The sequence below is a fragment of the Sciurus carolinensis genome, chromosome 1 (genome assembly GCF_902686445.1).
Source record: "Sciurus carolinensis chromosome 1, mSciCar1.2, whole genome shotgun sequence".
Lineage (NCBI taxonomy): Eukaryota > Metazoa > Chordata > Mammalia > Rodentia > Sciuridae > Sciurus > Sciurus carolinensis.
Window position 1 is genome coordinate 111,301,397 of NC_062213.1, and position 72,089 is coordinate 111,373,485.

Genomic DNA, 72,089 nt, shown 5'->3' on the forward strand with positions numbered 1-72,089 from the left:
AAGTGTGGAGGGGCGGTGGTAGGGAAGAATAGAAGTACTTTGAATTAGACAAAGGGAAATGAAGGGAAGTGGGGGATGGGAATGGGAAAGTCAGTAGAATGAACTGGACATAACTTTCCTATGTTTATATGTGAATACATGATCAGTGAAACTCCACATCAGGTACAAGCACAAGAATGGGATCCTAATTAGAATAAGTTATACTCCATGTATATATAATCCGTAAAAATATATTCTACTGTCATGTATATCTAAAAAGAACAAATAAAAAATTTTTAAAAAGATTTCTGTTTTGGACATGTCAAGCTGAGATGCCCATTAGAATTTCAGAGGTGCTAAGTTATTACCTGTTACTGTTACCTGTTGCTAGTTCTGAAATCCTTAAAGGCATTTTATCCATCATTGTCTGTCCAGTGCTATATGTTGGCTGTTCTGCATCCCAGGCTCAATTCTCAGAAAGCCCCTGTGATACAATTCTTGTGTAATTTCCCCTAGGGTTCTACATACTTGGTGCTTAAAAAGTCTTTTTTTAGATTAATGGATAAATCCATTTCCTCTTATCTTTCTGTCTTTTGCCACTGTGCCCTCTAACATCCAGTAATACACACTAAAAATTAACATTTCCTCCAAACTATGGAATTTGCAGGAAAATGACCAATGTCGAAAGACTTCTTAGATACAAGCAGTAAACTCCCTGCAATCCAATACAAAAATGACCAGACCTAGTTTTAATGACCACAGTTTAGTCAAGTTCTATGACTAAACTACCACAAGCTTTATCAACTGGGGAAAAATATTTTAAACCTTTAAATATCCTACACTGTTTCAGCTACATTCAAAATGCTAAGGTTTCAGTTCAGTGATTCCACTTCTAATAATAGATCCTAAGGAAGTAGTCAGAGATTTGGACAAAAATATGTGTATAAATATATTCCAGACAGGATATTCTCAATAGTTAGGGTCAAACTAATCTGAGAAATAATCAATAAGAAAATGGCTAGCTGAATGGAACATGCATAAGACAGAATGTAGAGAAGCTATTTGTGTTTAAGTTGACTTTTTTAGTAGTATGTGAAAGTGCCTATAAAATACAGATGGTCATAAGTTACGATAGTTTGATTTAATATTTCAACTTACAGTGATGCAAAAGCAACACTCATTCATAAGAAACCATCCTTTGTGTATTGAATTTTGATCTTTTCTTGGACTGTCAATATGCAGTACAATACTCTCTTGGGATGCTGGGCAGTGGCGGCCCACAATCAACAGGGAGAAAAACTGGTACTCTATAGTGTGTTGCTAAGCTATGATGTTGATAGGTTAGGTGTATTAAATGCATTTCTGACTTCCCCTATTTTCAACTTTTGATGGACTTATCAGGGAGTAACCCCCTGTAAATCAAGTGGCATCTGTAATACAATTGGTTCTCAGCATGCGCTTTATGGCGGGGGTAGAAAAGGACTGGAAATAAATACACCAAATCTTACTAGGCTTTATTTCTGGATAGTGGAAACAGCCTATTTTCATTTCCTTCTTTGTGCTTTTCAAATTGTCATAATGTGCTACTTTTATTGAAGTATAATTTACATAGTCAATTGCACATTTAAAGTATACAATTTGGCTTATTTTGACATGTGCAAGCACCCATGGAGTCATTGACACCATCAAGAGATGAACATATCCATCAGTGCTGGAAGTGTGTCCCTGTCCTTCATCACACTCCTTCCTGCCAGTCACAGAGGCCCTCTCCCTTCTGATATGCTTTCCATTGCTACAGTTTACTTTGCATTTTCTTCAAATTTACATACATGGAATCATACAATATGTGTTCTTTCTGTCTTTCATTCCACATAATCAATTATTTTGAAATTAATCTTTCTTGTTCCATGGTACCAATAATTCATAAATCATATTCTATTGTTTATGTAGTTATCCATTGATGCATATGTGGGTTGGTTTCCAGTTTTTCTTGCTTGTACAAACTCAATATAGAGAAGTAACAAGTCTTTTTTTTTTGTATTGGGACTGAACCCAGGGGCACTCTACCACTGAGCCACATCTCCAGCCCTTTTTATTTTATTTGGAAACAGGGTTTTGCTAAATTTCTGAGGCTGGCCTTGAACTTGGAATCCTTCTGCCTCAGCTTCCCGAGTCACCAGGATTACAGGTGTATACCACCATGCCTGGTGGATCAAGCCTTTTTTACAAGAATCATCTGAGTTTGTATGGAACTTTCCTGAATAAAGTATAGTGTCTCCAAAGTGTGACAAGTTTGAGAATTCTAAATAAGAGAGCTACTTAACTTGGTGCCATATTTGAATCCCAGAGAGTCCTCATTTTACCCTGGCTAAAACTCCCAGAACTGAACTCCATTTGGAACCTTGTGGTACTATGGAATTGAATATGGTTTGCTTTGACTATAGTTTGTCCCCTTTGAAATTCATGTTGGAGTTTAATTCCCATTGTGAAGTATGAAAAGGGTGGAAACTTAATCTGACTCTGGTGCTTAGAGGTGGGGACTTTAGGAGGTTATTAGGGTTAGATAGTCATCAGGATGGAGCCCCATGATTGAATATCGGTGACTATAAGAAGAGGGAGCGAGATCAAGATATATACATGTGCTTTTTGTCTTTTGCCATGTGATTTCCTGAGCCACCTCAGGACCCTGCAACAAGAAGTCCATCACCACAAGCAGTCCCATTACCTTCGACCAGAACCACGAATTAAAATAAAGCTCTTTTCTTTATAATCCACCCAGTGGTATTTTGTTTTTGGCAACAGAAAATGAATTAGTACAAATAGGATGAAGAATCCCAAATGTGAAGGAACCAAGCACAGCTGGAGAGCTCACTTTCTTGACTTATGAGCAAACTTTCAGAAAAGCATAACCCAGTGCAGTGGAAGTCGCTGAAGTGTCTTCAAGCATTTCTCTTTTTTCCCCTTCTTTTCTTATCTATAAAATGAGGATAATCCTACCTGTCTTTTGAAGTTATGGATCACATGAGATAATTGATGATAATTCACACGAGGTATTGTTTTAAACAGAGGAGCATTGTTATTGTCACCAAGAGGGAAATCCTAAGGTGAGAAGTTCTTCCTCTGCCATGAGCAGTCATTGCTCAAGAGACTGGAGGAAGTGAAATTTCCTGAGTCACTGTAGCATTGCAGCAGCTACAGCACCTTGGTTGTTCCAGTTGGCTCTGCCGAAGGAAACTGGGATGGGTAGAGGCTACTGAGTGATATGCTTCATCGTCATTTATGTCTAAGTGAATGCTGGAAGGCAGAGTGAGCTTTATCTGGCAATTTCCATCTTAGCCCTGGCCAAGACATTGATAGTACTGGAATGCTCAGTTAAAGTCATGACCCATGGAGCAAGATGGGTTTATCTTGTCTTGTATTCTAATTGTGGTGTCACATAGAGTTCTCTCCATTAGTAGCTAGTGGAGAGAACAATACTGTTTTAGTTAGCTAATTAATAGGACAATAATAGTTAATGTTGTCTTACAAAGGGATCAGTCAGTGTTACTCTGTCCCAGGTCAGATTAATTTATGACCTCCCAACGTTCTCACATATAATCTGAAGTAGTCAAAAGAGGACCCACATGTACATCCAATGACTGATTTGGCCTCTCACGTGCATGTCTAAAAGGCATTTCAAATTTAGCATGTCACTAACTCTGTTTCTCTCTTGCCCCGAACTTTCTCTTTAGTACTACCATGTTTCAATAAATGGCATTATCAAACACCTATTTTTCTCAAGCCAAAGCATAGAATACATCCTTAATTTCTTTGTTCTTCATCCTTCACATCTAATCCACCAAGATTCTCCCTGAAACATCCCAGAGCTGACCTCTTTGTGATCATTACCACTCTGGTCTTTACCTCTTCCCCTCCTGCAGCTCTATAATGGATCTTCCAGCAGCCAGAGTTAACTGTAGTGTCAATTCAAGTCACTACAATATTGTGAAGTACATATTTAGTCTTTGTCCTATTTCCTGGCAGAAAACTCCTAAAATCTTGAACTCTTTGAAGTTCTTTTATAAGTGAATGAGTTGACTATTGGCTGGCAGCCCCTAGGTAGCTTCAGGATGGGGACAGGTCACTGAGTCCTCTGAGGCAGTAGAGAGGTGAGACTTTCAGTTCCACTCACTAACCTCCAGGTAGGGGAAAGGATTAATATAGAGTTGATCTCTAACAGGTATGATTTAATCAGTTATGCTTACGTAAGGAAACCTCCATAAAAGCCCAAAAGGACAGGGTTCTGTGAGCTTTTGGATTGCTGAACACATGGAGGTTCTCAGGGGGTGGAATGCCTGGAGTTTCATGGTTATTCTAGTAAATTAATTAATCAAGGGAACACTACTGGTTGGTCAGAAGTACAGGCGAAATAACTTGGGCCTTTGCATGGCATTGGAAGTGGGAGGCAGTCCTGTGGGACTGAGCCCTCAACCTGTGGGATCTAATTCTATCTCCTGGTAGACAGCATGAGAATTGAATTGAATTAGTGGATACTCAGCCAGAGTCTGTACTGCAGCACTGCTTACTGAAGTGAGTGGGCTCACACACATCTGGTGTCAGAGCATGTTATAAGAGAACAGTAGGAGAAACCGAACCTGTATTCCCGCCCCCTCTTGGTATCCAGGCACTTGATCCCAACTCACCACAGCTGCCCACCTCATTTAGCTCTAAATGAGGGGCTGGGGATATAGCTCAGTGGGTAGAGTGCTTGGCTCACAAGCACAAGGCCCTGGGTTCAATCCCCAGCACCGCCAAAAAAAAAAAAAAAAAAGTTCTAAATGGGCCCAACAAGTTTCTGCCTGAATCTCTGGCCTCATCTCCTATGCTGTCTTTTAGCCTCACTGGCCTCTGGCCTCTGTTTCTACCTTGCTAATAGGCCAACCTTGCTGCTTTGCATTAGTTTCTTTTGGGGACTGGGTGTCAAGGCTGGGTCTCCTCTTTCTATAGTTAGTGATAATAACATTAACAAACATTTATATGTGCTTATGGTTTGGCAGACACCATGCCAAAGACCTAAACTCATTTGATCCTCATAATGAAGTTATGAGGTAGGCATTGGAATTTCTCTCATTTTGCAGATAAAGAAACTAATACACAGAAATAAAACATTTGGTCAATATCACATAGTGTCTTAGGTCAACTTCCCTAGAAAGCATGCTCAGAGGCAGAGATGTGTATTTAGCAAGTATGTTGGGACTGTCCCAGGCAACATCACCTGCAAGGAGGTGACAGAAATAGGATAAGGGGAGAGAGAACTGTTGAAGAGTGACACAGTTGCAACCGTCTCTAGAGCTGATAACCCATAGAGTTGCCCACACTGGAGGTGGGGCCAGTCTTCACTCTCCTGCATGGCCTAGTCCTTGGATAGCAGGTTGTCCCTAGGGAAGAAGTCTATTTTTGGGCAAGGTAACTCCTCTCCCAGAGGTTAGTAATTGGAGAAGGACATGGCTGCCAAGTACTAGCAGCAGCAACTGGAAGAGCAAGCAGGTCCTGGAGGGGAACTGGCTGCACACCCAGTATCCAGTATGTACTGTGTATCAGCTTCTGTTTTGGTGTAACCAAATACCTTAGAGGCTTAAAAGAAAACAGTTATTATCTCAACTTCTGTAGGTTAAGAATTTGGGATTGGCTTGCTGGGTACCTGTAGCTCAAGGTTGTTAAAGAGAAAATCATGGTGACAGGTTTTTTTGTTTGTTTGTTTGTTTTGTTTTTTGGTATTGGGGATTGAGCCCAGGGCTGCTTTATCACTGAGCTACATCCCCAGTCCAGGGCTCTGAGGAGCCGGAGTTTGTCAAACTATTGACTAGGGTTGTGGTTTCATCTGAAGGCTTGACTTGGGGAGAGAAAGTTGATGGGACAGATTCAAATAATATTTTAAGAGGTAAAATAGTAGGGGCATCTTCATTTGCGTATGCAGCATCTTCATTTGCATATGTTTACTTATATTTTCATATGGTTCATTTAGGTTTGAGAGAAAAATTAGAAAAGGACACGAGCTTGTTTACTAGACATTAGCAAACCCATAGCACAGGTAGGAAAAAGCCGTAAGTGCAGGTTTGTTCCCCGCTGTATGTGAGAACGACAAATCCCTTTTTGCCACATCTTTCCATTAGACCGAGATAAAGCAGGCTTTCAAAGAATGACACAGACCTATCTTTTCTGTTGACAAATTGGAATGAAGCAAGCAATGAGCACTAGTGGCCTTTGAAAGGCCTCCTAGAGCATGGCATTCAGCCCTAAACCCAAGCTCATTACCCCTCCCCTGACTAGGAAACATCTCTAGGTCACCTTTCAACAATAATTTACCAAGATGGAAAAACAGAAAAAGGCAAGAGAGTCATCAAAGAGAAGAGAATGGGCCCTTCATTTGGCTTTCCTGCCCCGAAGTAGTGGAATCCGTAATGAATATGTGAGAACTTTTGTAATTAAAGAACAATTGGACATAGAGTTTCAGGGCCCAGATACTTGTGGAGGAGTTTTGGGGCCCCAAATGTGGTGTCTTTGATCTAGTTTGGCCCTGGCTTGGAGAGGCTGAGCTTGGTGCAGTGGGAGAGGGCAGGTTCCCAAGGTTGTCTGAGTTTGCATTCAGGGAAGGCATAGCAGTTGCTGTTTAGGGACTTCGCCCACAGCAAGTTTCTTCTGCTTAGAAAATGGTTGCTGAGAAATGAGAATCATGGGGCAGGTATGGAAAGCTCACCCTTTTGGTGTCTCAAGAATGACTCAGGAGAAAGGCCAGAAAGATGGGGGTTAAATCCCCCCATCTACAATGTAGTGAACTACACTGTCACTCTGGAGAGATACTGACTCCATCAGACTTTGGTTTTCTCATGGTCCTGAGTGTTTCAGTAGGTCTGGGATGGGCTCCAGGAATTTTATTTTTTTGTAGTATTGGGAATCAAACTGAGGGTCTTACACATGCTAGGCAAGTGCCCTATGATTGAGCTACATTTCAGCCCTTTCACTTATCTTTTATTTTTTGGAATCTGTATTTTTAACAAGCTCCACATGTGTGGGACTCATGCGTAGCCTACTTTGTGCATCACTAGAACCCTGGTTTTGTGCTGTTTCCTAGAAGTCATATTGCCTAGTGTCAAGCATAGACCGCTGAGCCAGACAGTCTTGGGATAATTCCGGCTCTATCAACTTACTAGTTGTGTCACCTTGGGCAAGTGACTTCTTACTGTTTCAAATTCCCCAACTGTAAAATGGGGGTAATAATAGTACCTATCTCATGGGTCAGTGTAAGGATCAAGTCTGTTAACTGTGTTAAGTATTTAGCATGGGGTTAGATACACAGCAAACACTAAATATGTGTTACTATTATTATTCCAAAGTTACAACCCCTTTTCCACAACTCCGAAATTCAAAAAACTCTACGAATCAAATTTTTTCCCCCATAAGATTGGCACAAGTTAATTTGGCAGCAAATCCTGATCTGAACTGATGGGAGACTATTGCCAGTCTTTATTATTTCTTATCTGTGAATACTCATAAATGCAAACTCACCATGTTTAATCATGCACAGAATGCTGTTCCACCCCCATACATAATATATGATATTCTCTATATTCAAATATTCCCTAAACATCTTGAAAATGTTCAACGCTGGGGTTTCAGATAAAGGGTTGTAAACCTGCTGGTATTTCACGCATAATCCCACCTATTTGAGTGCTCCATGCATTCAAATCTTGTACCAGAGTTTAATAGTAAGTGATTTTTAAGTGATACTGGCACAATTTTTTTTAAAAAAGCTTCACATAACATAATGCTCTCACTCTATTCTTTTAAAAATATTTGGCATAAAATATAAGACTATTTTTTGTGTGGTGAAATATGACGTATTTTATTAACCCTTGTTGGTAAGAGACCCTCACCACCAGACATGAGAAAACTTGCCCTCTAGTGGTTGCAGTGGAGAACCACACTACTAGACAGGGGAGAAAGGTCTGCATTAGAGGTACCTCAAAGTTCAGAACAGTTCTTTTTAAAGAACACTTAAAAACGTGCACTAGGGCTGCAGAAATGATTCTTCGGTTAACAGTACCTCATGTACATGTATGACTACATGACCAATGTGATCCTGCAATATGTATAATTAGAAAAATGAGAGATTACACTCCATTTATGTATCATCTATGAAAATGTATAAATGCATCTACTGTCATGTACAACTAATTAGAACAAATAAAAAAATTTTAAAACGGACCATCTAACAACAAAAAAATTAACGTTCCATTTATAAAAGAAGCAAAAACATTGCTTAAGCTTTTTAAAGTTCTGCTTATATAGACCTTATTGTATTTATACACCTAGCAAATGTTAATCACTTTTTTTTGCCTATGCAAAAAAGGCTGCCTTCTTTTTATGTTTTGACCACTTTAACAGTAATCAGGAAAGCCCTTACAATAGTGTTGGCTTAGTTAAGAAATACAGAGCATGCTGAATAAACCTACTCATTCCTAACCTCCTTCCTGCATGCCAGTATCATGTCATTGGTGTCAAGATGAAGAAGTAGCACAATGGTATTTTGGTCAAGCAGTTAAGTGCTGAAAATTAATTTTTCTAAATTTAGGGTCTTATCTGGAAAAGGCAACATCAAAAAGAGTGAGGAGATACTTTTTTCAAATAGAACCAAAGTACTAAACAACCATGAATGACTTTGCTTTGATTACCAGAATGATAATCTAATATTTTAAAAGTGATAGATCAGTAGTAACATTGTTGTAAGGAATTTTAGCTTTTCCTGAACTCTTTGATCTATTTTTCAAAAATCAAAGACAAAGTCAGCACAAAGCACAAAAAAAATTACTCTGGTGAAAAGAAAAATCTCTTGTTATCTGGACAAATTACATTGTTTTTTTTTTATTGTAAACAAATGGGATACATGTTGTTTCTCTATTTGTACATGGAGTCAAGGCATACCATTTGTGTAATCATAAATTTACATAGGGTAATGCTGTTTGATTCATTCTGTTATTTTTTTCCCTTCCGCCCCACCCCTCCCACCCCTCTTTTCCCTCTATAGTCCTTCCTTCCTCCATTTTTACCACTCTCCTTATCCCTAACCCTAAACTTAACCCTAACCCTAACGCTAACCCCTCCCACTCCCCATTATATGTCCTCATCCGCTTATCAGCGAGATCGTTCGAATGTTAATCACTTTTAAAGGAAATATGAACAGGCTGTTTATAAGCTTAAAGTTCCTTAAACATTTTCAAATGCATTTATACATTTAATATGTTCAATTTCCTTTTTAGAGTACTTCAATAGCAAACAAAATACAAACAATACTACTTTTAAAAGTTCCAATACTGTGTTTCCAATACTTTATATAAATTTCCAATACTGTATATAAAATTGACTGCAATTTAAAATTACAAGTTTAAATTAATTATTGTTTATACACTCTAAATTGAAATAAAAATTTACCTTCCTAATTTTTATGTTGCTTTCTTGAGATCTTCTAATATCAGAGTGAATCCTGGCCACAATACAGGTGGATTTATCATCTACTATCTAGATCAGAATGTTCTTAATTTAGTATTGTGTTAGTCAGCTTTCTGCTGCTGTGACAAAACACCTGAGATAAACAACTTATAAGGAGGAAAGGTTCACTTTGGCTCATCATTTCAAAGGTTTCAGTCTATGGTTGCTTGACTTTAGTCTTTGGGCCTATGGCAAGGCAATATGGTGGCAGAAGTGTGGCAGAAAAGGCAACTTACTTCATAGTGTCCAAGAAGCAGAGAGAGGGGAAGGGGCCAGGATTTCAAGGGCACACCCATAATGACCTAATTTCCTCCAACATGGCCCCATTTCCTAGCTTCCACCATCTCCCAATAGCATATCAGCCAAGGACCAACCCTTCAATACATGAGGCTTTGGAACATTTAAGATCCAAAGCATAATAAATAACCTTTCCTTCTAATGCTTTCATTCTGTCAGTTTCTGTTCTGACCCAGAGACTCTTCCTACCTAATGGAATGCAAATCAATGCCTTCCAACACATCTTTCCCTTTCTATCTAACATAACCTTTGTGCCTGAGATCAGCAAACCTTTTCTGTAAAGGGCCAGACAGTAAATACTTTGGGTTTTGTGGGGCATTTGGTTGCAACTATTCAATTCCATTGTGCCATGAAATTAGCTATAGACATTACATAAATCAATGAGTGTGGCTGTGTGCAAAATTTCCATTTATGGACAATTAAATTGGAAATTCATGTAGTTTTCATGTGTCAAAAATGATTAATCATCATTTCCCCCAATCATTAAAAACTGTAAAAGAGCATTCTCCGCCTGTGAGCTTTACAGAAACAGGTAGTAGGCCAGGTGTGGTTCATGAGAAGGCTATGGTTTGCAGACCCTGTTCCTACCCAGGGTTTCATAACCAGATAGCAGGGAGTACTGATGTCAATTCTTTTTTTATATATTTTTTGAAATGTATGAACTTCTCTGAATTTCCTGAATTCCTGTTATTAGGCAGGTAAAGGTTTATTTAGTACCCACTGCCAGGGAGCACTCAGGAATGGGTACAACTTGTTGCACCAACCTCTCCTCAAAGCTTTGAGGGACAAACTTCCACCTCAATGTATCTGGAAGGTGGAACATGCAGTGAATGATTATTCTGGAGCCTTAACATTTAATGTTTACTTTGTTGGGTTTCACCTGTTAGTTCTTCCTTCTTTTCTATTTTGCCCTTACAGAACAAGAATGCCTACCCTACACCTGTTGATCATTTTGTTTTGGAAATATATTATTTGATTTCAGATTTAGAGTTGGAGGGCAATTGATCTCAGGATGAATAGAATCTTGAGCACGACTCATAGCTGATTTAGATGAGACTCTGGACTTTAGACTTCTGAGTTGGAGTTATGAGTTAAGACTAAAGGAGCTGGGATATAACAAATTTTTTTTTGTATATAAGAATACATACTTTATACTTTGGGGGCCTGGGTAGAATGCTGTGCTGTGGTCTCACTGTATTCCCCTAATTTCATCAACTGAAACTTAATCACCAATTATAGTACTAAGAGGTAGACTTAGTGATTAAATTGATTAAAGTGATTAAATTCTAAGGAGAGCTTCACCAGTGGAATGAATTTTGCCCTTATAATAGAGTTGGAGGGAACTTGCTAGGCTCCGATTGGCCTTCTACTCTATGAAGATGTAACAAGAGGTGTGATCCTGGAAGCAGAGAGCTCCAGACACCAAATCTACTGATGTCTTAACTTTGGACATCCATCTCTAAACAGTGTGAAAATTAAACTTCTGTTCTTTACAGAATACCCAGTTTCAGATTTTATTTTTTAATGGCAGCAGGAAAAACTAATAAGACATATACTTTGTCACATCAGGGGGCATCAAGTGCAACTTCAGAGATTAAAACGGGCATGGGAGGAAGTCAAAGTTTATTATTTGGGGCATCCTTTAAGGAAAAGATTTAGGGGTAAGGTCTTAGAAAGTGACTATGCAAATGAGATCCTTGAAATTTACACAGCAATTTGTTTCTTTAAAGAGCAAAAGTGCCTAGGCCTGATGCAGGCATATAAAACTTAGTTTGCGATCCATGATCAATTGGCCTGCTTTGGGCCTACTGTCAAGCAATAAGCACTTCATGATGGGAATGCATGGTAGAGTAAAACTGCTCATCTCATCAGCCAGGAAGCAAAAAGAAGAAAGGAAGGAGCCAAGGTTCCATAATCCCCTCCTTGGGCACACCTCCAGTGACTCACCTATTAGGCCCCACAACCTAAAATCTTCACCACACCTCCCAATAGTATCACCCTAGGGGACTAACCTTTAATACATGAACCTTTAGGGGACATTCAACATCTAAACTATAGCAACTTAAGATATAACAGCCAGGTGCAGTGGTGCATGCCTACAACCCCAGCTTGGGTTCAGAAGTTCAAGGCCAGGATGGGCAACATAGGGAGACTCCATTTCAAAAGAAAAGAAAAAAGACCTAATGAAGAATTCTGCATCCAGTTTTATATATTGGGTCCTCAACAAATCTATAAGTTGTCCCATTCTTGAAAACAGATTCTAATGAAGTTTTGCTATTTAACCAAGAATAACACAGACTACTAATAAGGTCTTATCATTTTAATTGACTTTAATGATTATTGCTCATCTGCAAGGATTAATATTGCATTCATTAAAAATCATTCAATACAAAATGAACTTTTTCCTCCCAAGTTGCTCTTCACATGCTCCCTCTGATGCCAGACATCTTCCACAGTGTCCTTTGTTACATGGCTTGACAGAGACGGAGCCCTTACCTATTATTCCTATGGACACAGTAATAGCTATGGGATCAGAGGGCAGACCAGAGGGTAACAGGACCTGGGCCGCCTCCCTCCAGCAGAGCTGACCCAATGGACATACTGTTGGCCAGGTTACATCCCCTAATGGATATGGGGTTCTGATTGGCTGTAGGAGCCCTAGGAAAAGGGCTTCAACTGTTAGCATCTACAGAGAAGAAAGCATGGTCACACTGGCAAGGAAAAGGAAGAGACTGGGTGGGGGAGAAATGGGAAAGGAAGGGGAAAAAGTTTTGGCAAGATAATTGTCTCCTGCTAGGAAGCTGCAGGGTAAAAACTTTTCTTTCTTATATTCCTGTTTTTAATGTCTGTTTCTCTGATCAGTAGAAATAGAGAAGTGAAATTTCTAGTATCTAGCACTAATGTATGATCCAACTTTGAAGGATCACAAGCTAGAACAAGTTGAGGATTTAAAATCCTGGATAATTATATACTTAAAGTCTATGAGCACAAAGTCCATTTAACCATGCAAAGATGCTGGTAAGCAGGGTGCATGGCCGGGAAAACATCTCTCTGATCTTTGAGGGAGCCTCTCTGGGATTCTTTCAGAGTATGAGTCAGGATGTACTGATTACTAACTGCCCTTTAGGATCTTAGCTCATAAACTTTTTGTGGCATGGTGTCAAACAGAAATGGTACCACTTCTGTAAAACTAACATTATACAGGGCTTATAGTTGCAGACAAATTATACAGAGTAAGATTTCTTCTACCTTGGCCCAATTTATCATTCTTCCTTCCATCCATTCCTACTCCCTTTAAATACTTCAGGTTGCAGAAGCACAGCTAACCAGAAATTTGCTCTTAAAGGATAAACCCAAAAGATAGAGCTCAGTGCTTTATACAGAGTAATGGCTCAAGAAATTGGCCTTCAGCATAAGCTGTATGGGGCAGAGCTGAGAAAACTGCTTATGGCTCCAGTTCACTGATGCTATAAACTAGGGGCTAGAAACAGAGGGACTCACCAGAGTTTGAGATTAGCATTTTTCTAGACTCAACTCTGCACTCTTAGCTCCAAAGGTTCAAAAGAGAAGTTAGAAACAACTAACCACCCCAGTAGTTCCTCAGTGTCAACACTAAAAATTGTGTTATTAAAAAACAAAAACAACAATGACAACAAAAAAAAAACAACAACAACCAAAAAACCCCAGAAATAAATGCTAGGGGACAAAATTCAATTTGGTAGAATGCAGTCTGATTAAGAACTAGAAAAATGAGAGAGGCTGGTGGGCGTGGAGGAAGGGCTGTACTACAAATTCAAGCGGGCCTACTGGATCTTAATGAGCAACACTCACTAGCACACATCTTTTAACCAGACATCCCACCTTTACACAGGAAACAGGGCTTGGGACTTCTAAGGGAAATTAACATGCACCACCTACATCTAACCTACCTGGCTGGTAGGTACCATCTCTGCTCCCCTGAAGAAGTGAAAGAGCACTGATTTCAGCAGCTAAGAAATGGGCTCTTTTAAGGCAATTTAGACATTGCAGATTGTTCCACAGAGAAGGTACCTTAGCTTTTCCTGTTAATAAGGTACCCAATTAAGACTAAACTCCCAAGAAACAGTAAAGAATGAATCACCTTTCTGGGTGGGGAGAATAAAATCCTTCTTTAGTGACTAGAGTGAGGAACCTTGAACCTCAGTTTTATCTAAAGAGCCATGAAGCAAGTCCTTGTGTGGTCTGCAGAACTTGGATAATGACATGAGAAAACAAGAATGAGATTATAGAAAAAAAAAAAAAAATCAAAAGGAAAGGAATAAAAAGAAAATAGAAGTTATTTTAAAAAATATTTCTTTTAGAGTTGTGTGGTTCATGTAGACTGGTCGTCAGTAATATGGTCCATTAGTATCTGTAAAGGAAGAGATTAACTAGTTAATATTTATGTCTTCCATATGAGAGTTTTTCTCCCCCTACCCCCTCTGGTACTAGAGATTGAAACCAGGACCTCTCTCACACTTTACCACTGGACTACATGCCCAGCCCTTTTGAAATTTTATTTTGAGACAGGGTCTTGTTAAGTAAATGAGGTTGGCCTTGAACTTGCGATCCTCCTGCCTCAGCCTTCTCAGTTGCTGGGATAACAGGCATGTGCCAGCATGCCTGGCTCCATAAGAGAGTTTCAAGTGAACAATCTGAAATTAAGCAACTTTTCCAGGGTCTCTCCCTGACCAGGATGGGTATCCCTAGAGTCAATATCCAGGGCATCATCTGCCCCTGTTTTTCCACATAGTTTCTGACAATGCCATTTCTGCTGTTATTTCCTACTCCCTGATAATATAAGCCAATGGTTTTCAACCTTGACTATAACTTTGCCTGGGCCTTATCAGAGATCTAGTATATCAATCTCTGTGGTAAGACCCAATCTGCACAAATTCAGAATATACTTACTTCTTTACATCTATCATCTATCACTAGATGCATAATTTCTCTGCTTACACTGTTAATTTTATTTCCCTGTTAATTTTATTCCCCCCAAGTGCTGGAGATTAAACCACAGGCCCCAAGGCCTCAGGCATGCTAGACAAGCATCCTACCACTGAGCTACGTTCCCTAGCCCTAACTTGTTAATTTGGAGCATGTTCTTACACTCTTCAAAATCAGATATAGCACCCGCTCTTTACTAGAGAAAGCTGGCTGGGCTGGTTGGTATCAGGGAGAAGAGCTTTTCATTGCTTTCCCCTGAGTTACCTGTAATAATTAGGTTTGAATGGCCCATTTTTGTTGAGTCCCAGATATTTTGCTTGGTCATCTGTCAGCTCTGTCAGGTGGGCATCAAATGACGGCAGGTGCAAGCTGGCAACGTACTCATCTAGGAAGACCAAAGTGGCAGGGGGCAGATTTCTTGTCAAATGTGCCTCTCAGGGCATACCCCTCCTCAGCTTTCATTTGTAGCTTTTTAAGGAAGAGGATAATACTGGAGTAACTTTGAAAGAATCTACAACTTGATATATTTGCTTCAAAAAACAAAAACAAAAAGCAACCTCAAAGTTACATATGTGACAGGGTACTTCTTCTCAGTACCTCCAAAATGTGTTTAGAAAGTCACTTACTAGGACAAAATGGGTCAACTTCTATCTTTCTATCATTCTCTGGCAAAGGTTTGGCTTCATCTCAGCAGCCACATATCACATACTACTCCCACCTTCCTGGATTAAGTTATAGTCAAATTATATATCAAAGTGGACTCCAGTAAGCTCAAAAGAGCCTTATGTCATTAACGTTCATTTAGGAAAAGATCCATGAAGGTCTCAAATCTTAGGATCATGGATTTCTAAGGTAGCTGGTGCAAATTTACTACCTTTCCATAGATAAGCTTACCTGACTTTTATGAACATGAATTTTTGAAAAACCAATCTGAGGTAAGCCATTGGAGGGGACCAGAGCAAGAAATTTTTTAGCTTTAAGCCATGTATTTGGGGTTGGTCACTAAGGGATGGGAGGCAGGCACCACTGTGCAGAAAGGCATAGGATTTGAGATATATTATGTCACGTGAACTAAGCGCAGGTTGTCCTCTGGAATGACAGGAGGTTGGATAGGTGATTGTCAAATCAAGACAGAAGATGGACCCTAAAACTTGATTCTATTTCTCTCATTTTGGTTCTAGGTTATACTCAGTTGCGCTGGGAAGTTTACTGAACTGCATAAGGCTACTTGAGAGTAAAAGCACTGATCTTAAACTGTTGTGCTAACTGCTGTTACTCTTTAGCTGCAATTCTTACTACAACAAATCTGTAATCACTATTATTCTTACTTTACTGATCAAGAAATAGAGGCTCATGGGGATTTGAACCTGTCCTGATATCAAACTACTAGTAAGCAATAGAAGAGGCATTGGAACTCTTGACTCTAAATCTAGTGCTCTCCATGATAGTCATTTTACCAAACCATGCAGCTATCTAGGGATCAGTATTGATTTCACTGTTTTTCACTCACCCATTTTCTTAGGAAGTAAGTATACATCCTGTTTGTATCGTCCCTCAGGTGCATTATAGAGTTCTATCAGTGCCAAAGCCTAAGGTGGGAAAAGAGGGTCAGAAAATTAAAACACATTTTAGAAAGGGATGTAAAAATAAAACTGTTTAACAGGGCCTTAGGATAACCATAGTGATCTGCCATCATGACAGCACCTAGGACTCTGCCTGGAATAAAGGCCCACACATGTCATAAAAGGATTTGTTAGTGTTTTTTGTTTAGTTCCTGACAAAAGAACACACTAAATACAACCAAGCTGGAACACTACAGCTGACCAGACAGTACAGATACACAAACTGACTAAAGACTCTTATTTTTTTAATATATTTATTTTTATGTGGTGCTGAGGATCAAACCCAGTGCCTCACATGTGCTAGGCAAGTGCTCTACCACTGAGCTACAACCCCAGCCCCTACTGACTCTTTTTTATACTTGAGAAAGCTGAAGTCTCCACAATGTATGATGTGGGGGAAAAAAAAAAAAGAACAGGGCGGAGCACAGCACACACTCTGCAGAACTCTGATCTGTGCTCCCAGTTCCACAAGTCTCAGTGCAGGAAAAGTGGGCATTTGTTACATACCTGTGTGGTGGCTGTGATGGACAGGACAAAGGTGGGAACTGTGGAGCAGCTCAGATTGAGCAGACGACCCTGGAAAGGGAAGAGAGCCCTGGGTGAGCTGTTGCCCCTCTCAGATCCCCATGGCATACAAGTTAAGCAAATTCAAGTAAGAATTTTATACCCCTCCCAACTCAGTTGGTAGAAGACTAATTATAGTTCCAGATCAGGACTCTGGGTTTGATTCTATTTTCTGCAAATCCACCTGAGTGTGAAAGGTTGAAAATTGCTATGTTCAGGAAATTGTACGTTGTTTAGACTAGATTAGATGTCCCCGGAGTGCTTCTATTTTGGGGGACCAGACCACTTGAGAAATATCCAAAGACAAAATTCAGGGAAACACAGGTCAAATATTTTTTCCCCACCTCCCCTTACCCATAGATCTAACTAGAGTATTTGTCTATCAGACTTTTGTGTACCTCTGCCAGGAGGACGACTCGTTTGCCGTCTGGCCAGATGACATGGTCCACCTGAGAACGTACTCGCTCCCATGTCAGCTCCGGAGTGCGGAGGCTGGTCTGAAAGGAAGAAGGCACAGCTGATTGTGGCTGCAACATGAGGCAGAGAAGAAAGCTGGAGCCACAACTGAGAGAAGCCTCACCACGTCAATTTCCGTGTTGGAGTGGCCCATATTGCAAACAATGCAACTATTTTTCATGCGGTCCAAGTGTTCCCGTGTCACTACATTCTTATTTCCTGAAAGCAAAGATGGGTGGCTGAGAGAAGAGATGCTAGGCAACAAAGGCGCTGACTGGTTTTCAGTTAGAACAAGGGAGAGAGGAGGTTTGCTGGCATTAAAGTGCTTGTATATGTTGTGAGGGCAGTGCACAGCAGCTCCTACAACTTAATTATCTAGTTTTAAAATCAAACAGTATGGCCAGGCGTGGTGGCCCAAGTCTGTAATCCCAGCAGCTCAGGAGGTTGACACAGGAGGATCACTAGGTCAAAACCAGCCTCAGCAATGGCAAGGCACTAAGCAACTCAGTGAGACCCTGTCTAAATAAAATACAAAACATGGCTGGGGATGTGGCTCACTGGTTGAGTGCCTGAGTTCAATCCCCAATACCCCCTGAAATTAAAAAAAAACAAAAATCAAGCAGTATGGAAAGTTATCAGGGGAAAAGGGCTCCTTTCTCTGGAAAACACAAATTACCATTCTGATAACTTCCTCTAGTTCTGAGATATCATACTGAGCACAGGTCTCATTGTGTCTGAGTGCCAGTCAGGTCATGTTCAAGATTTAGCCTTGGAGTTAACACTCCTCCATGTGTACCAAAGCACTGACACGTACCTGTGCAAGTTATTACAACATCAACTTGTCGGATGACTTCATTTAATTTCACCACCCTGAACCCATCCATGCTGGAAGAAAAAGAAGAAACACTAAGAGCTAAGCAAGGAGGCAGTGGGAAGGAAGTTGGTCACAAAATCCCCTTCTGCAGGGATGGTAGGTGATAAGCTACACTACACTACACACACTGGTTTCTTCAGAGTCCTGAAATTCCATCCAGGAAGGGAAAGGCCAAAAGGCTCTAGGGCAGCCCCAGGATTAGAATGAAGGGAACAGAGAAATCCTAGTCTTCTCCTCCCCCTGGGAAACTTCTGCAAAAGATGATTAATATAATCAATCATGAACTCTAAGAAATATGATGTACCCAGATGAATCTAATGGATCATCATCACTCTGTTCTTACCAGGCCTGCAGAGCACAGATGGGGTCGATTTCTGTAATATAGACGATGGCACCAAGGGCCTTGAGAGCAGCACAGCAGCCCTTTCCAACCTGCAGAACAAAAGAATGGTCAGGTTGCCGGGTAAATCAAGGCAGAGACAATGGGGCAGGCAGGGTCTTTGGGAGATAGGAATTAACCTTCCTGAAATTACCAATCATCTAGTGAGCACTTGTAGGGAGGCTCCAACCTCAAGCAGAGCAGAAACAGACCAGATCATGTTGTGAACCTCAGTTAAAGACATAATTAGCAGACATGTCATAGCAAGGGTGAGGGGCTTGGGAAAACTATTACTATTAGGGAAACAAGAGTAAGCAAGAGCAACTGCAACTTCTAATTTCTTCTTCTTTTTTTATTTTTTGTGGTGCTGGAGATTGAACTCTGGCATGCTAGGGAAGCACTCTACCACTTAGCAACATACCCAGCTCCGAACCCTCTTATTTTTGTATTCTAGAACAACCTGATATGGGCGGGGTGGGATGCAGCTCAGCTGTAAAACATTTGCTCAGCATGCCAGAGGCCCTAGGTTCAATCCCTAACACTGCAATGAACAAAAACGAACTAAAATTCAAACAAACAAAAAATTCTGATAACACTTGCTTGCAATATGTCAAATGAAGGACAGCCTAGCAGCTCAGGAACATCTTGCTGAAGACAATAAAATCTCCTGCAACCTATTCTAGTTTAGATATGGTCGATTATATGCCACTTCAGATTCCACCCTTCATTCTACTGCAAGTCACCTATGGGGCTAAAATGTTACATATTCATTTGAATTACATCTCATAAGAGGTTATTATTATAATGGGGGATGATAATGAAATTTTATTTCACAAGACAAATTAGTGAAATCTGAAAACTCCAATCATTCTGTATGTCTATTCATGAATCTAAATAAAGGACTTTTGTCAATGCTTTGATATACATTATTTATAAACATTTTGACCCCTGCATCAGTGACTGTGGACTGACAGCACAAGTTTCCTTCACCCACTATTTCTAATAAGTCTATGAAAAGACAGAGACACTGAGGCCCAGCTATTTACCTCACCATAGCCACACACCACCACTTGTTTCCCACCAAACATCACATCTGTGGTCCTCTTCAGGCTGTGGAAACAGACAAGGGCTCAACTCAAACATTATTAGCTCAACTCAGTCCCTCTGCACAAAGTTGAAGTGTGGGGCAATGCCCAGGAGAACTTCAATTGGAAGTTGGCTGAGCTCAAGTGAAATGAGCCCCTCTAACAAACTTTCAAAGGCAAAGTAAGATCAGAGGACAAGACTGCAGTGATACCAGACTAATACTGTAACCCAGTCCAGATCTATCCCCTTTAAGTGTGACATATATACATTTCAACCTACCCATCCAAAATGGACTCCCGGCAGCAGTACAAGTTATCAAACTTCTGTTTGGTAACAGAATCGTTGACATTCATGGCAGGAACACAGAGCTTCCCAGCTTTGGAGAGCTGATATAGCCTAAAGGGAGAAGAGGCCACAAAAACAAAGAGAAACCAAGTTAGCTGGTAAAACATAACACATGGCAAAATCTGCCTAATTCTCTTTAAGTTCCACGGTACCCTCCCCAGTCTTATTTATTGCCCAAGAATATTAGTAAATATGATTATTTCCTTGTCATTTCTCCCCACTTCTTTTCATTTTCTTCTCCCTCCACCCACTAATTTTGGAAGGAAAATTGAAAGTTTTCAGTTGAAGAAATTTACTTCTCTTCCATAAGGGGACATTATATCCTTAGGTCAACATTTTTACGTCTTTAAAAACCCATGCTTGCTTCTGATAAACAAAGATTATAATGATTCTGATACAGTTTCCTCTGTGTGTGTGAAAGAGAGAGAAAGAGAGAGAGAGAGAGAGAGAGAGAGAGAGAGAGGACACGAGCGAGCAAGGATGTGCAATGTGCTCCCAACTGAGAAACACTTTCAGATTTTTTAGGTATTTCCAACAAGTTGAGAACTTGGCAGTTTTACTTTTTGCTGTGTACATAAGGTATAGTCTTACAGTTGTGTTTTTATTTTCATATTTCAAATATAAAATTGCAGTACAATATTGATTACAGTTTTTCAAGATACATTCACCCCCTACTCCCTTCCCCCCAAACATTATTTGAGAATTACTCAATGGAGTAAATGGGAGAGAAAAACGTTTGAACTAGAACCTGGAAAATCTTCCTTCTAGGGTCACCTTGATTTTTTGAAAGTGAAAATTCAGTTTTATCTAGTGAAGATACTCCCATTTAATTAATATGAGTCTGAAACACAGTCCTAAAGCCTAACAAGAGACCAGAAGAATTTGCTGAGGCAAGGACACAAGGGGCAGCTACTCCAGAATCTGTTACCTGTGAACACCAGTCACGCTCTCTTCCACAATGCCTCGGATCTTCTTAAACACGTTTGGATACTTCTTATAAACCCAGTGGGTTAAGTCTCCCCCATCATCCAGGATCTACAGAACAGCCAGAAGACTTCTATGGGCATTCAGGCTGCTAGAGCTAGGGGGAACTTTGAGCCCACTTTCTGCACTAGTAAGAGAGCCCTGTATGTTTTGGAGGAGCACATCTTAGAGCTCTGTACAGCAGGCTTAGACAGTGGATAGAGTCAAATTTATTGGTGTAAAATGGTTCAAAGGATCCCTAGTTTTGTTCTAGGCTACAGTGAAGAGTATTACACTAATCACAGATTCATTTTCAGTCCAGAAGCTTGAAATACATAGCCCCTTTGAACACAAAAGGAGAGCTGGGGCAGAAAGGTAAGAACCAGAATCCTACAAAGCGGGACCACATCACTTCCTTCTATTTTGTTCTGCCATGTTTGAGCCATGTGTTTGAGCTAGTCTTGCCCTTCCCCCACCTTCTCATTCAGTACTCAGAAACAATCTTCTTTTTTTTTTTGGTGCTGGGGATTGAACCCAGGGCCTCGTGCTTCTCAAACCCATTCTGAATAGGTATCAGGCTAAACACTTTAGTGACAAAGTCAGTGCATAAGACCAAACATCCAAAACATGTTTAGGGAACCATGCTTTCGAGGGAAAAAAAGGAAATAAATCTATAGTCAGAAGTGTGGAATAAACATGCATTATTACCATGTTGGCCTGCCACCCATCCATGTTCACACAGCGGTCAATACACCACCAGAAGTCATCTTCTGACTCGCCCTTCCAAGCGAACACTGCAACTCCTACAGAGGAAGGCATAAATCAGCTAATTCTTCTTTTGGAGAGTGTTCTACACTAGTATCAATTGCTGAGATTTATATGAAGAGAAAAAGGCAAAAGAACTGATTCTGGAGAGGGAAATAGAATAAAAAGTCAAAGTCAAAATAATACTTTTAGTTCAGAAATTAAGAGAGTTAAAAAACATATTTAGAATCATGGAATGTTATTCTCTTTGTGCCAATTTTATACTTACAACTCTATTCTAAGAAGATAAAATGAAGTGGGAATTAATGCAAACTTGTTCCTTGGAGCAGTATTTATATTAGCAAACATTGTGAAACAACCTAAATGCTCAATATTAATTAAGAAAGTAATGAGGTGCTGGATGCGGTGGCACACGTCTGTAATCCCAGCAGCTTGGGAGGCTAAGGCAGGAGGATTGTGAGTTCAAAGCCAGCCTTAGCAAAAGCAAGGCCCTAAGCAACTCAGAGAGACCCTGTCTCTAAATGAAATACAAAATGGGGCTGGGAAGATGGTTCAATGGGTGAGTGCCCCTGAGTTCAGTCCCTGGTACCCCCAAACCCCCCCTAAAAAAGAAAGTAATGAGGTAAAATCATGTGAACATACGAAAGAGTATTATACATGATGCTGTCACATTTAGTGATATCAAAACTTCTGAAAATGCTATATTGAGATTATAAAACTGTATACATACTAAAATTTATTTCATAAATGTCAAGTAAATAAAAAGGAAAAATTGGTCAAAGATCTCTGAGTAAGAGATCATGAATTTTTAAAAAAAATACTTTTAGTTGTAGATGGACAGGATATCTTTATTTTTTTTATGTGATACTAAAAATTGAACCCAGTGCCTCATAAGTGCTAGGCAAGTGCTCTACCATTAAGCCACATGAATTTTTTTCAACTTCCTAAATTTCTCCAGTAAATACTTAACAGATAAGAATAAACAAGAAAAACTAAAGTATTATAAGGTTACATTCTGAAGACCTAGGAAGAAAGGAGATCCTCAAAGAAACCTCATGATGATTTTCTTTTGAACATTTTAACAGTAACAATTATTTAATTTTAATTTTTAAGCTCACCAGTAGTTCACATATTTTCAGAGCAATTTTTTTTTTTTTTTGGTACTTGAAACTGAAGCCCTTTACCACTAAGCTACATCCCCAGTCCTATTTTTTGAGACTGGGTCCCACTAAGTTGCTGAGGCTGGCCTGAAACCTGGAACCCTCCTGCCTCAGTCTCGAGTTGCTGGGATTTCAGGACTAAGTTATTTTGCCTATCTTCAGTGCTCTACTGAATACCAAGTAATTTAATGAACTATGAGTATAAAAAGCACTGCTTACTTGTATACTTTCTTAAAATTGATAAGACTTCTGGTGAAAAAAGATCAGCTGAGTTCATACAGTTTAATAATCTTCCTCATTTTTTAGCATTAGAATTGGGCATTTCCTCAACATCCTTAGATTCTTTCTGTCATTTTTTAATGACTATGTAATATTCCATCATGGATACCAACCTTGACTTTATTATCCATTTTCTTGCTGTTGATGTTTTTATTATTGTCCAAATTTTAGAGTCCCCAGATATATGACAGTTTAATGACAATTTTGATAAAAAAAGTTATGTTCAGATAATTAATTTGAAGCAAAGCTGATGAAAGAGCTGAACTTACCAGCCTCGGCTAGTGCTGCAGCAACTTCATTCTGAGTTGAGTAGATGTTGCAAGCAGACCAGCGGCACTGAGCCCCCAAAGCACAAAGAGTCTCAATCAACACCTGTATGGATATACAGGAAGATAAGGTGAGGAAGAGGAGGGCTACCCAGGAGCAGAGAGCAGACCTCAGTAAGAACACAATATCCATAACTCTGTAGCTACAGATGTTACACTGGAGAATTACTAAAGGGTATAATCTAGCTAAGGGGTGGCAAGGCACACTGATATTTAACTATACACAAAAGACATGTTCCTAAGTCTCCTCCCCCCCCCCCCCCAGTACCGGGGATTGAACCCAGGAATGCTTTACCACTGAGCTACAACCCACCCCTTTCTATTTTTTATTTTGAGACAGAGTCTCACTCACTAAGTTGCTGAGGCTGGCAAGTCTTGAACTTTAATCCTTCTGTCTCAGCCTCCCGGTTTCCTGAGATTACAGGTGCATGGTCCTGTACCCAACCTAAAAGTCTTAATAGCACTTCTAAAACAATCCTATTTTAGATCTTCCTAAGTCAGGTTTGCTAAAAACAGGTTTACTTATTCAAACAAAAGTAACAAACCCTATTACAGGATCACAGGGAGGTCCCATCTAATAGCATTTGGAGGTTGGCTAGTTGGGGGAGAAAAAGCAAGTTACACAAAAATCTGTTTCTTTCTTCCCCTTATGAGAAGTCCCTCTGTTTTCTTTCAATAAACTCACCGCTGTCTGGGCCGTGATGTGTGTACAGCCCACTATTTTAGCACCAGCCAAGGGCTTCTCCCCCTGAGCACGTTTCCTGAGTGAAATCAGAGCAGACATGTCTGTGAAAGAACAGAGGATTTGAGCTAGGGCTGCACTAGCAGTACCATCCGTTCCTGCTCAGCCATATTTATGGCTGGTCTGGGTCTGCTGAGATATGGTGAGGTAAAGTAGGAAAATTCTAGGCATATTTCCTTGATGACTGACAGTTTTGCTGGCAGAATAACAGTGGAGAGTTGTCATGGCATATCTCTCTTCCTCTGATGCTTCTGCTTTATGTGCAAAGGGCTGAAGAGAGAATTAAATAAATTTTCAAAAGTGACTAAAATGGAGGTGAGTCTCATCAGTCATTTGGGAGAGAGAAGTACTTTGGCACTGGCTAATGGTCTTCCATTGATAATCACTAGACCCAGAAGAATGACTTGACCCTTAGCAGCAGCCACTTGCTGTCCTTCACTATCCTGTCAGTCTATTTGGGTTCTTCTACCCAACTCTATAGATATAGAACATGTCTTCAATGTGAAAACAACAGAAGAGTAAAGAGACCTTCCTGGGACTAAGGCAAGGTACAGAAACTAAGACTTGATTATTGTCAGTCAATTTTACTCTGCTCCAGCAGAGGGTGCTCAGGACCAAATGAGTCCTTCTGCCATCATATCCTTAGCTTAGAACGCTCCCACATCAGCTGTTTCTGAGAAATCTGGGTCTCTGGGATTGGCAGCACAGTAAGGTCCCACATAACTAATCAGTATGTAGTGCCCCAGGGTATGCTGACTCTGCATTGTAGATCTTTGAATATGGAGTCACAGGGGAGGAAAAAAGAAACTACTCTGGGTGTAACTACCACATGCTGAGAAAAGAAGGGAAAACAAGATCAAGAATTCTGAGGCTCAAGCTCCCTAGAGAAGTGTTTACCCAAAAGTCCAGGAAACTGTCTTTTCCCAGGACACTTCCAGCCTAGATTTTTTTTTTTTAAATATTTTTTAGGTGTAGATGGACACAATACCTTTATGGTGCTAAGGATCAAGCCTGGAGCACTTCATACATGCTAGGCAAGTGCTTTACCACTGAGCCACAACCCCAGCCCTCAGCCTAGCTTTTAAGCCTTAGGTTGTCTGTGGATCCTGATGACCAGCAAGAGGGGTTGCTTCTGTCTTCTACCCACTCCTTTTCTTTACCTTGCTCTGCAATCTCAATCTCCCGGCGTCCAAATTCTGCCTGCTTGATGTTCTTCACACAGAAATTGCTGCTGCCCTTGGAGTTCGTTTGTTGCTTCTCCCGGGGGGAAACCTCATCATCAGAGCTGTCTGTGTAAGATGCAGCTAGAGCCAGTAAAGAAAGAAACAAGGGCAGAAAAACTTTAATGGCCCCAATTCCACAGAGTGTGGCCCCCAAGGGACCACACTTCATTTAAGTGAACACTATTAATTGGAGTTCTTTTTTACACCACTCTCAATTCTACTCTTCCAAGGTCTAATAGCTGGTGTGAATGAAATGGCTGTGGGTCTCACAGTGTTGCGGTTCCTGTACCCACCCTAACGAGACTGTCATTAGTCTGTCATTAGTTCCTGTGATAAGGAGCCACTGATCCTAACCCTGTACCACCTGCAATAATCCCAGGTAATAACAGAGGTACCTGGTCCCAATCTGGCAAAAATGGATGAATAATTTAGGGAAGGTGAGGAATGCTATTTTTACAGATCACTGGTTCTCACACTTAAGTATTTATCAGAATCACATAGTCTTTGTTAAAATACAGATTATTAGGCCCCACGGCCAAAGTTTCCTAGTTTGTAGGTGTCAAGAGGTGCCCAAGAACTGACATTTCCATTGAGTTTCCAGATGTTGATGCTATGGGTCACTCTGAAAACCACTGATACAGAAGAAAGCCATGAGAGAAGCTTAAAAGGGATTTTACACTAGACTGTGCTCAAGGAATATAGAAAGGGAAAGAAGTGACATAGAAGGCGAGCAGAACTGGTTCTATTGCCAGCCTTGGGAAAGTCTGTCAAGATGATCAACTTTAAATAGCAACTTCATATAAAAGCTAAATATATCTTTCAGATAGATATGCAAGGGGATATACAATCATTTTTTAACCCCTTGTCACTTCTTTCCTCTCTGCATCAAGTATTTTTATCATTTTTTCCTGCCAGTGCCCACCCCCCAAGTCTCTCTCATTAACTTCTATAGATAGGTCCTCCAGAGGGACAGAACTGCAGTTAACACAAAAAACACCACAGGTTACCTTCTCCACCTTGACAATATATCACTAAGCTTTTAAAAATGCTCTTAAAGGTTTATATAAAATGACCACCAATATCTTTGAAGACTTCTTCACTCATTCCCTCTTTCTTCCTCTTATAACTCCATCTTTCAAATTTTCCTTTCTTAGCTATAATTAGCCTGCTTGTCAGTTACCACTTTTTTATCTGTCACTCCAAGATATCCTTCCACTTACAACAGCCATTATATCTGAAACTGTTTCTTGCATACTTATGCCCCCAGTGAATCCATATATTTGTTTATTTCTGTAGTTAACCCCTATTTGTTCTTGGCTGCCTATCTTGTTTATACTGGATTATTTTCAGTGGCACAGGGCAGAGATAAATTTATTTATAATTTTTTAAAAAAATATTCCTCAAACCTTAAGCCTAGCTCTTAATGTTAGTAACACAATGCAAGCAATATATTGGCAAGGGACAATGAATGGCTTTTGGTACAAATCTCTTTGCTGACATTAATAGCAGCTGGTGACCTTGGACAAGTCTCTCAATCTTTTAACAATGATTGTTCAGCTGAACAATGAAGAGATTATATTAGATGTCACTAATGTTTCCTCTAGAACTTAATTTGTAAGATTTGATATCCTCTTCCATGTTCACTTTCTAAACACCCTGTCTAGAGTTGGCAAGGGCATAATTCTGTAGAAATAGACTTATTACAGATGCTAACACAGGAGGAGAGCACTGAAAAGAATCACTGTATAGTAGTCTGTATTTCTCCCACTCCAGAGGTTAATAGGGAAGTATACTTCAACATAAGGTAATCTAAAGAGCAGAAATACTAATTGTTATTACAATTTAAGCAGTCTTGGACAAGAAAGAAAAAGGTGACTATATTTTATACAAAGAAGTTATTCTTCCAAATAGTTCTTTTCAAGGTCAGTTCTGTCAGCCAAAATTACATTGATTTCCTCTCTTTGAAGCGTGGGTGGACAAATGTGGGAATCAAAATTGGCCTACTACTACTAACCAGGCACTGGCCACTGACCACACACAGAGACAGCCAGGGGAAGAAAGTCTTGAGATGACAAAAGCTTCCTAGCTACAAGCCTGGTTGGGCACATTCCCATTGCCCAATTACTAATTAACAGTTGACAGAATTCTTGATATGAAGCATTTTTTTCAGATTCTAGTTAAGTGAAGAGCACGGGGTAGTGAACAGGGAAGAGATCAGAGAGGACATGAAGTTCACATCTACCTGAACTGTAGCTGTCAGTGGAGGACTGTGAGATGGAGCGAGACAAAGATCTCCGGCCAGTCTTCGTAGGGAATTTGGTGAACTCCTGCATGTCATCAGCAAACTGGATTTGCTGTAAGAAAAATGTTGAAGAAATTCTACATCTCTGCATCTGAGAATTCTAAGGCTATATATTATCTTCCCTAAAAGTCAATGTTACCACAGTGTTCCTACTAAACTCTCCCACCAGGAATCGAAGAGGGCTGAGGCTGTTCTCCGACTTCTCCCAAAATGCCAATTACTGCCCATTCCCAAATGTTTCAGCAAAATTTGGGGTTAGTGGAAAAGCTTATGGGTGCACTTTCTTTAGCATTTGTCCAATTTTATCCATCTCCCTCCATTTTGTTTTCTTTCCTCTTATAAACTTGATACATTAAACTCTTTGCCCTTCCTTACAACTTTATCAGAAGACAGATATCTCATAATACTTTGTTTTTTTTTTTTCCACCAGAATATTCTCTTGAAGCACATTCTTAATGTGAAGAATTATGAAAAGATGCCTAGAAATGGTGATCGGCATTAGGTTGCCAATACTCAAGAGCCCAATCGTGTCTATATGTCACAAAGTTAATGAAGTATCCTCCCTTCTGTAAACAGTAAAAATTTAAAATACCAGAATATACCAGTGAAAGAATGATGAATCTGAAGGAGAGAAAAATGACTTGGCAGACTATTAAAAATTTTCTTAAATGAAATAAATCAGAACAAGATGACTATTTGAAAGCTACTTGGAAGACTGGTTTTAATAAATAGCTTACAATTAATATAATTTATATACAAATTAATGGATGTTTCTAAAGCATTTGAAAATACTAACATAATCATATGGTTTAAACCTTCCCCCTGAATTCCTGTTTAAACTCTGAGGATCCTTTCCTTCAAAATCTAAAAAATACACAAACAAAAGAAAAAACAAATAACAAAAAACCCCCCCAAAACCCAAAAACCCCCACAAAACTTCATTTTTCTGAAATAACAGGATTGTTTGAGAAATTGAATTAAGATGTTCCTTACAATCTAACTCTTTAAAAGTTCCCATGGAGGATCCATTAAGCCAAGTCTTGAGCAAATATTCCCACACATGTGCACTATTACCAATTAAAATCTTCCCCGCATAATACGAGAAAATGGTTACAGAGCCTTTCAAGCCAGGAACAGTAAACTATACATCAGTTACAGTGGTATGATCTTGCCCTCCTCTGTCACACAGCCTCGTCAGTTGGGGTAGCACCAACCTCTAGTGTAAGAATCAAGCTTAAGTGTGCAGCCTAGATGCAGGCAGCCAATATGAACAAACTGAAAAGTGAATTAGTGGGACTTCACAGGTCATAAAGTAGAAATCAGAGGAATACAGGTTAAAATGCTTTCAACTTTCTATCATCATGGTTCACACGAACAATGAAAGGAGAGAATGCATTTGGACAGCAGGCCTGAAAGAAAAACCTCACTGTACTCCTAATTAAAACTAATCTTGCTCAATATCTAACTAGGTAAATTTTCCCCTTAGGTTACTATGTAAAATAAGGAGGGGGGCAGAGTCCACAGTTTGTTTTATTAAGTCTAAAGAAAGAGTCTACAACATGGAGGGGAGTAAAGCTACATATCCTGGCATTCAGCTCAGGGTCTTATACATATAAGAAGGCATTTAGTATATTTCTGTATAATAAGTGAACCTTTCAAAATCCATTCTTGTATAAGGTCAATCAAGCCTCAAAGATAAATGAGTCACAAGAGAGACTCAAGCTGAGCAACATATACTGTACCAGAACATGATTAACAAGTATCTTTGTGTATTCGAGGTAGAATTTTTAGTTTAGGTGCTAAAACTTTAAATACCTTAAATGTCAAAAGCATAACAGCCTTTCAAAGAAGAAGAAAAAAAAACCTAACCAAACAAAAACAAACAACAACAAAAAATCCTCATTTAGATGGTCACAGGTTAGCATTTGCCCTTCTAGATAGGATTTCTCACTGCATGTTCATCTGACTTCTGTAGTTAGCAAAGCTAGTTTTACTGAGGAGATTAATCCAGCACCAAGGTAATGACTTTCAACCCAATATGACGTTATTTTGGTGCTGGAAAAAATACACAGTTGAGAGACCAGCAGTGCCTCTTAACAGTCTCCAGAGGCAACCCTTCCTCCACCAGCCTCCCTGCTGTTGGCATGGGCAGCTTGTTTGGAAGATCACTCCTCTCTGGCTGTTATGATTCCCTCCCTTGTTCATCTTTTCACAAAAGTTCTGGGCATGTTCCCAGACACTACCTACGTGGGGGGTAAGGGTGAGGAGGAAACTGCAATAACATTTGCAGATTTTTAGATAAAAAAAAATAAGTGGATGTGGCAAGTTAGAAATGTCTCTTCAGTAACTTAAGAACTGAATTAATACTCATAATCTCCCCTTGCATTAATAAAGCTCATCAGCAGCCTACAGCTTAGCAAAATCCTTCACATCTAAAAATATTAGACTGTGGCAAGCAGCTTACTAATCTGTGTGGTGTTCCTACCACCCCACCTCTCAAGTAATGATATGGTCACTGTTTGAAGAGGGCAGAACATGAACTCAGGCTCTGATGATGGGTGGTTGTCCATTCCTGCAGTTTTTGATATTCTCACTGCTATAAGGTGACCCAGCAACACACAGGTGCATGATAACTTTGTCTTCTCTCCCACCCCAACTACACGCCACAGAACCTGTATCCCAGTTGATGCTGCTGAGTGTGCCTGCTCTGCCTGTTTTCTCCAGACCTCCTAGCAGCACCAGTTGTCTTCCCAGCTAGCAGTTCTGTTTTCCTCTGGGAGAAGAGCCTCCTAGAGTGTTCTTCACTTTTACATTGTAAATGAAGACACTGATGCCCAAAGTAACTTGGATGTCAATTTCTTCTCCACTGAAATGAGATCTTAAGAACAGACCTCTGATTATTTGATTGCATTTGGGAAAAGAAAACCAAAAGATGACTGCAAAATTGTGCTGTTTATATTACTTCCTATTACCATGACTTCTTCCCAGCATTGAGTCTTAAAGGTGTGCTTTAGTGTTTCTTCAAATCTACTATCTGTAAGGAATACTAGACCTAAATATAACATAGCATTGGAAAGAAGAAGAAAAGTGAATGAAGTGTCAAAAAGTACCTTAAAGTAAAAAAGTCTTAACTATTTTGTATGTAGTTGCTCACCATCCAATACTACAACTGAACAAGCACACCAGCAGTCCACTCTTGAACTACTAACACATCTGAGAAAGGGTAGAAGGTCAGATTGACCCATTCTTCAAATAGCATATCCAAATACAGAAGTCTACTTTGCTGTGTCTTAAAAACCCAATTAAATATCAGGCCAGTTTAAAGTGTTATTTTAAAGTACCTCTTCAAATAGCTTAGCAGGTATGGTAGTTGACTGTCATACTGAGAATGTTAAAGAAAAGCTCTACTGAATAAATAGTTTGGGGTACTTTAAATCCACCACCTAGTGGTAAGCCTGGTGATAGGGTGAGCCTAAAGAACTCTTATATAGAACTTACCAAGTAAAAGGAATCACAGGCAATCTAAAAAAGTTATAAACCTCAAGAGAAAAACAACTGTTGTATGTTACTTGCTTAGTTGACCTTAATTAATATTTGTTTTACCATTAGAAGTTGAGTGTACTTTCACAAACACAGATCCTAAATACTCAATGTTAACAGCTCAGACTCCCTCCTTCCTAGGTCCTATCCAATTTTGCCTTCTCCTTCTTGAATCAGAGAGAATTAAAAACTACCAGAATCCTACTGTGGTTTACCATATGGACCCTGTGGCTAAGGGATGCTGATCAGGGTAATACCTACGATACATTATACTTTTTTACTCAACATATTTGCTAGATACCAACTAAGTACCCAATACACATCAGGAAAGACTTATTCAAGGAATTAAGGTCCCTTAAAAATCTATAGATGTGTTTTGATTCAGAGTGTAATGATAATGCAAATGGCAGTGCCATGGAACTTCACAGATCCTTTAGGAAATTGCTAGATTCTGTAGTCATCACTGTCTTATCTGAATATTGTTTAACTTAGGCTTCTGAAAATTAGGTTAGGCCAGACATCTTTTTATACTTGTTATTTCCCATGCTTATCCAATAGCTTTAGGCTTCCTCAAAAAGATTTCCTCCTAAGGGTGAAGAACTAGACTCAAAGGTAAATAGCAATTACTAGGAAACAAATCATTAAGAAAGCATACTTTAAACAAGCATGGATCAGTCTTTCTTACTGCTGAGGATAATTTGAAGGGCTGGTATTCCTCTTCTGGTATACTACTGGTTTTCAGGGACACTTCTAAATTCATATATTCCGTTCCATGGTCCCCATTAGCATTCTGTGCTCAGAGACTTTTTCCTGTTTAGAAATTATGATCAGCATATTTCTTAGCTAACACTTAGCACTGAGAAAAAAGTGACTATCAAAAGCTAGAGATTTTAACAAGGTCAATTACTAAGCGGTGTGCTACAACACCTTCCAGGATTCTTACACGTTTTCTAGTTCCCTTTTCACCTTTTTGCTAATTTATTCTTTTACAGATTCTACTTTCACCCACTCCCTTTTTAAGAGGAAAAGGAAGGGGTCCCCAGTCAGCCTAACCAAGTGCAACACCTTTTCATGGTACTTACCCCCAATCAGTCTGGTTCTCATTTCGATAAATCCCAAAGAAACATCAATAAACACCAACTTCTTGGTACAAGAAATACACAAGTCTGAGTATTTTTCACGTCAGATAGGTAAAGAAGTTCCTCAAGAAGGGTGCCTGCTTCCCAACACAGTATCCTTGTACACACCCACCATTAAAAAACTTATCTTAAGAGAACCAATCTCAGGTCACAGAGTCAACCCACAACCACCTTCAGCAACTTTTTCATTCCCTGGTGCGGAAACCAGTCTTCTGAGACTCAGCAGGTTTTGGCTGCTCCCTGTCCTCCTTCTCTGTCTCAAGTTTCTTAAGTTCTCAATCTCCCCAGATGGAGCCTGAGTTTCTAGGGGGGAGGGAGGTGGGCAGGCTGACTAATCACAGCACATCTCTCCCTCCCCCACTCCACTCTTGTATGTCTCAACAGTAACCGGATATAATACACACACACACACACACACACACACAGTTAGAATCCAATTCCAGTCAGAAGAAATACTCCTTTCGAAATGGGATTCAACTTGATCTTCTGTCAATGCTGGTGGGAGGAAGGGATGAGGCAATATCAGGCCCCACAGTGCTGAATCACCTAAAATTGAGAAAAAAGTTTGAAAAATTCTTTCAAAAAGACAGCACTTTTTTTTTTTCAGCTACTCGTCTTCTCTTCATAGGAGACAAAAACACTTCACTGGTTTTCTACCATCTCCTAAAGTGCTCTAGTCAGTATGAGTAGTATTACAACTACAGGCAAAAATTAAGAGGTTTTTAAAAATGGCATCAAGAGTCCAGGGAAGGGCTTAATCTTTCCAAAACCACAATTTACAACAGAAGGTAACACACACTGAGACTTTAGCCATCTACCTGCCTTGACTGTCCATACTTTCCTCACCCTCAATCCCAACACCAATATTATTTAAAAATACGCCAGTCATTCCCTTTTCTCCTCACAATATTTTTAAAAGGAAACTAGTAGAGGTGACTGAAGAAATCATGGTTCCTGGAACATACCCATTATTTTAGTGATACACTGAAGTCTTCTTCCACCCCTACCCACCACACCACTGCTATACTATTTCTTTTTTTTTTTTTTTTGACTTTATTATGATTATTTTCAACATAGAACAAAATTAAAGAAGAGTATAATGGATACTTATATACTGTCTACCTAGAATGAATCTTCTGTTTTCCAGTTTAGGTTTCTTTGTATATACACACACATACACATCATACTTTCACATGGCCCTTAAAAAAAAAAAAAAGTAGCAAACACAAAAATTCACCAACAAATTCTTCAGAATGCATCTTTGAAGAATAAGAATACTCTCCCACAGAACCTTGATGACATTATCACACTTAAGAAAATTAACAGTTATCCTATATCATCAAATGTCAACTGTATTCAAACCTCCTCCATTTTCTCAAGGTTATTTTTCACAGTTGAGGGTCAATGGTCATCCCAACTTTCCAACAAAGGATGGAATAAAGGTTCATTAAACACAACAGTAGGTTCCTTGAGCCTCTGCTAATCTAGAACATTCTGCTTTTCTACCTCATGATATTCTTTTCTTGGAGTCCAGGCCAGATGTCTTATAGCTATAATTTCCCATTTCCTTAATTTTTCAGATTGTTTCCTTCCTGTAAACTACAAGTTCAGTTTGAGTAGAGAGATTAAAATTTTGGCAAGGATTTTCTACAGATGATATCATGTATTTCCTCTTGTAGGAGGAACACAATGTCAGGTTGTTGCACCATTAGTAATACTAAGATTGAACCTTGGCTAGAATAAGACCATCAGATCTCTCCTTTGAAAGGTACATTTTCTCTTCAGCAAATAAAGGTTAATTTGTGGGGTGAAACATCATCACGGTGAATATCTTGTTGTCCAGTGACTTCACCATGTTAATAATCCTTGCACAAACTAATTACATGGGGGGTGCTTATAAAATCATAATTGTTGTTCATTTCTTCCTTACATATTAGCTGGCATTTTTTTATGAAGAAAACCTTTGCTTTTCCTTTTTACTCATCATTTGTAGTTGATATGTAACACTCAGTTATACATTAACTGTGCTAAATGTTTACATTGTCCCAAGTTGGGGCAGTGGGTGCCTCCTAAAAGCTAGATCTTCTGTCCTTCTGACATTCCATTTAAGCACTTTCTTCCTTTTTGACAAATGAAGATATACCAAGCTCACTTTGTTCTTTCAGCCATTTCTCCAAGGCTTTATTTCTTTTTGAGGGGAAAGATATTTAGAAACTAATATCTGGATACAAGACATGGTAATTGCTATCAAAAGTTTCAAAGCTTCTAGATTCATCTAGTAGAAAGAGAAATAAGTCTGTTTTATTCATGAATGTGTTGACTTTTTAGATTGATATTTCAAACTTAAAAATTATCCTTTCAAAAAAATAGTTTTTCTATTTGTATTTCTTTTATGTTGAAAATCTTAGCCCCTAGTAACTCTAACATATTTACTTACTTGCTATATTCTATAATAAATACATAAAATAGTTTTAAAAGGATAAAACTAATCTTATTACTAACAGTCTCCTCGGTGGTTGATTTCACTTAAGTTCTTTTTGTCCTCAAAATATATTTCAGAAAGAATGTATAATCAAAGTACTAGAAGACTGCATAATCAATTTGATATAGTATGCTAGATTTGATAAACTTATTTGTATTTGTAATTTTAAGATTTCTTTCTCTTTGATTTCACCTTATTTCTGACATATAAAACATTTGCATGAATCAAAAGTTTTAAAGGTATACTCAGAAGTCTCACTTCTATTCCTATTCCTGTGACTGCTCATTCCACCATAATTTCTCTGGCTTCTTTATTCTTATATTGGCTTTTACTGAGGGCAAATAAATATCCTTATTTTCCCTCTCTTAAACAAAATATAGCATGCTACAATGTTCTACATTTTTTTTTCCCTTAAAAATCACTCTATATTGGTTTACAGAGTATAAGACTCAACTTGGGAAAGAGAACCAGATTCCTTAGTTCACTTTGTAAGTTTGTAATAAGGAGTCATTAGTCTTACTTTGTACTTCTCTTTAAAGTGAATCTTGATTTTAAACAAAGCTCTCAAGAAGTTAAACTGGAAAAGGCTACTGCAAGGAATGCTGGGATGTTCTTTTTTAAGATGGAAACTTGTCAATTCCTTAATAACCTGTATTCTTTAAACAAATGTCTATGGGAAGAAAATTTAACACTGAAAGCAAGCAATCCATGGATAGAATGAAGATGGGGTATCTGGCATTTTGGAAGGTAGTCACATGAATTGAGCAAATGTCATTTGTAATTTCTTAGCCGTCAAGATGGAAGATTAGCAATGTATAAGAATAAGGTGATGGCACACAACTGTAATACCAGCAATTTGGGAGGGTGAAGCAGGAGGACTGCAAGTTTTTGAGGCCATTTTCAGCAACTTAGTGAGGCCTTAAGCAACTTAACAAGACCCTGTCTGCCCACCCCTCACCCCCAAAAAAGGGCCAGACATATGGGTCAATGGTTAAGTCCCCTGGTCAATCTCCAGTACCAAAATAACAAACACAATAAACACAAGTCTTCCTTCTTTAATCTGGAAATCTAATTTAAGTGAAGTTAAAAGTCAAGTTTGTTTTAAATTCATGTATTTGCTTAAGTGAGCAAACCCAGTTGTGAAACAGCACAGTATTTGGGAAGGCTAGGCTATGTCTAACTAGAGGCAAAAGAAACGGAAAGTCCTGGCCAAGTAGTACCTGGATGGCAGAAAAACTATAAGCAGCTCCCAATATGTGGCAGCTGAGGCTATGAAAATCAGTGTTCTGAAACTTAGGCTAATGTCCAACAAAGGCTAATGAGATAGAAACCACGGAAGTTTTTTACTCACCATCCAGTCTTCCATAAAGTATAGGCTCAGGGGTGGGAAGTCATCAAATCTCAATATAATATAAATCTGACTTTAAGGACCTAATGTTAAATAGCTCCTATTTAGTAACAGGTATTGTTTCCAAAGTGGGTCAACAGGACCTTTCAGAATCCATCCTGTAGTTAAGACTGCATATTTTCAAGTTCAAAGGACAAAGTGAAACCCTTTTAAAGATCAAATGCAGCTGATTTTAGCTTCCACAGTTCTTCAAAACGAAACAAAAAATATTAAGTCTCCAGAAGGAGAGACTAGACACACAACACATAGACAAGAAACCATCAGTTGGTCACATCAAACTGACAAATATTTTTTTAAAAGATATTTTTAGTTGTTGATGGCCACAATACCTGTATTTATTTACTTAGTTTTAGGTTGTGCTGAGGATCAAACCCAGTGCCTCACATGTGCTAAGCAAGCACTCTACCACTGAGCTACAACTGCAGCCCCACAGCAAACCATTTTTAAGTCACGATGGTAGCCAGGCGCTATGGCAGTGGATGACAATAATCTCAGTGGCAAGCCAGCCTCAGCAAAAGTGAGGCACTAAGCAACTCAGTGAGACCCTGTCTACATAAAAATATAAGATAGAGGTGGAGATGTGGCTCAGTGGTTAAGTGGCCCTGAGTTCAATCCCCAGTAAAAAAAAAAAAAAAAAAAAAAAAATCAACCACAAAAACAACAACAAAAAAACCCACAATGGTATTTTTCATTCCAGAGAGGTGATATTTGCCATTCTTCTTAACTTTCTACCTACTTTGGGACGTATACATTCGATTTTAGATAAAAGCCTCAGTATAAAACACTACCTCAGATGGCTTGCAAAGAACAAGCAGACTGAAAAGAATTGTTGGCTGCAGCTTCTTTGGAGCTATTTAAAAAACAAGAGTTATCTACTGCTCTACAGTGAATACTGCACAATTCTCCATCCTGTCTACCTCCAGACCAGAATATAAAAGTCTGAGTTTTCCTGACCGAAGAATTTTTGAACAGCCATTTTCTAAGCAAAGTGGACAGAAGCACAAAGATCTCTTGCTTTACACTGGATGGGAAACCAAAAGTCAAAATTAATTTTTGTTTAAGAAAGGTTATGTGGAAAATTTTATCAATAAATAACATTGCTAGATCGTTATTGATTTAAATAATTTTCAAATCATTTTTATTTAACTCGGCATATTAAAAATAAGCCTTACAATCTGAAAGCACTAATTAGGATTTTTACCTAAAGCTGATTAGAAAAGAAGTTTAAAATCTACACTTACTGGTATGGTAAAAAGATCTAAATGCCTAGATTTCCTTGACTTTTTTAGTTTAAGTACTGTCTTGACCTTGGTGGCTTAAAGTTTATGGAGGATTTGTATTTTCAGAACATTCTGGAATCTTAAGGGTTGCATCTACACTTCACAGATGAGAAAACAGAACAGGGTTGCGGGGGTTAAGTGACTTGCTTAGGGCAATATTCTATCAACAGAGAGATTTTAAAAAGGAAAAAGGAAAAAACAAAACAAAACAACAACAACAACAACAAAAACCAAACCAACAAGTCCAGCACTATTTTCCTTCTTTTGGAATAGGCTAGGGAAAAAGCTTTTCCCCAACTTTTCAAGGGGTCACGTTACAGAACAGTCTATGTTACATTAAAGTTTTCTGTGCTTACAATATCAGAGGAACATTTGTGAGCTTTAGAGAAGGAAAAGAATTTCCAAATCTTTATTAACTTTGGAAGAAACCAAATGGTCCAAATAAGGAAATATAATATTCTAAAGTTGCTAATGAATTGCTACTGAATTGCTACTGCTGCTTAGACTTGAAAAGGGTTAAGAGAGAATGGGAGAGTCCAAACTTGATAGGAGGAAAAAGGTCCACACAAGCACATACTTCCATGGTCTTCTGTGGATGAAGTGGGGAGGAAGAGTGTGTACCAGCAATCTACTGCCAGTCATGTTACTACACAAAAGAAATCTACTCAGAAGTTCCTCTCTGCATCATTCTACCTCTATTTTGTACAAGGAGTTTTCCAATTTGATATGGCTAAAACTGACCAATAATTTTTAAATAAATGGTTACCTGGGAAATTCACCGGTTATTTTCACAAGAATTTACCATTTTTTAAAATGTGCAACAGATAATATATTTTAAACATTTTAAAAAAGGGATTTATTTAGTCTGGGCTGAATGGTGATGAGGAAACTTCTTTCACACACTAAAGTTAACACAATCAGAAAACATGTACTTAAGTTGAAAACATTTTACTAGGTTCCCTTTGTACCTATAGTATACCACTCAAAAAGCATCCTCTTCAAGCTACCTTGGATCTTACATGACATCTCTGAAAGATATAGTAAAGATGAATTTTCCCAATACAAAAACACTTGTATTAAATTTGGGTAGGGTCAAAATTTTAAAAAGATAAACTTTGTCACTGATGCATTCCCACTTTCTAGTACCACCTCTCTAACTGACCTATAATTTTAAAAAGTTCTTGTAAGGTTACTTATTTTATTAAAATAATCTGGAATTAAGTAACAAGATATGTGATTACTGAACCTTGGTTTCATAGCTATGGTAAATAGTTATTTAAAGCGAGCGTTCAATTAAATGATCTCACTTATACATGGCGTCTAAAAAGGTCAAACTCTGAAACCAGAAGAAGGGTGGTTACCAAGAACTGGGGAAATGAGAAGCTGTTGGTTCCTTTAAGCAACTACTGCAATCTGTGATGAGGAGAATAAATTCTGGAGAGCTAACGTGCAGCACAGTGACTACAGCTAATAACAACGTACTACATGCTTGAAATTTACCAAGATATTACACCTTAAGCATTCCCACCACACATATACACAAAGGAACTGTGAGGAAATGGACATGTTAATTAGCTTAATGATGGTAATCATTACATAATTATATGGTGAAATATCATATTGAATACAATGAAATAAAACACAATTTTTATTTGTCAATTATATTCTTAAAAAGCTAAAAAAAGGCTGGGCTCGGAGGTGCACACCTGTAATCTCAGTGACTTGGGAGGCTGGGGCAGAAGGACTGCAAATTCAAGGTCAGGCTCAGTGATTCAGTGAAGTCCTAAGCAACCCAGCAAGACCCTTTCTCAAAATAAAATTAAAAGGGGGCTGGAGTTGTGGCTCAGTGGTAGAGCGCTTGTCTGGCATGTGTGAGGCACTGGGTTCAATACTCAGTACCATGTATAAAAAAATAAAATAAGAAGATCCATGGACAACTAAAAAATAAAAATAAATAAATTAAAAGGGCTAATGATGCAGCTCAGTAGCAGAAAACCCCTGAGCTCAATCCTAGTTTAAAAAAAAAATTTAATTAATGAAGAAAAATCTCCACATCTGATTTCTAAGAATAGAATTTTTCCAAAAACGGAGTAGCAGGTTTAACTATACAGCTTCACAAGCTTAACAGAACTGCAAAACATTTCTACATAATCTCAAGAAGTGAGGTTTGAAATTAAGTCTGGTCATTTTAAAGAGCTTCTTTAAAAACAGAAAATATAGATAAGTGGTATGTGATTATAGCCCCCTCAGCTTTAATGTATCACTTAGCAAACCATGAGCTGTCCTTATATTAATAGCAGGGTGGAAGGTTTCTTTGCACAAGTTTTTCTATGTGCTGTCAAGCAGTTAGAACTGGAACCATCTAGAGCCTCCTAACTTCTCAGGGGTGGACTGGGGGCTCTGTTTGCTAATGGAATCTGACAAGGTTAGCCTGGAACAGCCTAAATTTAGTCCTTATTCAGCCAGCATTTGGTATGGGTATGGAAAGCTCCCCTAAGACTTCAGGCACAGCAATAAATATCCCCGTTAAGACCACCCTAAAGTAAAGAGGTACTGACCTGTGGTTATTCTAAGATTAGCTTTCTGGGAGGAAAAGGCACTGGACTGTGGATGCTCACTGTGTTCTAGCCTCTACACTGGCCCTATCTTTCCACATAATTCTCTCTCCCCAAGTGCCCCTACGAGCTTTCATTCATGTTTCTACAGTACATGTTATACCCTGTACTAACCCTGAGGCAGGGTCTGGCCATTCTTTCCAGTCAAACACCAACTTTTCTAGGGAAAGAGACATATTAACATATTAACATATCCTGGGTCTTATTTGACAATAAAGCAACAGTGTCAGATCCCTTCAGGAGTAAAAAGAACTCTCTTTTTGTCTGACTCTCAAATCTGCTCTCTTTGGCTAACTACCTGGCTAACTTGCTGAGTCAAAACTACCTTTCTGCAGCATGGAGATTCCTCAGAAAACTTGGAATGGAACTACCATTTGACCCAGTTATCCCATTCCTTGGTTTACACTCAAAAGACTTAAAATCAGCATATTACAGTAATGCAGTCACATCAATGTTTACAGCAGCTCAATTCACAATAGATAGATTGTGGAACCAACCTAGATGCCCTTCAATAGATGAATGGATAAAGAAACTGTGGTATATAAACACAATGGAATATTATTCAGCCATAAAGAAGAATAAAATTATGGCATCTGCAGGTAAATGGATGGAGTTAGAGAATATCATGCTAAGTGAGATAAGCCATTCCCCAAAAAACCAAAGACAGAATGTTTTCTCTGACAAATGGATCAAATGGATAATGATACATAACGGGGTGGGGAGGGGGTAAGGGAAGAATGGAGGAAGGATGGATTGTGTAGAGGGAATTGAGGGGTGGGGAGGGGAAGGAAAGAAATGGAATGAGACAAACATTACTACCCAATGTACATGTATGATTACACAAATGATGTGACTCTACATTGTGTACAACCAGAGAAATGAAAATTTATACCCATTTGTGTACAATGAATTAAAAACAAACTACCTTTCTGCAGCATGGAGATTCCCCAGAAAACTTGGAATGGAACCAACGTTTAACTCAGCTATGCCACTCCTCAGTTTATACCCAAAGGACTTAATATCAGCATACTACAGTGATGCAGCCACATCAATGTTATAGCAGCTCAATTCACAAAATTAAACTCTGGAACCAACCTAGGTGCCCTTCAACCAATGAATGGATAAAGAAATTGTGGTATATATACACAATGGAATATTACTCAGTTTTAAAGAAGAATGAAATTATGGCATTTGCAGGTAAATGGATGGAACCGAAGAGTATCATGCTAAGTGAAAAATAAGCCAATCCCGAAGAACCCAAGGCCGAAAATGTTTTCTCTGATATGCAGATGCTAATTCACAATAAGGGGGGTGGCTAGGGAAGAACAGAAGTACTTTGGATTAGACAGAGGGGAGTGAAGGGAGGGGAGGGGTTTATGGGGATAGGAATGACAGTAGAATGAACTGGACATTATCACCCTATGTGCATATATGATTACACAATGGGTGTAACTCTACATCAAGTACAACAAGAATGAGAAGTTACACTCCATCTATGTATGATGTGTCAAAATGCTTTCTACTGTCATATATAACTAATTAGAGAACACATTTTAAAAAAACCCTATCTTTTGATATGATTTTTTCTCATGGTCTAAGTCATTCCTCATAGGTGGAAGCTGCACTCGCAGATTTCTTAATAATTTTGGTCAGCTTTGCTAGATAATTTAAGAGTAGTTCCAAATCTGAGATCTTTTAAGTTTATCTGGGGAAGCTATTTCAAAATGCCAACCCATTCTCTAAGTACATCCTTACTCTCAGCCCCTTTGCCATTCTGATTAAGTAGGCTGAGTTTAGGGCCAGGTAAGGAACATTTTGTAGAAAACTCCTTAGGTGACCGATACTTTCCATTCCTCACCACCTCATGAGATGCTGATTAAGGGGGACCTGAGGAAACAAGCCCACTGAGTTTACCAGGTTCTTGATAAAATGACTCAAGGAACACGGGGAACGAATGGGTTAGGTATGTCTTGTTCAGAGATAAAACAAATAAGGCAAAGGAAGAAGAGGATCTACCTTTAAGACCAACTCCATCTTGTCAGACCATCTGTCTGAGGGTCCACAAGGGGTCAAAAGAATATGACAAAGAACCTGTCTGAAGAAAACAGAGACTGCATTTTTACCAAGACTTACTCCAAATTCAGTAAACACTGGCAACATGCTCTCATTCCAAACATGCCCAGCACTGGATTAATCCCCTCCCTAAGGAATCAGTGAAGAATGTGCAGTATTACAAGCCTCATGCCCCCTCCCCCAACAGGAGAGGTTCTAGCTCTCGAATGCAAGGGCTAAAATTAATCTCATCAAATATCCACTCCCATTTACAACCTAGGTAGAGATATAAGGTACTTCTCAACATTGGTACTATCTTTCTACACTTTATGATTTTTAAACACCCTTTACCCCACCTCCACCAAGAACGAAGCCTTTGACAATCTTCATTCATTCTTAACTGGAAAAAAAGAACAGAACCACCTCCAGAGTAAAGTTTCCCAATGGGAAATCCTGGGGAAGGGGTGCAGTAAGTTCAGTCCCTACAGGATGCATTTTTCTTGGACTTACAATACAGCTTATTACAGTGAGAACACCATGTCCCCAACCAACTTGGTCTCTTTTCTGTTACAAACCTGAAGTAAACAGATTCTACAGCAGCTACAAGTCTGTTACCAAGGCCACTGTATTGATCAGTATAATTAACATTCACAATTCATTTTAGTCCAGCATAACAAGCCAGCTGGGCTACTCGCCCCATAAGTGAGCACTGGAAATCTTCTCTTGCTAACAATTCTCCTGCTCAGAAGCTAGGCACTAAAAACTAAAGGACTGAATCAGAAGTTGGAACCACCTGGCCAACAACAGGAAACTGAATTAATTACCTAAGCAACTGCACACATCTTCCATTTCTACAAAGCACTTATTTCATTGTCCAGAACAGCCAAATTCTGAAGGTTTCTTTCCCCAAATCCTGCTGGTCATGTACTTTAAGGAAACACACAAAATTTTGTGTCAACTAGAGCCAGAGCTTTTGGCTAGGACAGCTTTGGTGCAATTCTTAGAAGGGGTGTCTAAAAGACAGGGCACATATGGCATTTGAGCGTCAAGTTCAGCTTTTGGATCATAAGGGGCAGTCAGAGTTTTAGAATAAGACCCTGAAATTTGCTTAGTACTGCCAGGCAGAGCAGTTCACCTATTACTTTCAAGCCCCCAAATCAAACTTGTCCCCAAGTTCCAAACCCCTAGGTAAAAATCTCCTGTTCCTTAGATCCAAAGCATGTGTAAATCAGAAAACCAATTTCAACTTTGGGCAGTGTACCTGATGCAAAGAATTTAAAATTTCTTTTGATGGTAAAGAATTCAAATCACTTTCCCCATTATGCGTGAAGAAATCTGAGCTTACTGCTTCATGTTCCCATGATACTGTGCTAACAGGCTGAAGGCCATGTGTCCAGTGCGGTTTCCTCCCTCGCCTTCTGTTTCTGGTGTCAAGGACTGAACTGTTGGAAATTCTCAATAATTTCTCATTTGCAGTTCTTGGTATTCCCTTATCCATGAGGAAGGGACTGAAGTTAGAAAAAGAGCCTCAGTCAAATGAAAGGTCAAGTGAGTCAAAGTCACCAAAAGACTTCAGATATGTTTATTTTCTTTCAGGGATGATCCACTCATAGTATTTTATCCAACAAACTTTAATGACAGCATTATAGGTAGTCATGACATAGAAGAGGTGTGAAATATGATCCAAAACCTCAGTATGTTCTACCTAGAGAAATCAAATGAGTAAGATTCAGGTATCATCAGTTCACTTTTAAAATAGTGAAGTGCTACACTAAATCAAACCTGTTTTTGAAAGAGAAAGGAAAGCAAATTACTCTAGTTTGATATGAATCTAGTATGTGATTCTAAATACTTCTATGGAAGCAGCTTTAGAACTTCAGGGACATCCATACTTCATATGAAGAGCAGTAGGGCTAAGAAGATACAAAAAGCCCCAAAAGTTGCTGAAATTCTGGTTTCAGTATGTGAAAGTTCCTGAGTTAAATCCTCAAGGCATTTATAATGACTCTCTTGGGTAGCTGAGGAGCATCTCAAGGAGGAGGGAGACAACACAGTTTCAGTTTTGCTCCAAGCCACAAGGACAAACTGTAAGCTGGAAACAATCTTTTTGAAGTTTCTGGACCTGCTAGAAGCATGACAATCTAAATCAGGTTTTTTAAACCCAGAATCCAAGAATGAATTTCAGAAGTTCCAAATACCCTCTGAAAGTGCATGAAAATTTTTTTGTGATCCTGAATGTTCCTTAGGAAAGAAACAATAATTTTAATGAAATTCTTAAAGGGATCTGTGACTCAAAAGATTAAGAATCACTCACTATTTCAGAGTCTAATCTGGTAACTCTGAGAGCATTCCCTTAAATAGGCAAAAGTGAAGCCTATTCTCTACCTTCCACACAAATTTGTCTATTCACCTCTCTTCTGAAATTAAAAAAAAAAAAAAAAAAAAAGAGAGAGAAAACTCAAAACAATTACCTCTTCCACATCTCCAAATAAAGTTAACAATCACGAAGAGTTCAGATGAGTCTTCCTTAAAGGTTTTGGAGGAAGGAAATAAGGCACAACTGGTCAAAGAAGGCAGATCAGAATCTTGGCCCTATTAATTTTCCTAATAGGTCTTTTTTTTTTTTTTTTTTTTTTTTTTCCCCAATTTCAGGCTCCTGGGACTATAATGGAAACAGGTCATGGCCCAAAAGCTTGGACTTGTGTTCAAACCAGTTCTGGGAGGTAGTGATAAAGTAATTCCCATTATACCCATGGAAACCTGTGCCCCAAAGGTTCTCCTTAAAAACCATAAGTACTGGAAGGGCTGCAGCCATTTATTACAAACAGAACTTTCAAAATCCTGTCATTGCTCAAAACACAGTATGAACTGCTTCATTAAGGTCAAGTCAACGAAACAGTTACTCTCATCTCTTCCAGGCCTTTAGCTCCTTCATTCTGCCATTCACCATCAAGCTCACGAAGAGCTGTGCACATTACAGATGAGCATACTAGCATTTTCCTTGGCACTTTGAATACATAGGTTCAGTGGATTCTACTGGTACCATTGCACACTCACAGGTTCAGAAGAGAAAAACATAGAAACAATAGGCAATAGGACAAGCTCTTACAGGCAGTTCTTCAGACTGTAAAGAATTAGGCCTGAGAAAGGTCCAAGATGAACAGTGTGGTACAGTGAGCAGTCCCAAATGCCACCTGCTTATTATGCCTAGTTTTTATTCACAACTGAGCACAGGGTGAACTGGCTCAGGCTGGTAGAGGGGAATATGCTAGGAAGCCCATTAAGCCCCACAGGTTATATATGTTAACTGAGAGGCTGGGACTTTCATGGCAAGAGAGCAGGAGCATGCTCAGGTAGTCTTACATTTGTGGTTCTGCCAAAGTTCTTTTCCTAAAAAAAGATTAAGCCCCACTGTACACTGCTAGGCAGTACCAATCATTATATACATTCTGAGATTAAAGCACCAGGCTGATTCTTCTCAGAAAAATTTAAGAGATAAAAACAAATAAGAAACAAGAGTCTCAACAAAGGCATGGACATTCCACCTAGTTCTGTAATTGTTGTGGATCAAAGGGCACACATTTCTGCAGGATAACATCAGTTATACATAACTAGGAACAGGCAGGCCATGGGGAGCAGTGAGAAACATGACTATGTGGAGGGAAGCTGAGTATATAAGGATGGGTAAAGGTCACCATATAAAATGATAAAGTCACAGTTCAGAAAAGCCTCTGGAACTGTTTCACATAACTCAAATTCTCTAGTTTGGGAAGATACCCCTGCCCCCAAACTCCTGGACTCAGGTGCCTGACAAATAACCATACTATGGGAGCATGACAAGTTATGAAGGGTGGAGCTGGGGAATAGTGAGGTATAGCACAGTTCACTCCCATCACAAGCTCTGAACTGTCATGATCTAGGCACTTCCTAGTAATCAAAAGACATTGTGTTCAACAGGTATAAGCTCTACACAAAATAATCTTTTTGTTAGGAGAAAAATTGTTTCCCCCATTGAAGAGACATTGCAATAGAAACATCTTGATTTTGGTTCTTTCTAAGACTAATTCTCAAGTAATTATTAGGTTCTCACTTGAACTATCATGCCACATTGCCCAGAATTACCAATAGAGTTACCACATAGAGTACATCTCAAGGTGTAAAAGGTACTGATTGGATGGCATGCTAGGATAACAAGTAAAGACCCAAACTGTGGAGAGCCAGTCATGTCTAGCAGAATCAGACTTGGATGAGCCATGGGCTACAGAGGTCTGACTCCCAGGAACTGGTGGTCATGGGAGACTGATTCAGATAGCCTAGGAGTAGGTGGCCCTGTATGGAGTGGCTTACCCTCTGAGGATATGCTAATTCCCTAAGCAAATGGCTTCCCTAATTCCACCACATCCAGTTCCTCACAGAAGTCCCTGCCGGTTGGTCCGGGCCCCTTTACCTATGTGACTTTAAAAAAAGGTGAAGGTGGGGTTCTCCATCTTCTTGTTGGAGGCCAGATCTACTATGGCCCGATCTGCCACATCCCCTTCCAACTGAAAAGATTATTGGCTCTTATGTTTATTGATTAGTTTATTAGAAATTAATTGACTTATTGTCGCCTCTGACAAGAAACTCTTCCTCTCATCCACATGGGACGTGAAAACCGACCCCCACCACTCACATAACTGCAGGTAAACCAGAAAATACAGACACTAGGTATAAAGGAGCAAACACAGTAATTTACTAAGTGCTAATCCTCCAACAAATCTATGTAGGTCATACTATTGTTACTCCCCATTTTACAGATGAGAGAAGATAGGCTCAGAGATTAAATCACTTGTTTAAGGTCTCACTGCTCTCAGGTGGTAGAGACCGAAACTAAACTTGACTCCAAAAATCAAGTGCTTAACTTGCATTGCCATCCAGTTTTGGAACAAAAAGGGGAAGTTAATGGGCCTTATGTTACAACCAAGCAACAGTGGAGACAACAAGAGAACTACCTGAGTCAAAGGGAAATAGGAAATCACAAGAGAAAAAAATGACCAAAATCCTATGTGAATTTTTATTAACTGCTTACCACACACAAGGCACTGATAGTGGTGACAAGAAGTGGAAGGAAAATTTGAAAGAATCTGTCTTCAACTTTGGATTCTCAGAATTCAGGTTGGAAAAAACTCTGGTCTACGCAAATGTGTTGTCCTCTGTACATGATGAAGATGCTTCTGACCCACCTAAGAAGGATGTGTTTGGAATTATTATTCAGTTTGGAATTATGCTAAGTTACATGTTGATATAATAATGGTGGCTCATCTTTATAAAAATTTAATATTCACATTCCCAAATTTAAGAATCAGAGAGGTACACAATTATTCTCCTTACCAGTCAATTCCTTGAAACAGCCCCAAGAGGGCATTAAAGTGCTTGTTTATAGATCATTAACTACTTAGAGGTGGCAGAATAAACATTAGGAGTCACAGACAACTGTGGCTCTACAGGATTCTCTGTGTCAAAACATCCTTTATAGGCAACTTTACAAGACATATTGAGTAACAACACTGGATCCAAATGATACCTTCTTGATAAGACAAAAGGTACACAACTGTGATCTTGCCAAGCAAAGGATCTACACAATGAACAGATTTTTCTCTGTTACAAGTTAAATGTCTAAAGGAACTTGGAAATAATTTGGAAACTAGACTGTAACTAAATCAAACCAGGTAAGATGAGGAGGAAACCAGTATCTGTAGAGAAATCTAAAAAAAGATCTTCTGAGTTGGGGGTGCAGGTTAGCAGAAGAGTGCTTGCCGAGCATGCTCAAGACCCCGGGATCAAAAAAACAAAACAAAAAAAACCTAAAATCTTCTTACATTTTTGACTCCTGTTCAAAGACTGTCACTAAAACAGGAGCTGTCCTAGAGAATAAGAATGTGAAGAAGAAACAGCAACCCATCTCACCTCTTTTCAGTGATTCTGAGGAGTACTGGTATACATTCTATGAAAGTGCATCAAAAATTTGCTCTAAGACAATTCCGAAAAGGAGTATCCTGGATGTTAATTGGCTATCAAATTAACACCTTACCCAGGACTTGACTGGGCCCTGCTTGGTGTGCTTTCTAATCCTTCTGATGAATTAGTGCTACATATGCTTTATTAAAATAAAAAATATCCCGTAAGCAAAAGTAGTTTCTTTAGCATTCTTTTCCTATATTTTGCTAATGGTAAAAGTCTGACTGCAGAGATCCTAGGTCCAATGACTAGTTTATCACTTGGGAGAGTCCTCCCCAAAATGTTCAGAAGTTCAGAAAACAGCCAATGTTGTGAGATAGGCATTTCAGAGAAACACATCTAGGGCAGGGGGTTTCATCAACAAATTGGAGATGTGGGTTAATTCTATGAAAAAATAATCAATTTGACACAATGTTATTTTCTAAAGATCCAAGGACAGTTATGGCCTCTGTGGCACAAAGTAGCAGAAAAACAGGGAAAAACACCCAGGGATTATGGGGAACTAGATGACTTATCTGGTTTGACTACAACTGCCAACATTAAACAGGGATCTGCTTCAGTTGTGGTAGTGTACACTTACCCTTACCACTCAAGCACTCTTTCTCACCTCAAATCTTCCTAGCTGTACTATCTGAAATCACCAAAAGTCCTAAATAAGCTTGACCATGTGAATCATAACATAGCTATCAATGTGGTCTTATGAAAATTTCCTTTAGAATTGTGTCTCAGGAAAAGTTGTCTTCCTGAGGAATTAGCATGTATGCTTTTCCATGCTTGCTAAGGTTACTATAACTCTGTGATTCCCTTCCTCCTCTGGCTGCTAGGATGTTTATGGAGTTGCCTGTGATAATCTAATCCATCAACTATCTTAACTCTGAAGGCTAACAATATTTTCCCCTTATTTCTATAGTTTTGACTTCCTATTTATAGTTTTGTTCTGTTATAATCCACTTTAGATGATCATTAAAAATAAAATAAGACTTTTAAAAAATTACTTTTGACATTTTAATTCCCAACATGCCCCTATTTCCACCAGTTTGAACAGTACATGTATATGTAGCAGATGTAGAAACCAAGGCACAGAAGCCTCAGGAACCAATTCAGTTAGCTTCTTGACAGTCAGACATTTCAAGTCTTGAATCAAATCAACAGACCCTGTTATGAACTGGTAGAGCCGAGAGCATTAAAAAATTGAGTAAGTCATAATCATAGCCAAGGAATTCAGATACCTATGCTTTTTGGGCACCCATTCTTACCTCAAAGTGAATAAGAGCTAACCAGAAAATCACACTGACTGAGGACCACTAAGGTCACCCTGAAGTCACCTCTATCTCTCTGGCACCAGAAATGTCCTCGATTCCCAAGGGGCCTCAGGGATTGGAATGATCCAAGGATTACTTGATCCAGAGTCAGGCTGGAATCCTCGTAGAGGACTACACCAACTGAAAAGGGCTTTTTCTTAAATACCATTTAGTACTATGCCACAGAACTTTTTTCCTCTTACTTTTCCCATGCTTTCTTTCTCATATTATCAACACATGGCAGGGGTACAAAAGTGACAAGTTATAATGTCCAATTCAGCTTAAATTCTGAGAAACGGATTACCTACGACTTGCTATGTCAGTGACCTTGACTAGTCCTCAACTGATCCATTAACTAAATAAATGCCTTTTATCATCACGAGGGGATGGGTAATAGTCATCATAAAGCACTTTAATACAAGTGCTACATAAATGCTACATGATAAAGCTCAGAAAGAACAAGATTAATAACATGGGGTCACATTTACCAGCAAACAGAAACTACAACAGGGTCTTCCCATACTCCTGGCAGAGACTTGCTTTTTCCAGCTAATGGAATACGAGTCTCCAGTCATTAGCACTTGGCCTCAAAATAATACACATTAGCAATATTCCTCCCAGGAGGAAAAGGGGAAAATGAATATTTATTCCTGGTAGGCAGTCATTTGGATATCTGTTACTGGTTAGCCAGGTGGGTAATTAATATTTGAGTACCTACTATATGCAAGGTACAGAGCCAGGCACAATAGATACAATTGTGAATAAGAGTCCTTGACTTTGTGGCAGTTTACAATCTACAACACAGACTTCAGCTTATCAGTACTGATGTTTCCAAGAATACAGGCTTACTAAAACAAAGGCAAGTAACAATAAATATGCCTAAGAGGCCTAAGTGTCCAAAGCAACTATAAAAAAGAGGACAGGCTAACAGGAAGAGGAAGAGTTGAGGGAATTAGGCTATCAGGGATATTCCATTCTTTCCCCTTAATTCATGTGAAGTGCTACCTTTAAGCATTCTGTTTATAAGGACTGTAACTGTTCAAAGAATGGAGCAGATTACAGTTATGACCCCAACAAAGCAGTCAAACTGAGAACACTAAAACTAAAGTTAATCAGACTCCTTAGAATCCAGGGATCTTTCACAATCTTTTAAAGGCATTGTCAGTAAAACCTTAATTTTATAAGAAAGCAGAACTAAAGCATACAATGGTGACTTGTCCTTTCAATCTTGCATTTGATTTCTGTAGTAGCAGATTTAACTGCCTTAAAAAAAAAAAAGTCATCTCTCCCACTTAGCTTAAGTAGTTCAGGTGTAGGAGCCTCAAGGACAAGTGACTATTCCTGCAAACCTTGCTTTGTTCAGCTTACACAAGCCCTGCATCCCACTCAACACTGCAGACAGAGGCAGCTCTGAAACACTCACTTTACTCTGGAGGGAAATATTTGTCCGGGTTCTCACTGGCTTCAGAAAGGTCACCTCTTTGCAAAGCTTCTCTGATTTGTTAACTGGATGCCTGGTATGTGGAAGTCAAAGATGTGGTTTGCAGTAAATTATTATAAAGCACTAGGGATCCCAATCCCAGCACTCAGAGAGCCAGTTAGACTAAAATCTCCAAAGGTTGCCATTTCCAAGAGAACTGGAAGGATGTCCTCTGAGCTCAACCCACAGCACAATTGACTAAACTTGTTCTGCCTCCGTAAGTGCAGTAAAGAATGAGCAATCTTTCCTTACCACCCACCCCTCCAACCCACCCAAACTCCTTTCGGGAGGAATGTCTAAGTGATCTATTCACATGACTCTAGGATCAACCTGCATCCATGACAATGTCTGCTGTCACCAACCTCTAAATGTCCCTTTGTCACATACATCGGAGCAACTGGAAGACTGCAGAAGGTGAAAATCATAGTTTGCTTTTCAATCTTACCGCTGCCCTCATTGCCTTCACCTGCATCAAAGATTTCGTTCCACGCATTCTTTTCTCTTGCCTCTAAGCTATCACGCAGTTGTTGGGTAAAACGGTCACTGCTCCCAAAGATTTGCCCAAAGCAGCTCTGCCAGATTTACCCACTCACCTGGGTGGAGGTATTCTGCCCACCCTCATCCCCTGGGCAAGCCACAGGGGTCAGCTGAGTTGGTTTACCCCCTCCCACTCTCGTCCTCCAAGGCCCTTCATCCAGGAAAAGTCAGCCGCAAATTTAAGGCCTGGCCCTGCTCGGTTTCAAAAAGATGCCCGAGGGCTCGGGCCGAGGGACAAAGGAAAGCCAGGTCAGGGGCGGCCTCTTCAGCTCGGGACAGGCTTGGGGCCGCTCACCTGCTATCCCCTACACCAGCCCTGCCATCCCCGACCACCCGAAACCCTTGCCTCTGAAGTCCCGAAATACCCGAGCCCGAGCCCGGGCCCGGGGTTGCTCGCGCCCCTTCCGCGAGGCGGAAGCCCCGGTCCCCGCCGCCATCCAGAGCCCCCGCACCTTCTTGGGAGCCTTGGTGACGGTGGCCATGAAGGAGTACTTCTCGGCGTCCTCGATCTCCTTGGCCTGTTTCAGCTCCTCCCCGACCCCGGGCAGCGGCATCGCGTCAGGCATCGACATCCCCCGGCCGGCCCGGCCCGCGGCTGACCCGCCGCCCCCGCCTCTTTCCCTCACTGGCGCCCGCCCGCCCGCGCGGCGCCCTCCGACACGCGCTAGCCCACCCTCCCGCCAGGCCCCGTGCCGAGCTGCGTGGATTTCTCGGTGCTCCGACCCTCGCCTCGTCTGTTCGGCAGCGCAACACTGCCGGACAGCGATGGCAGCCACAGCAATACCAGAAGCAGCAGCGCGCAGCTCCGACCTGCCCGCGCCGCCACCTCCGCTGCACGCAAACACGCACGCAAGGTAAGGGTAGAGGGCGGTGACGCCACGTCAAGTACTGGCAGTCCCAAGGCGGGGGGGTGGGGGGGCAGGTGCGGGAGGGGGAAGAGGCGGGGAGAATCCGCGCTCTGTCGTGACGTCACCACGCTGGGCTGGGCCGCAGAAATTGCCCCTCCTCCTTTCCTATTCAAGGATGTTGAGGGTCCGAGAGTGAACCCTATCCTTTGAGCCACCAGGTGGCGCCATCAGTCCTGTTAGCAGCTCAAGGTTCCTGCAAGGATGCTTCGAAACTGAGGGGTCTTTAGGCTACTGTATTACCGGCAAGGCCTCAGGGTGGCATAAGAGCGATGCTTGGGAGCAAAGGGTAGCGCCCCACACAACACAACCTACAGCCATTGTTAGGAAAAATCCACGGCCGAAGTCAGCCCACTCACTACCTCCGCCTCAGACCCTTGGGACTAGAAGCCCCTTCCTAGGGGGTAGTGTTTGCCTCTTTGACTTCATAGGGGGCGGAACAGAGTCAGAGCAGTCAGGTTTCTGCACAACCCTTTGTGACCTCCTTCACCACCATCTCCTCCTGGGCCTTGCCTGTTTACAAGACCTTCAGGCCGCAGAGCCGATGGGAAGCAGTCATTGGGATAGAACTGATAGGTCCGAGGGTGGAGAGCCAGAGGCAGAGAAGCCCTGGCCAAATTAGCTTTCCAGCTCCTTGCTCCGCCTAGGCAATAGGCTGTGAAGCGCCCAGCGAGCATCCTGGAACTTTATTGATTGCTCACACACTTCCTGGGCCCTATTATGTGTAGTTTCCGTGCTAAAGCCCTGGATGTCAAAGGTGCATGTGACACATTTTATATTTTACTATGCTTAGTTTAACTGGAGAGACAAAGCCTGTTTGTAACCTTATGTCAGCCGAGGTAGTTCATCCTTTGAGATTTAAAAGACACTGTCACCAATTCCCTTGTTCTGAGGAAAGTCCAGTTCCCTCCCTAGGATTTCTGTTAATTACTGGGGGGACTTAGATTTTCATGGTCATCTCTGGCTCTAGTTTTCTGCCTCATCTGGAATTTTATTCACTATTCTGATCTTTTTACTGTTTCTTTAGCTCTTGCTGTCACTTCAACCCCCTTTCCTTTCAACCCCCACCTTTATTCCAAAGCAAACACAAAAATGAGGCTGTAACATGTAACAAAACTTGTAATGAAGGTTTGTGTGTCCCATTGGAAAGGTTATGTCACAGAGCAAACAATTTAAAATCACTTTTCTGAAATGCTATGGAAAGGGCAGCTGTCTTACCATGGGGGGATTTCTCAATGACCATGTCACCTCACAAAGCCCCTAACTCGCTGTCCACTGTAGCTTCCCCTTCTTCCATTCCCATTCTTTCGCCTCACCTTTGCCTCCTTGGAGAACAGTAGAGAAGCCAGATTCTTCTTTATTATGCTGAACCATTCAAATCTTTCCAAGTGCCTTTTCCCAATTTTCTCTCCAAGTCCACACACCTTTTTATATCCAGAAATTCACCAGGGTTTTAACAGAGTCAACCCTGTCAAGAAAGAAACAGTGGTTTGAAATGACATCCCTCTGCTACTGGTTTATGTTCAAGGTTGGGGAGGGTGTGAAATAGTCACTGCTGGGGTGGTGGGGGGCAAGACATCTTTAATATGAGAAGGCTATGTCCCAACCACCCAGTCTCATGGGGCTCTGTGTTTGATGTGGGCTGTGGAAGTTCATGAAAGGATGCATACTTTCAGTTCCTGGTCTTGAACTTTTAGAATTCTCTCATCTGCCCCCTCTTGTTAGCACTCATACTTCCCTGTGGGACATTCCTGTAGCAAAAAGGGCAGAGAGATGGAGACCAGAATACCAAATTCATTCATCCTGATGCCAGACTTGTTCCCCTCTTCTGCTGTCTCAGATGGGGGTCGGGAACTACACCTGGTCCACTCAGAACTCTGTGGAGCTTTTTCTTTTGGGTTTGCCTGAAGTATTGTCAGAGTCCACGGATCAGAGGTGCCTACTCAGAGGGCCAAGGGTGTAGGTAAGTGGTAGAGCAACTGCCTAGCAGAGACCCTGGGTTGGACATCCAGCACCTTATGCATTAATAAAATAAATAAATGGGGCATTTAAAAAAAAAAAAAAAACTGCCTGCTCAAAGACCAGGGGTAGAACCTGTTAGAACTAGGGGTGAAAATTCTTAAGTAACTTGAATAGAAAAACATGTGACTTGAGATAACTTAGGATTATACATTCTTTTTAAAGGCATGTCTACCTTTGGCTTTGATATTGTAAACTTCCATTGTCTGAATGCTTTGTCTCACAGTCCCCCATTCTCTGCATTTTAGCATCCAGGTTGTGAACTTCCTGGAGCTGGAAGGGTACTTCTCTTCTATTCCTTCAGCACCAGGAGACACAGGATCACCCTGGCTCCAGGCCCACAGTGCTAGTGCTATTGGTCTGGCTACCAAGGAGGATGAGGACAGGGCCAAATCTAGAGAGGACGTGACCTTAGAGGTTTGGGCCAAGAAGGAGACCAGCAGGTCAGACTCTATTTACCTGAGTGCCTGGCTGGAGGGAGGCTGATGACTGAGGGCAGGAGGGCCAGTACCCACCATCTGGCAGAGAGGTAGTAGCCCTCTGTGGTTCATGTCAGACCAGGGCCTAGGCATTCCTGGAAACCAGCCCCTGCAGAGGGCATGGGTGGCTGCCATCCCACACCAGGTATAGACTGGAGATCAAAGAGCTCATCAAGCCAGGAAGTGTGATGACATAACATTCATGAGAACCATTGTAGGCTGCCCTCCTCCTGCCCAATCCTCAGATGGTTTCATATAGCCTGGCTAAGGGGACTGTCTCTCATGGATGCCAAGAAATGTCTTCAGCACCCTTAATAGTACCTCTGCTAGCAAGCCTACCCCACTGAACATACAATCCACACAGACAAGAGAACCATCCCAGGGGCCAGTGTTAGAGAAAAGCAAGGACCCAAGGACAGGGACAACTGCTGTGTGTGGTAGTAGGAAGTCTCCAAAGGGCCTGGAGACAAGAGGCACCCTTGCTCTGGAAAGGAGTGGATTGAAGGTGGAGGTGAATTAGAAGACTTCCCCCTACCCCGAAATGTGGCACTGGGGTTCCACATATGGACTTGGTCCAGTTAATCACTCTTTGTCCATCCACAAATTTATCCTAGACATTCATTCATTTATTCTTGTATTCACAAAATACACAGTCATGTGCTACATAATCTTTCATTCAATGACAGACTAAATATACATCAGTGGTCCCATAAGATTATAATGGAGCCGAAACATTCCGATCACTCTGTGATATATTTAGCTATCATAATGTTCTAGTGCAGTGCATTCTTGTGTGTTTATGGTGCTGTAAATATACCTGTTTTGCGAAGTTTAGGTACACAAATACCATTGTGTAACAGTCACCTACTGTTCAGTACAGGTTTGCTAGATGTAATGGGCTATGCCTTACAGCCTAGATGTTTTGTGGGCTGTATCACCTAGGTTTGTGTAAGTGCACTCTGTGGTGTTCACACATGATGAAACTGCCTAGTGATACAGCTCTGAAAGTGTATCAACTTGTTAAATGATGTGTAATGATGGTATTGAATGCTGTAGATATGCCAGAGTAGAGCTAGATGCTGGACTTCAGAGAGAAGTAAGAAGAGGCACTAACTCTACCTGAGGACAGGTTGTGGGGTAAGTAAAAGGAGTGGGGTGCTGTGGAGCTAGGGGATGACCAGGAAAGATTTCTCAGAGGGAGATGCTGCTTGAGCTGTCTTGACAGATAAGCAGCTGGGTGAGGTTGGGAGAAGATTCCAGGCTGAAGTAACAGACTTAGAAAAAGCAAGGGATTGAAGCAGCTTGGTGTATCATAGCAACTTGCAATATGTCTGTGCAGGTAGGGCATAAGGTGCAGAGGTAGGGCAGAGTGGAGGCCGAAGTTGGAGCTAGAACTTGTGGGGTCTGGGGTGCTGTGGGTGGGTGGTGGCCATGTGCCCTGTGCTGGGGAGCACAGGAGGAGAAGAAGGTCTTTAAGGAGGGGTTGTTGAGATCCAGGGTCAGCTTGAGACATGTGGAGGCCACTGTCCCTGAGTCTCAAGAAAGTCCAGTTTGTGCCTTTTACACTGACCCACACCCTGCCAGCCTGGCACCCACCAGAGAAAGGCCGTGCTTGCCCTGTAAACCTTTCACACCCTGCCCGCCAGGCCTCACTGTAGTTGCAATGAAGTGAACTTGGGTGACAAGAGAAGTATGGAAGTAGGTGACCAGGGCAGTGGCTCTGCCTCCAGCTCTCCAGGGGGGCAAACCCTCCCTGGCCACCACCCCCATCTTCTTTCTGTCCTGGAAAGGGCCGTGTTGCTTGGATCTGGGAGGCACCTTGACATGGTCATTGACCAAGGGTGCAGCACTCTGGATTGAAAATCTGCCTGCTGGCCCGAGGGACCACCAGGGATAGGGCCCCCCAGGCATGCACAGCTCCTGCTCCCACTGTGCCCTCTGATTCCCTACTACCAGCCTCTGCTCCTTCCTGTTTACACTGACTCCCTCTCCGCTTATTATTATCATCATATTGTACTATTTATTATTATTTTGAACTTTATAGGAAAAAGAAACATAAGGACAGAAAAAAGAAATCTCTTTTCAACTCTCCAAGTTCATTTTTGGTTCTTATTAATTTGCAGAAGCTCATTTTTACACCCCAGTGATCAGTAGGTACCAGTCATTTTGTTCTGCTTTGTTCAAATTACAATATTTTGAAGACACATTACCACAGAGATCGTTTACATACTTGTCACTGTCTGTGTTGCCCAAGCATCCCATCATATTGCCTTATGAGTTTATTTAATCACTTTCCTACTGTGGGGTATTTGGGCTGTTTCCAACTCAGTGCAATGGACAGAGTGTGGGGGAGGGGAGAGTGGTGAATGGCTTTAAACAAAACAGGCAAAGTTGGGTCATAGCACCAGGTCCTGCCAGAGAAAGAGAGCAAAAAATATTAAGAAGCAGGGCCAGTTGTCCTGTCTGTAAACAGTGACTGGTTTAAGTGCCTTTTGGCTGTAGGGGATCTGAGGTCTTATGCCGGGAACTTGAAAACCCGTGAATTCTGACTCCTGGGGACACCGAATGGTGTGGAGAAATCAGGGGATCTGGGTAGATGGAGGTGTAGACTCAAATCTTGACTCTGCTATCAACTCGGCCACTGGGATCCTCTACCTTTTTGGACCTCTGTTTCCTCATGCAAAACAGGGTGATAACTCTCTATCTGGGGCTTGCCATGACCTAATTCAATCAGATAACAAATATAAAAGAGCTTTGAACAAGTCACAAACATTGTGCAAAACTAAATTTCTAAGATGTGAGTCCCAGCTAAAAATCAGGAGGGTAAAGGAGTTATTGTCCAGAATTTGGAATTTTCTCTGTGCCATACCTCCCAGAATAAGAGGAATAAGCAGAAACCTGCCTGCCAACAGAAAGGATGGTATTGGATGCTTGTTAGTGCTTGAATTGTGCCTTCTTGAAAAGGAAGACTGAAACTGCCCCAGACAAGGACTGCCACGTCCCTGGTTCAGCCTGGCCCCAGTGTCTAGCCACGGTGTGTCGACAGCCCCTGGGGACTTCCTCAAGTGCTTTCTTCTAGATTAGACCAGAGAACCTGATGTAGCTTTCTTCAGTTCTCAAAGCTGCAGCCCATTAACATTAAGCCTGGGAAGACCCAGTAGTTGGAAACAATGTTCAAAGAATCTGTTTGATAATTCCTTGTGCTTCTTTGTGTCTCCCTCTCTCCCCCACCTCGTGTGTGTGTGTGTGTGTGTGTGTGTGTGTGTGTGTGTGTGTTTTGAAGAATTTACCATAAAAGCAGAAATTGTGAAACTGGCCTCTGGCTGGTCAGTTATTTTCTTGTACCTTGGCTTTGAGTCAGAAGAAGCTGTGGTAGGTGTCAGTGATCCTGCAGGAAACAAGACAGCCACAGTTCCTGTCCTCATGGGGCTTAGAGTTAAGAGCAGGACTTTTTCAGAACATCTGGGTCCCCCAGTACATTCTCAGAGAGGGCAACTCCTCCTGTCTCCATGGGCCCCACCCTGAGAAGTCCTTCTCTAGAGTAAGTGGCATGCTTATTCTCCCTGTTCCCAAGATGATGTCAGATCCCAGGGTAAGGAGGGACAGCAATCTGTCTCCAGAGTTTCAGATACTTGCCCACCCCTGAGGCTGTCCTGAGTCTTTAGATGATTCTGGGATGCTGTTTCCCTGGCTGATATCCTCTCCCAGGTGGAAGGTACGTGAGCTAGCAGGGTGGAGGTGACAGCTTGCTGGGATTAGAGGCTGCATTGCCTGTTTGTGCCTTTCAGAGTCATAGCCCCTCTATCTTCTACCTGCCACCTGCCCCTATGATTGGAAATGGTCCTGGAATTGGGAGAGACACAATTGGCCAGGCTGGTTAGTTATGTTGATGGGTACTCTCTCAAGATGCCTCCTGATGGGTAGTGGAGGAGTTTGCCTTGGTTGCAGAAGCTCTGAGGCCAGATGTAATGGGGCAGGCAGAAGCTGCAATTTCTCAAAGCTTAAGTGGTTAGGGTCTTGCCCTTTTTATCCTGAAGTTCCGGCCCTGTGGCTGGTTTGTTGGAGCCAGAGGAGAGAGAATGGTGGGCTGCTGGTGGTTGGAGGCTGCTGCTGGGTGGGATCCCGCCTTCCTCACCCTCTCTGGTGTGCAGGGCGGACCCATTGCATCACCCTTGGAGCCTCTGCTCCTGGCTTTGCAGCCAGCTGGGCCCCTGGAGGAGGGACTCTCCCTGTTTTTCAAAAAATTATTAACCATTTCATCCTCTGAGACTTCCCTACAGCAAACTTGGAGTTCTAAGGCTGTTCCTCATGCCTCTCTGCCCCAACTTCAAAAACCTCCCTCGCGTTCCTGGCCCCCATGGGCAGCTGACTGGGCAGCTTTTTAACGGTTGAAGTCTCCACCATACCCAGTGCAAGCCTGACCTCTTTTTCGGGAAGAGTTAACCTCCTTCATCTCCACCCTCAGCATTTGTCCCATTCTGCAGTGGTGAGGACAGAGCTCCCCAGCCTCCAGCATGATCTCATGCCACTTCCACACTCCAAAAAGAGTCCCGGCAAGGGGTCAACACCATGTTTGAGGCCAAGAGCAAGAGTGCAGCTCAAGCCAGAGACCAGGAGCTCAGACCCTGATTTGTCCCTAGAGCCCTTCCAACCATTTCCGACAGACCTGCTTAGGCCTTTGCCCTCTCTATAGAAGCTTAGGGAAGGAATGGGTGGACTGAGGGTCTGAAAGGGCCCAAGGGACTGTTTGAGGAGAAATGCAAGAACACAGTGTTTCTCTGTTGCCAGACGAGGAGGCATCATGGGGGTGGGGGCAAAGGGGCTATTCCAATCAGTGAAACCCAGGCCACATTCCCGCTCAGACCTTTTATCTCCCAGCGCCCGCATTCCCCTCAGCACCCCACCCATTCCAGGGCCCGAAATAGCCTGGAACTGCATCCAAGCCTAGGCCTAGGTCCCAATTTTAGTTCCACAAACAGTTGGCTGCACCATAACACTCAGAATCCAGAGCTGGATCCTGTGGGGAATGTGGAGATAAATGAGGCCCAGCCCCTGCCTTCAGGGAGCTTGCAAAATGTATCCTGATGGGTGTTCACAGACACAAGATGCCCGTGGAAGAAGAAGAAGGAAAGATGGCTTCACGTGGAAGGGATGGGGACAACCTTGCAAATGAGAATTGTTTTGTTGAATCTTGAAGGATCAACAGGACTTCCATGGGCAGAAAAGAGGGACACTCATTCTAAATGGAGGGAAAAGCGAGAGCAAACATGTGAAGGAATGAGGTTTAGGGAATGTTCAGGAACATGGCCAGCAAACTGGTTTGATTGGAGCACATGGGAATATATGGAACTACTTACAGTTTTCATGGATGTGTGAGTTTGTCCTGATTTCCTATAGGCTAAGGACTGCCAAGTGGCAAAGACCCAGAGGTTCACAGAGCTTTACAGATCTATGATGGAGGCATAGAAAGGTGAAGAAACTTATTCAGAGCTATAAAACATGTTTGTGACAGAACTAGGTCCAGACTTAGGTTTTATCACCCTTATCTGTGTTGACCCACTTCAGGTCTCTTAATCCAGGAGGCTTCACCCATGGAGCTGGCTGACCTAACAGACCTTGCCACTCCTTAGAGCCCAAGAAGATGTGAAAGCAGTGAGCACAGATGAAAAGAGAGATTCAGTCACATAAATGTTCTTCACAGTGTTACATTTAAACAAGGATTGAATAGCTCCATGACATTCAAGGGGAAAGAAAAACTCATATTCTTTATCTTCCCAAATTTATTTAACTCTGGTCCCAAATTCCATTTACTGTTGGTGAGAAGCCTAATATTATTAGGGCTTCTTCCTCAAATTCATTGGATTTTATAAAAAAAAACAAAAACAAAAAAAACCTCCAATCAAACAAATAATCCCCACCTTGATCTGGCAGAACTGGGGTAGCTGGTCCTGATTCAGAGAGCTCCCATATTTAACAGCCGCTCCTGGGGCTACTTGTGGGATGTTGGTCTTCTCTGTTGGTGGGCACTGCTTCTGCAGGCAGACTGGTGGGCTGCCTACACATCCTGGTTTCTCCCAGAAGCTGGTCATTTAGTGTTCTTTCTTCTCTCTCCTCGTGGCCATCTGCATACCAGGTTTTGCCAACCCTTTGTGGGGATACAGTTGGATCTCAGCATCTGCATATGTGAACACTCATGGTATCCCACCTTCTCTCCAGGTGCTGGAAGCCACTGCCCACAGGTAAGCTGAATCCAATTTCCCAGCTGGAAAACCACCTCTAAACCTCTTTGACCTCCCAGATTTGCAACCCTGGCCACCCTCTTGGGAGGATGTGGGGAAAATATTTCACATTCTTTTCCAAAGAATCCACAGCCAAGAAAAGCAGATACAACTAGTTTCTCAATCAGGTTATTCTGCCACATTAGATGTTTAATTAATCACCTTGTTATACTTCCAAAAGCAAAAGATTCAGTAATAAATGACTAAACTTTTGGTATAGCCATAAGAAAGGTACTACTGTGCCATTAGGCAGAAGAGTATTTAATGGCATGGAATGATAATTTTGCTAGCTGAAAAAGGAAGCAGCTTTTAAAATAGCATCATAGTGTGACCCAACTTTTTGGTAAACATAAAACTACATATTCATACAGAGAAAGAAGAACTGAATGGTAAACATCAAAATGCTTATTTCCAAAAATGAGGGGTTTGTCTCATTTTTTGTTTTTATTATCTAAAAATTCTACAATGAATGTGCATTTTCTTTAGTAATTTGAAGAAATTTTTAATTAAAAAATTTTAATTTAATTTACAAAGTAATGCATATTCATAGTTAAAAATCTAAACAACCAAGTGAGATGGTGCACACCTGTAATCCCAGCAATTTAGGAGGCCGATGCAGGAGGATTGCGAGTTCAAAACCAGCCTCAGCAAGTTAGTGAGGCTCTAAGCAACTTAGCAAGACCCTTTCTCAAATTAAAAAAATGAGAAAGGCTGGGGATATAGCATAGTAAATCCCCTTGGGTTCAATCCATAGTACCAAAAAATTTAAAAAAAAAATGAAACAAGACATGAGTAACTAACTTCTCATGTATTCCTCCCACCACTTGGAGAGGGACTTTTTTGTGGAATTTCCTCCTTTTGTCTGCTTTCCTCTGCTCCAGCTGAGGACCCAGGTTGGCCTTTACCTGAATGACCATGGGCCTCAGATGGGCAGTTGTGCATTTGAATGCCAAGCTTCCCCAGAGGCCTGAGTTACCTGAGCTGTGGACTTTTCTGGAGAAGAGAGCCAATGTGCCCAGAGCTCTCTGAAATCCACACAGTTGTAAACTGCAGAAAGGTTTTTGGACCTGGTTGGTAGGTTTTGTTTGGGGTGTGGCTGCAAAACAGAACAAGAGATTGGGTCAATAGTGTAACTGCAGGAAAATGTAATTTGTTGCATCAATCACTGAAAATATTTCATCTGGGAAGTCCAGTTTTTACAACTGGCAAATAGACAGTGAGATTATGAAGTCAGTTATCACAGAGAATAACATGACTCCTCACTGCATTTGGGATTAGGAGCAAAACATAAAGTAGTATCAAATTCACTGAGCAGCAAATGCTACCAACCCAAAATACAGAAGTATCTTCTATGAGAAGTTTGAAGAATCCTTGTCATTTTCAAAGTTCAATTCTTCTAACAATAAATGATACATTAATTGGATATCATTATATCCCAAAAAAGACATGACCAGAAAGATATAGAACAATATCTCAGAGACACAAAATGTTCAACAGAATATTAAAAACTCAAATCCAATAATATATTTAAAAAGAATAGTATACCATGACCAAGTAGGTTTTATCTAGGTAATGCAAAGTCTTGTTCACCATTTTAAAACTAATCAATGTAATAACCATATTTGCCATTTAAACAAGAAAAAAAAAAGCATGAATCCAGCAATTCATAAAATGCACTTGGACAAATTTGATATCTGTTTATTGTAAAAAAGAAATAGAAGGCATAAAGACAAAAAAAAAGAAATGTAACTCTCCCTGTTTACAGTTGACTTGATATCTGTGTAGAAAAGCCCAAAGAATGTGCACACATGGAATACCTAGAACTAATATAAAAGTTTAGCAAGGTTGTAGGCTGTAAACTCTACACATGGGAAACCATGTCTCCTTATGTTAACAGTAAAGGTGGGAATGCAAAATTCAAAAAGTCAATACCATTTAAAATAACTAAAAATTTGGACTGGGGTTGTAGTTCTGTGGCAGAGCTATTGCCTAGCATGTACAAGGCACTGGGTTCAATCCCCAGCACCACCAAAAATAAGTAAGTAAATAAAAGCTAAAAATTAAATATATTAAATATTTAGGTATCAATCTCCCAGGATCTGTCCAGGATCTGTATACTGAAAACTATAAAACATTGATGAAAGAAACAAAAGAAACCCCAAATAAATGGAGAGATAATAGCATGTTCAGAGATGGAAGATTCAATAGAATATAGATTTCCTTCCAAGTTTATGAATACATTTAACTTAATTCCAGTCAAAACCTTTAGTAGACCTGGACAAGTTAATTCTAAAGTTTAGGCAGAAGAGCAAAGGAGTTAGAATAGCTAAAACAATTTTGAAGCAGAAGAACAAAGTTGTACAAATCACACTACCTGATTTTAAGACTTAACTACAAAGCTACGATAACCCCAAACAGTGTGGTATTGGCAACAGGAGAGACACATAGATCAATGAAACAGAACAGAGTCTAGAAATAGGCACAGGGAGATATGGCCAATTAATATTTTACAAAGATGCAGAGACAGTTCACCCGGGAATAGATTGTCCCCAATAAATTGTGTTGGAGCAATTGGATATCCATATGTAGAAAAACAAAGCTCCAACAAAACCCCTCATATGAAAATTAACTCAGAATGGATGATGGATTTAAGGTAAAACATAAAACTGCAAAGCATTTAGGAGAAATCAGAGGAAAAAAATCTTAACGACCTGGAATTAAGCTAAGAGTTCCAAGGCACAACAAGAAAAGCCTGATCCATAAAAGAAAATATGAATATATTGGACTTCATCAAAGCTAAAATATAGCTATAAAATATACAGTTAAGAATGAAAAGACAATCTGTAGACTGGGAGAAAATATTTATAAATCATATACCCAACAAAGGACTTGAGAATACATAAAGAACTTGCAAAACTTGATAGTAAGAAAGGAAACAACCCAATCAAAAATGAGTAAAACTTAGACACTTTACTAAAGAGGATAAACAAAATAAATAAGAATGTTCAACTTCATTAGCTATTAAGAAAGCACAAATTAAAAGCTCAATGAGATACCATGACACACATTAGAATGGTTAGAATTAAAATACTAACAGTACCAAGTGTTGATGAGGATGTGTTCATAAATTGAAACTCACATTGCTGGTGGGAATGCAAAATTGCACATCCCCTGGAAAAGTTGGATGACTTCTTACAAAATGAAATATAGATTATCATATGACCCAGCAGTTACACTTGTAGGAAATTATCCTAGAGAAATGAAAATTTATGTTTGCATGAAAATTTCTACAAAAATATTTATAGCAGCTCTATTTGTAATTACCAAAAATGGAAACAATTCAAATGTTCTCCAGTAAGTAAATGGATAAACAAACTGTGGTTCATGCACACAATGGATTACCAAGGAACAAACTATTGAGACATAAAACAACTTTCATGTATCCCAAAGGTATTATGCTGAGTGAAAGAAGCCCAGTGTTAAAAGTTACATACCATCTGATTCCAATTCTATGACATACTCCAGTGATGGTAAACAGATCAGAAGTTGGCAAGGGTTAGAGATAGAGAGAAGGTGTCATTATGTAGAATCAGCATGAGGGAATTTTGGGGGTGATGGAAGTATTTGGTGTCCTGATTATGGTGTTGGTTACACAAATCTCTATGTGCATTATAATTTCTAGATCTATGCACACACACACACACATCAATTCAACTCAGTGTTAACTTTTTAAAAAACAGATTAGTTTTTAGCACAGTTTCTGGTTTACAAAACAGTTGAACAGTTCAGGAGATTTCTCATATACCCGCTGCTCTCTGACATTCACAGTCTCACCTGCTATGAACATCTCTTGCCAGAGTGGTGCGTTTATTCCCATTGATGACCCTACATTAACACACCATTATCACCCAAAGTCTACAGTTTAAATTAGGGTTCACTCTTGTGTTGTACATTCTATAGGTTTTCACAAATGTGTAAGGACACGTATTCACCCTTGTAATATGATGCAGAATACACACACTACCTTAAAAGTGGTTTCTGCTTTGCTAATTCATCACTCCTACCCTCATAACTCCTGACCATTCTGCATCATTTGCCTTTCTGTATTAACTTTAGAATCAGTTTACTGATATATACAAAATAACTTGCTGGAATTTTGGTTGGAATTGTGTTGAATTTATAGATCAAGTTGTGAAGAATTTATGAAAATACTGAGTGTTCCTCTTCATGAACACGGAATATATCTCCACTTATTTAGTTCTAGATTTCTTTCATCAGAGTTGTGTCCTTTTCTTCATATAGCTCTGGTACATATTTTGTTAGATTTATACCAAAATATTTCATTTTTAGGGGTGTTAATGAGTATACCATTTTTAAAAGTTTTTTAAATTTTATTTGTTCATCACTGGCATATAGAAGAACAATTGACTTATATATATTAATCTTAGATCCTATAATCTGACTATAATCACTCATTAGATTCCAGAGTTTTTGTTGATTCTTTTGGATTTTCTGTATAGACAAATATGTCATCTGTGAACTGGTTGTTTTATTTCTCACTGTCTGTGAACTGGCTGTTTTACCCACTATGGATACCTTTTATTTATTTTTCTTGTCTTATATCATTAACTAGGACTTCCAATACAATGTTGAAAAGGAATGGTGAAAGGGGACATCCTTGCTTGTTCCTGATATTAGTGGAAAGCTTCTATTTTCTCACCATTAATTAGGTTAGCTATAGGATTTTTGCAGATGTTCTTTATCAAGTAGAGAAAGTTCCCTTTTATCATTAGTTTGCTGTTAGTTTTTATCCAGATAGGTATTGGATTTTATCAAATACTTTTTATGCAGATATTAATAAAATCATATGATTTTTTTCTTTAGCCTGTTGATGTGATGAATTACATTTATTTATGAATGTTGAACCTGTCTTGCATACTGTATGTCCCACTTTGTCATGGCATATAATTTTTTAATACATTGTAGAATTCAATTTTGTTTATATTTTGTTGAGGATTTTTGCATGCAAGTCCATGAGAGTTTGTCTGTAGTTTTCTTTTCTTATAATGTCTTTGTCTGATTTTGTAATGAATGAGTTAGGAAGTATTTTCTCTGCTTCTATCTTCTGGAAGAGATTATAGAGACTCTATGCTTATTCCTTGAATGGTTGGTAGAATTCACCAGTGAATCCATTTAGGCCTGGTGCTTTTTGTTTTGGAAAGTTACTAATTCAATTTTTTTTTCATAGATATAGGCCTATTCAAATAGTCTGTTTATTTTTGTGTGAATTTTGGCAGATTGTGTCTTTCGAGGAGTTGGTTCATTTCATTTAGGTTATCAAATATGTGGGCATAATGAGGTTATTCAGATATTCCTTTATAATCCTTTTAAAGTCCATAGGACTGGAGATATCAGGACTTCTTCATTCTTTATATTGGTAATTTGTGCCTTCTCTAATTTTTGTTTGTTTTTTTCCTTAGCCTGGCTAGAGACTCATTAGTTTTATGAATATTTTCTTTTTAAAAAAATATTTTTAGTTGTAGATGGACACAATACCTTTACTTTATTTATTTATTTTTATTGGTACTGAGGATGGAAGCCAGTGCCTCACGCAAGCGAGGCAAGCGCTCTCCCAGTAAGCCACAGCCTCAACCCCAAGTTTTATGGTTTCAAAGAACCAGTTTTGGTTTCATCGCTGTTCTCTATTAATTTTCTGTTTTTAATTTTATTGATTTTTCCTCTCATTTTTATTATTTCTTTTCTTCTGCTTATTTTTATTTTAATTTGTATTTCTTTTTCTAGTTACCTAAGATGAGAGCTTAGATTATTGTCTTAGTCATCTTGGGCTGCAATAACAAAATACAATTGGCTATGTGACTTAAACAACAAACATTTACTTCTCTCAGTTTTGGAGGATGGGAAGTTCAAGCTCAAGGACACAGCTATAGTGAGGGTCCTTGGCTTCAGACTGCTGCCTTCGAGCTATATCCTTGCAAGGTAGAGAAAGAAAGCTCTGGTGTCTCTTCCACTCCGTATAAGGGTACTAATTTCATCATGGAGACTCCACCCTCATGACCTCATCTAAAGCTAATTACTTCCCAAATGCCCCACCTCTTAATAGTATCATATTCAATGTTAGGGCTTCAACATTTATTTTAGGGGAACACCAACATTCAGTTTGCACAATTATTAATTTTAGATATTTGTTCATGGTTACTCTGTGCATTCAGTGTTACACATTTGCAAGTATTGCTTTCACTGCATTCCACAAATTTTGATAAGTTGTATTTTCATTTTCATTTAATTTGGAATGTTTTAAAAACTCTCTTGAGATTTCTTTTTTTGATCTGTGTGTTACTTGGAAGTGTATTGTTCAGACTCCAAGTATTTTGGGATTTTCCAGTTATCTTTCTGTTATGAATTCCTGGTTTAATTCCATTGTGGTCTGAGGGCAAATGTATGATTTATAGTCTTTTAATTTTTTAAGGTGTGTTTTCTGGCTCAGAATGTAGAATATCCTGTGCTATTCCATGTGAGCTAAGCAGAATATGTATTCTACTGTTGTTGGATAAGGTAATCTATAAATGTTAATTTTATCCTGTTGATCGATAGTACTTTTGGGTTCTACTGTGTCTTTACTGATTTTCTGCCTGCTGAATCTGTCCATTTCTGATAGAGAGATGTTGAAGTCTCCAACTATAATGGTAGATTCATCTATTTGTTGTTGGAGTTCAATCCATTTTTGCCTCACGTATTTTGATGTTCTGTTTTTAGGTGCATACACATTAAGGACTATTATGTGTTCTAGAAGAATTGATCTTTTTTGCCATTATGTAATACCCGTCTTCAGCCCTGACATCTTTTCTTTCTCTGAAGTTCTCTGTTGAAAGTAATGTAGCTATTCACACTCTTGATTAGTGTTGGAATAGTATATCTTCATTCATTTACTTTTAATCTATATGTCTCTACATTTAAATGAGTTTCTAATACACAACATATAATTGGGTCTTCTTTTATGATGAACTTCAACAAGCGTTTTTTTTTGGGGGCAGGTATCAGGGATTGAACTCAGGGGCACTTGACCACTGAGCCACATCCCCAGTCCTATTTTGTATTTTATTTAGAGACAGGGTCTCACTGAGTTGTTTAGTGCCTTTCTGTTGCTGAAGCTGGCTTTGAACTCACGATCCTCCTGCCTCAGCCTCCGGAGCAGTGTACACCACTGCACCCAGCCAAGCTGGTTTTTAATTGGTATGTTAGATCAGTGACATTTAAAGTGATTGTTGATATGGTTGGATTAACATCTACCACTATTTCATATTCATTACCTTTTAATTTGTTCCCATTTTTGTCCTCCATTCTTTTCTGCTTTTCGTAGCTTTGAGTATTAACTATGATTCCATTTTCTCTTTTTCCTTAGCATATCAATTATAATTAAAAACACTTTTTATACTGTAAAAATAACTTTAAGTGGTTGTTCTAGGGTTTGTTATATACATCTATAATTAATCCAAGCCAATGTTCAAATGATACCCTATCACTTCAATGATAGTGCAAATACCTCACAACAACAAAATATTTCTAATTCCTCCCTCCCATTGCTATAATCATTGCTGTAATTCACTTCACTTATAAATAAGTGTACACACACACACACACACCAGTATACATAATAGAATACGTCGTTGCCATTATTTTGAACAAATGTTACCTGTTAAGTCAATTAAGAATCATAAAAATAGAAGTTTTTATTTTACCTTCACTTAAACCTTTTCTTATGCTCTCCTTTTCTTTATGTAGATACAAGTTTCTGACCTGTATTGCTTTTCTTTCTGAAGAACTTCTTTTACCATTTCTCGTAAGGCAGGAAACAAATTCCCCCAGTTCTTCTCTGTCTGATAAATTCTTTATTTCTCCTTCACTTTATTTTTTGAAATGGAATCTTGTTATGTTCTCCAGTCTGGTCTCAAACTGTACAATGGTCCACTTTATGCTTTAAATCTAGCCCTTGGTGCTTTGCCACTGCAACTTATTTTTAAAATGGACTTGTTTCTTTCTCTTCCTCTCTCCCTGCTCCTCCCTAATCTCACTGCCTCCCTAATCTCAGGGGAAAGGGGATTACCTTTCTTCCCCACCCTAGGCAGAGTTATCTGTCCCTAAGTACACACCCACCATAGCAAGGAAGTAATTCAGACTTTGGGGATGGTACCAGAAGATCTCAGAAATGTCCATCTTCCAAATAAGTGAATTACAACTCCAACAGAGAACACATGGAATATAGCCTTTGGGTCATCTCTTTAAAAGCACCCTGTTCCTGCTGATAGGCAGAACCACAGCCTTTGGGACAGGAGTCCCCTGGTTTCTCCTTTGCTAGCAAAGCAATAAACCTTCTTTTTCCTTTTTTTTTCAAAACTGTGTCCTGGTTACAGTATTAGCATCAGGGACAAGGACCGAGCTTTTGGCAACAAAACCCCTGGGCTCAAGTCATCCTCCTTCCTCAGCCTCCCACATATCTGAGGCTAGGTTCATGCCACCATGCTTACCTCGTTTCTGAGAATTTTGAATGTAATTCTTATCTTTGTCCCCTTTAGGTAAGTATAGTTTTCTCTCTGCCTTCTTTCAAGATGTTTTATTCATCTTTGATTTTCTGCACTTCGAATATAATATGCCTAGGTGAAGTTTTTATTGCTACTTATTTATTTGTTGGCATTTATCCTGCTTCATGTTCTCAGACACAATGTACTGGGTAAAAGGAACTCTTGGTAAGCAGGCTTTTAGTGGTGTGGAGGTGGGATGTCAGGAAGGGTAAGCATGCTAAAGCATTCTATAGAATTAGGTCCTTGGGCTGTGACCCTCATAGTTCTTCTCAGTCTACCCCCAACCACACACACCTTATCTGGGACAGGAAGGCTGGAGTGGGCTGGAATTGGGTATTTTCCTTTTCCTGCTTGGTTAGGCTCTGATGAAGTTTCATTAGGATAAGCTCTGCGAAAATGTTTTCCCTTGAGGACAGGCCTTGTTAAGAACAGAACACTCTGGTGCTCCTATTTCAAAATGGTTACTTTTCCCCAGAAGCATGAAATTTTTCTCCAAGGTCTCTGTGAGAACCTGGTACAGCTCTCAGAGGTAAAACTCACAAAGACGCCACCACCTTTGGCCTGGGTCCCCTGGAGTTTTTATCTCAGACTAACTCACATCAAGCCTCCAGCACACCATCGATTACAGGTTAGTTCTTCCCACCTGGTTCCTGGAGAGGTTTCTTCTCCAGTTAGTTGTGAGTCTTTGTATCTATTTTTCAAACCTGAGGAGCAGCAGCTTTTTCCTATGACCTCACTTCTGTGATGGTTCTAAGAAGAGTTGTTGAGTTTTACTTGTTATTAAGATGAAGTGACATTGGAAATTCTGATTTTGTGGATAACCTGATAGAATATGTGAGGGACTCAGGGTTGTTCACAAAAGTTATCAGATTGTTTCTGATTTACAATTTCCAAAGGCTGCATGATATAGTAGCATAATATGTGTATTTTAATTCCTGCATCGTCATTGCTCGGCATTGATAGCCACAAATGCTAGCAGTCCTGGAAAGCATCAACTTGGAGCATTCAGCGTCTCTCACGCTCCTGTCAGTGTTTCCTTGAAGGACATATTGGGGCTTATGTACCAAAACATGGGTTATATTTGTTGTGTCCATAAAGCAGTACTTGACCATTGTCTCGTGGGTATGTTTAATTCCTCTAAGTGTTGAGTATTTATCATCTTTTTCAATTTGTGCTCCCTAGTTCTGTCCATCAGTTTAGGCTTGGAGTATGTAACCAAACTGTGCTTGCCTTTCTCTAGGCACTGGCTACAGGTGAGGACAGGAGCAGTGTTATTCTTCAGTTCCTGTGATAGGCATACAGATGTACATACACATACATACGTACATCCGCACATGGGCTATATGATTCCATAAAACTTGAATGCAAATTCCTTGTCCTAACACTAATGAGCTTTTGGTGTTGAATCACAAATAGTTTGAAGCAGGCCTGTGTTCCTTTTGGCCACCAGTCTTGGATTAGTTAAAGGTAATGATTCTTTCTGGTTCTTTGCTACTCAGAGTACTGTACCTTTGTTATGGATTAGGGCAGGATGCCTTAGGTTTCAAACTATTTTTATACACTAGCTTTTTTGTATAAAAGGCAGAGACAATCATCTTAAATATGAATTGCTGTTTTTCTGCACAAATGTCATGTGCTGAAACACTGTTACCGTTCCCTGTAACTCAAATCTGTATGAAATAAACTTCACAGATAAAGCAAAAAAAAAAAAAAAGATGAAGTGACTTCCAAACTCCATACATATTAGATGAAAAACTGGAAATCAACTATGCTAATTTAAAAATAAAAGACCCTTAAATGGTTCAAATGATAAACTTTGTTATACATATTTTACCACAAGAAGATATTTAAATTTTTTTTGATAATGTGGATTGAACCCAGGGGTGCTTAACCACTGGGTCACATTCCCAGCTCTTTTTGTATTTTTTAAAATTTTGATACAGCATCTCACTAAGTTGCTTAGGGCCTCACTAAGTTGCCGAGGCTGGCTTTGATCTCTTGATTCTCCTGCATCAGCCTCCCAAACTGCTGGAATTGTAGGCATGTGCCACTGAGCCCAGCTACAATTAGAAATCTAAAACAACAACAGCAACAACAAATGAGGAGTTATAAGTGAGGAACAGAATGTAAG

General features: G+C 40.1%; 1 protein-coding gene across 4 annotated transcripts; it reads right to left on the reverse strand.

Moving 5' to 3' along the window:
* Positions 1-12,106: 12,106 nt before the first annotated feature.
* Positions 12,107-52,496, reverse strand: Ahcyl1 (adenosylhomocysteinase like 1). Of its 4 annotated transcripts, none has more exons than XM_047536321.1 (17): positions 52,133-52,495; positions 27,793-27,904; positions 25,488-25,631; positions 24,271-24,371; positions 23,529-23,631; positions 21,764-21,858; positions 21,021-21,127; positions 20,027-20,143; positions 19,708-19,771; positions 18,626-18,714; positions 18,223-18,293; positions 17,533-17,627; positions 17,351-17,449; positions 16,896-16,964; positions 16,277-16,355; positions 15,031-15,151; positions 12,107-14,191 (listed from the first exon to the last, which is right to left on the reverse strand). In XM_047536321.1, the coding sequence occupies exons 1-17, from the start codon at positions 52,250-52,252 to the stop codon at positions 14,185-14,187; spliced, it is 1,593 nt and encodes a 530-aa protein (XP_047392277.1). In that variant the 5' UTR covers positions 52,253-52,495; the 3' UTR covers positions 12,107-14,184. The 4 variants fall into 4 exon arrangements, with proteins under 4 accessions (XP_047392277.1, XP_047393565.1, XP_047393271.1 ...); XM_047537609.1 differs by lacking the exon at positions 52,133-52,495 and adding an exon at positions 47,434-47,587; XM_047537315.1 differs by lacking the exon at positions 52,133-52,495 and adding an exon at positions 32,475-32,740.
* Between the last annotated feature and the right edge of the window lie 19,593 nt (positions 52,497-72,089).

Bases quoted from the DNA above. Each gene is read 5' to 3' on its own strand.
- Ahcyl1 (XM_047536321.1), bottom strand. From the start codon at position 52,252: ATGTCGATGCCTGACGCGATGCCGCTGCCCGGGGTCGGGGAGGAGCTG. The intron at 27,905-52,132 runs GTGCGGGGGCTC...TTTTTCTTACAG, and splicing joins TCACCAAGGCTCCCAAGAAG to CAAATCCAGTTTGCTGATGA. The intron at 17,628-18,222 runs GTACGTGTCAGT...CTTTGCTTTCAG, and splicing joins TGTTGTAATAACTTGCACAG to GAAATAAGAATGTAGTGACA.